General features: G+C 39.6%; 5 protein-coding genes across 5 annotated transcripts; 2 read left to right on the plus strand and 3 right to left on the minus strand.

Moving 5' to 3' along the window:
* Positions 1-503: 503 nt before the first annotated feature.
* On the plus strand, positions 504-1,793 carry LOC308395785 (sialidase-3-like; the record flags this gene model as incomplete). Its single annotated transcript, XM_080880769.1, has 2 exons — positions 504-728; positions 831-1,793. The coding sequence occupies 2 exons, from the start codon at positions 504-506 to the stop codon at positions 1,791-1,793; spliced, it is 1,188 nt and encodes a 395-aa protein (XP_080736895.1).
* Positions 1,794-7,878: 6,085 nt separating this feature from the next.
* LOC308396014 (sialidase-3-like) lies at positions 7,879-8,859 on the plus strand (the record flags this gene model as incomplete). Its single annotated transcript, XM_080881072.1, has 2 exons — positions 7,879-8,136; positions 8,239-8,859. 2 exons carry the CDS (start codon positions 7,879-7,881, stop codon positions 8,857-8,859), a joined length of 879 nt encoding a protein of 292 aa, XP_080737198.1.
* Positions 8,860-11,992: 3,133 nt separating this feature from the next.
* On the minus strand, positions 11,993-13,098 carry LOC308394925 (forkhead box protein D1-like). Its single transcript, XM_080879540.1, has one exon. It carries the CDS (start codon positions 13,022-13,024, stop codon positions 12,107-12,109), a length of 918 nt encoding a protein of 305 aa, XP_080735666.1. The 5' UTR covers positions 13,025-13,098; the 3' UTR covers positions 11,993-12,106.
* Positions 13,099-14,514: 1,416 nt separating this feature from the next.
* On the minus strand, positions 14,515-21,786 carry zglp1 (zinc finger GATA like protein 1). The gene is made up of 5 exons (XM_080880418.1): positions 21,548-21,786; positions 18,174-19,649; positions 17,954-18,066; positions 16,204-16,297; positions 14,515-15,518 (listed from the first exon to the last, which is right to left on the minus strand). The coding sequence occupies exons 1-5, from the start codon at positions 21,556-21,558 to the stop codon at positions 15,386-15,388; spliced, it is 1,827 nt and encodes a 608-aa protein (XP_080736544.1). The 5' UTR covers positions 21,559-21,786; the 3' UTR covers positions 14,515-15,385.
* Positions 21,787-22,438: 652 nt separating this feature from the next.
* fdx2 (ferredoxin 2) lies at positions 22,439-25,172 on the minus strand. The gene is made up of 5 exons (XM_080880047.1): positions 24,977-25,172; positions 24,591-24,642; positions 23,905-24,011; positions 23,731-23,818; positions 22,439-23,617 (listed from the first exon to the last, which is right to left on the minus strand). The coding sequence occupies exons 1-5, from the start codon at positions 25,161-25,163 to the stop codon at positions 23,461-23,463; spliced, it is 591 nt and encodes a 196-aa protein (XP_080736173.1). The 5' UTR covers positions 25,164-25,172; the 3' UTR covers positions 22,439-23,460.
* Positions 25,173-51,395: the final 26,223 nt, after the last annotated feature.

Here is a 51,395-nt window from a genome sequence, read left to right on the forward strand (position 1 = left end):
GGACTTTTCTGAGTTAGTGCACTTAGTGGTCTCTTCTCATTGGATTCCAGCTCAGTCTGAAGTCTGACCATCATTTTGACCTTCTATTAAATCTTCTATGCTTGATTTCTCTTTTCTATTCATCAAGACTTCAAAAACCATATAATATCAGGATTACTTTTTAATGTTTTGTGTTTGTGTTATGATGTTTTTTACTTCCTAAATCATGATTTTTATTGTAAATTTTCTGTGATATATGTTCTTCTTCTCCCATGCATGATGAAAGACGGATTTTGCCTATTTATTTTGTTAAGGGAACGGGGGTTGGAGCTCAGGGAAATGTGAATCATTTCCTCAGAAATGACCATCGATCTGTGATAAAAACAAAGATCCCTCCCTCATCCACACTCTCTAACAGCCAGCCTATAAAAGTCAAAGCAACATCAAATTCTAGGACCGCAGAGATAAACCCAGCAAGGCTTCTTTATAATTTAATATCCATTTTATACACAAGGACAGCAAACATGGGCTGTGGATGTTCAACAACAGCTCAGCTGCAGAAACAACCTGTCTTTGAATCTAAGGAAGCTGCTCAATGTGTTTACAGGATCCCTGCTCTTCTGTATGAGGAAAAAAGTAAAACTTTACTTGCCTTTGCAGAGCAGAGGAAGACTTCAGATGATGCCAGCGGAGAAAAGCTGGTTATGAGAACAGGAAAGATGAAGGAGGATTCTGAGAAGACGGTTGAGGTAATAGTGATAATCAGCCATTTCAGTTCTAAATTACTTGTTAGTTACAGTCCTGTTTTGAACTGTTCTGTTTTATTTACTCCTGAACAATCTCTCTTTTAGTGGTTAGAACTCAAAGAGGTGGAAAAGGCACTTATTGATGGACACCGTCCAATGAACCCCTGCCCGGTGTATGACAAGGTCAACAACAAACTTTTCCTGTTTTTCATCTGTGTTGAAGACGGCATCACTGAGCATGACCAAATAGAATACTATGACAACAGGACCCGTCTCTGCTACATCACAAGTGAGGATCTCGGAGAAACCTGGAGCGATGTGACCGATTTGACGGACAAACTGAGTGAAATAAAAAACTGGTCCACATTTGCTGTTGGGCCAGGCCATGGTATTCAAACAGAGAGTGGTAGACTGATTATCCCAGTTTATGCTTATTGCAGAAGTACTTGCCTCATGAATTGCTGTTGTAAACCAGTTGCATGTTCGTTCAGTTGCTGTTGTAAATCATATGCACTCTCACTGTATAGTGATGATCCTGATAAAAGTTGGAAATTTGGTCAAACGTTGCAATCAGAATCAGGCGAATGTCAAATGGCAGAGGTCTATGAAGACACCCGCTCCAGTTTCATTTATTGCAATGCTCGAAGTTTTTGCTCCTCTCGAGTGGAAGCTGTCAGTGTGAATAAAGGTTTTACCTTCAGAAAATTCAGATGCACTAAGCTTACAGAAACAAAGTGCTCAGGATGTCAGGGAAGTGTGGTCTCCTTTCCAGCTCAAGAACAAAGTGGAACTGCACAAAGTGAAACAAACCAAAACAAGTGGCTGCTGTTCACACACCCAACCAGTAAATCGCGCAGGATTGATCTTGGTGTGTATCTGAACAAATCCCCACGTGATCCAAAGGCATGGAGCGAACCCTGCATCATTAATGAGGGACCCAGTGGTTACTCAGACCTGGCTTACATTGATGATGGCTGCTTTGCATGTCTGTTTGAGTGTGGGCAGCAGGAAATACATGAGCAGATAGCCTCTGTTGTCTTTAGCTATAAAGACATCACCAAGAAATAAACTGAAGAAAAGAAAAGAAAAATATAAAAAGAATAATTTTTATTCAGGTGTGTAGATGAAAAGATTCATATGTATATGTGCACGACTTAAAGCGCTAAGTGTTGCTTTGTATGTAAAAATCTTTATTTGCTTGTTGCATGAAAAATGAATAAGAAAACTGAGAAGCTTGTAGGATTAACACTTTAAAAAATACTTTAATAAATTGAAGGAAACAAAACAGTTTCTCCTGTTTTCAGTGAGTATTAAACATGGATGCTCAGTTTAAACAAAAGTTTCAATCTAGTTATTCACTCCTTGAAGAAAACATACCTAATGTTGCAAATATCATATTACAGTTTTCGCCCGTTGCTTGAACACATTTTGCAAAACTTCGCTCATTGTGCCAAAACTCTAAACACAAGTGAACATGACACAACACTGGGAAATATACCATTCACATTTGTGCCAAATTGAAACTACTCTCAAAACCTAAACTCTGCTGTCAAAACCTAACATTTCTTTGTCAAAATGTAACTGTTGACAAAATGACGCATACTTGCATCATATGCAAACACTTACAGATCAGGGGGAACACACTAGTCTACTTTATATAAAACACTGCAGTCTTTGATTTTCATCGTTTATTCAGAAGGCATATTTTCAGGAGACACATTTTCAAACAACCAAAAAAAAGCAAACAGGCCTACTCAATATTGTACATTGCAGCACCATGAATTCAGATAAAGCAAAAAAACAAAACCATAATACAGTAATAGCAAAAACACTATACTGTAAACACAAAAAAATCATGACAATTGTGCATACGTGGGCTCATGGATCCCGCCGTCTGTTGGGGTCTAGCCACAGGACATGCGTCTGATGGTGGTGATGCTCACATGGTTTATGCTGTTGAACACTTGCCTGTCTGCAAGTTTGTTTGTTTTTTTCTTTTTTTACAGCTGCTAGGACACATTTCACAATACTTAGGTCACTTTTGCAAAACTCTTCACACAATCCTCCTAACTGACCGTCAGCTTGGCAAAGTAGTTCATTTCACATTCAAAATGCACTACAACTACCAAAACACTTTATCCAGGTCTCAAATAAACTCATTCTTCCAGAACACTAGCAAAGGTTGACAGCCGACAAACACACTTTGTCACCCACAAAACAATGACCTAAAAAACACTAACAACATGTAGCATTACAGTGTTTTCTTGTGTAAAACAAGGACACATCTCTGTTTATAATTTCAATGTATGTCACTGGAATGAATCAGACATCATGCAGAATTCGTTAATATTTGTTTATGTATTTTTATTTTTTTGCACCAAGTAATCCCAAAATACAAGAATGTGTATACACACCATCCACTGATGCACATACAATAGTAATGCTAATCTACTCTGTCTTCTCCATTTGGCCACAGGTTCTCATCCACATCACATCTTGTGTCATCTAGAGCAATACACCTAGGCATCCCTGGCAATCTTCTGCTGATATGTCCAGGCATCCAGCATTCATTGCATCCAGGAGGGACATTTGATCATGTGGATGATGGTCGTAAACCTTCCACCGCCATGAGGAAAAGAATTCCTCTATGGGGTTGAGGAATGAGAGTAAGGTGGGAGGAAAAGAGACTCCATTCTGGGATGGGCTGCAAACCACTCTGACTGCACGGGAGTGATGAAATGCCACATTGTCCCATACAATCATAAATGTTGGCTGATTCCTTCTCTCCGCATCCCTTTCCTCACCTAGCACAACCCTTCCATAGAGATCATGCAGGAACGCAAGGAGCCGTTCAGTGTTGTATGGCCCAATTAGTGGTCTGTGTAGCAGCAGTCCATCAGTGGATATTGCTGCGCACATTGTGATGTTGGCACCCCTCTGGCCCGAGACATTCACTGTGGCTCTCTTCCCAATCACATTCCTCCCTCGTCGCCGTGCTTTGGCCAAGTTGAAACCTGCCTCATCCACAAAGATGAAAATGTGGTGTGTTTGCCTGCCTTCAATCTCCATGACTCTCTAACATAAATCCACATGGCAACATAAGCTGTTACAGTAGTAAATTTGTATAATTGTCTTTGTGTGTTTGGTTTTGTTCAAAAACAGATCTGTATTTTATTCTGATCTTACTTGGACATACTGGTTCCTGAGTTGCTTGACATGTTCAGAGTTCCTCTCAAAAGGCACAGTGTACAACTGTTTCATCCTGACCTGATGTTTTTTCAGGACTCTAGAAATTGTTGTTATGCTTACACTGTGAATATTTGCAAAAGTAACGTTGTCTGCCAAGACTCTGTCTAATTTCAGTGAGTTTTATCCCATTGTTTCTGATGACCATATCAACAATGGCAGTTTCCTGCACATCAGTGAACATCCGTCCTCTCCCTCCTGTGTGAGGTAACCGTTGAGTCCTAAGCAGAAATGCAACAACAATTACACAAAAGCTTATTTACTTCTGAAATGTGCAAATGCCCTTGCAGAATACAAGTTACCTGTTGGTTTGCCGGAAAACTCTAGCAATAGATGCCACTGTAGAGCATTGCAGATTTGGCTGCACTCTCTGACCAGCCTCTCTCATTGAGTGACCATGATTTACTACATGATCAATTACAGTAGCTCTGATTAGTGATGTGACGTTCTGTATTGAGGCTCCGAAGCTTGTGTCGAGTAATGGAGGGGGCGTTTCCGCGATGCTTCATTTATGGGAGGAGCTGAAAATGATGACGTCCGAAGCCTCGCTGCCCGGCTGTACCACGTGACTGGTTCATGAAGTGGTTCGAACTTTGCCGCGAGATGTGACAGCGATACAAACCCCCCAGACTTCAATCAAAATGTGGGTGTTTGATGGAGAGCTGCGGTTAGTGAGAGTTTGGAGACAGTTTGGAGGTTTATGAGAGTGAGGAGAGAAAGTCAGGAGAGAATTGAGGCAGCTAAGAAGAGGAGGATGTCCTCCCCTGTGTGGGAACATTTTGATCTTATTCCTCCCAACAAGGTATTTCTACAGAAGATGGTTCAAGGTTCAAGGTTCTTTATTATTTGTCACATGCATAGTTATACAAGTATAACACACAGTGAAATGTAGCCTGACACGCTCCTCGACATGTGCAAAAATTGGGGGGGGGGGGGGGGGGGGGTGTAGAGGATTTTCATAACACTGATGGTGCAATACAATCTATGTTACGCGGCTTTACTTTTGTACAAGGTGAAGTGTTTGCTATGTGCCAGGGAGCTGGGATATAACAACAACACCTCATCCATGCTTAGGCACTACAGAGCTTTGCATGAGAATAAGGGGAACACCGATTGTGGAGCAAGACCAGGTGAGCCATCAAATGCCATGATAATAATAGCATGCCGTAATGTTACTAAATGATATAACAATATTATACAACTGTAATAAGTTACGTGTGTGATATTTATATTTGTGCTTTGTCTTTATTGTCTTTCCTCAGGAGAACAATCTCAAATAGATGAAGACCTGGTTAGCATGGTGATTGAGGACTCCCAGCCATTTAGCATTGTGGAGGAAAGGATTCAAAAGATTTGTTAAATCATTAAATCCTAGCTATGTTCTCCCCACTAAAGGTCATAAAAGCAGTGAAAATTTAGTTTTTACTGAATAAAATATGGGCAGGACTGACGCCTCAGTGTGTAGCTGTCCATACCTCAACGTTACAAAAGCACAACCACTGTCCACACCCCAACCACACCTCACCTCACAGTAAATGATCATTTCCATTTTAAGCATTTCCAAATAATCATTTTCCATACTGCCAGTATAAATATACACAGTATACTGCATCACTACAATATACATGTTTTACACACTCCTTTTGTTGTTGACATTTACAGGCTGTGTGCAAAAGGCCACACTCTTCAAATTCATGCCAACTAATATTTTTATGTCCAGTAGGTGTCCTACTAGAGCAAATAAAGCTTCAAGAAGCTTTGCGCTGCGGTGAACCAATTGGATGAAAAGCTTCAGTGCTTCATGACGCTTCATCTGCCCATCACTAGTGCAAAGCAGTTTTTGTGCTTTTAGTTTTGCAAACTCAGTGAGTGGTTTTGCTATAAGTCTGAATAGTTTTAAAGATTGTGCTACAGGAATCACAGTTAGGGTTTAAGCATTCAGAAAAAACTGTAAGACTTGGTTCTGCAACCAGAGGAGCCCCTGCTGGCCATTAGACAGAAGGCACATCAGGAACTTGGAGTATGTTTCTCTCCTGAGAGCTGGAGATGACATCCATGTTTTATAAATACAGTGAAAGGGCAAAAAAAAAAAAAAAACAATGCTAAGGGAAATGTTAGATATTAAAAAAAGAAAAGGAAAGAAAATTTAAAGAACAAATTTAAAAGAAATGTCCTTCCTCACAGAATCTGTAACAGTACAGATATTTGGTGTCATCCTTCTGAAAGTGCTCCAAGGATCCTTTGTGCTGTTTATCGAGAAAGTGCAGCAGTTTGAAGGGAGACGTGCGAAACAAATAAAGCTATAAAAATCCTTCCTTGAACAGGATTCCCTGTTTCCTGTAATAAACGAGATGAAAGGTTAATCATATTCAAGACTGAATAAACAGTAAATTGAAATTATGAAATAAGTAAGATTTTGACTCACTAATTTCCACTCCTTCGATAAACTCTTCCACTTGCTGCACAGATGTATAAATGAAATATGAGTTTGTGGCCCTGCTGCTGTATATCATCTGTCTCTTGCAGGTTTTAATGGAAGGGGTCTCCTGCTTGAAATGCTGCAGCATATTTACTGTCACAGGACTCACATCTCAAAGGCTCCTCCTCAGACTTTACCAGCTGACTTTATTGGGCTACCATGAAATATACACACACTTTTTTTTTTACAAGGGCTGAGAGTGTGTGTGTGAGCTGTAGCCGAATAAAACTTAGTAGAACTGAGTATGAAAAGCAGACTGTACTCTGAGGGTCATTTCGGTTGAAGACGAATGGTAAAAGACCATTTATGAGTCACATCAAACTTCCTAGTAGAGATTACCTGTCATGGATCAATATAGAAACATGGTTCCTAAGAGAAACTTGTGTATTACATCTTTTCATCTTAAAGATATGTAAACGTGTAAACAAAGCTTCAGTATTTGTATATTCTGATATATTGAAATACCATAAATAATTTGTGTAGCTTTAGAATTAAAGAGTTTAACACTGGGTACAATTTTAGAATAGAAGAACAGACGATTGCTGAGATTTTGGTGCAAAGTTTGGGTTCATTTACTATTTATAAAGACTGTATGGATTGGGACAAATTTGTTAAAATGTCCCACTGATGCATGGTGCTGCTTCTTTTATTTACGAACTGATGCCATCTCTTTTAAACTGATACCCCTACCATAGCCTAATACACATGGGTGTACATGATGTGTATGAGAAGACAAGCAAAAGCCTTTTGGTCTGTGTAGAGAGCACTGTAATCACTGGTATTCAAACAGATCGTGCCACTTTATACTGATTACTTGATATTCGTTGTAGTTCCAGTGATGAAGAGGGCAGTACACGTCAAATAATGCAGTATGATCATTGCAAGATCAGGTAAATGTGAAATGACAGAGGTTCATGGTGAAAAAGACCTCAGTTCAAATTACTGCAATGCTCACAGTGACAAAGGCTCTTGACTGGAAGCTGTCAGTAATTATAATTAATTTTAGCACACTTTAATCTGCTGGGAAGCTTGTGTAAACAAATTCAGACTGGCAAGGAAGTGTGGTGTCCTTTCCAACTCAAAATGAAAGTGCAAATACAAAAAATGACCCAAGCCAGAACTTGAACAAGTGGCTGCTTTTCACACATCCAACCGGTAATGCTTAATTTATGCTACCTGGGTTGTGTCTGTTTGCTGAGGTAGTTGCCTACACAGACGGGTTATGTTAATTCTGATCTAAGCTTGTTTTCCGGAACCACCTCTTTCCTTGGACTTGGCTTTCTCAACAAGGGGAGACTTCAGCTCACTGAAATGTTAATAATTTCTTCAGAAAATGAAAAGTCACACTGTGTACAAACCAGCCTTATAAAATCCCCATCAGACAAACTTTGACAGTCATAGAGATATAACCAGCAAGACCTTTATTACATGGTCATTTTGCATGCAAGGACACCAACCATGTTCACCGTACCTTTACCAAAAGCTCAGCTGCAGAAGCAAACTCTTTTTACATCTAATGAAACTGCTGGAAACGTTTACAGGATCCCTGCTCTTCTGTATGAGAGAGAAAGTAAAACTTTATTTGCCTTTGCAGAGCAGAGGAAGACTTCAGATGATACCAGCGGAGAAAAGCTGGTTATGAGAACAGGAAAGATCAAGGAGGGATCCTCTAAGAAGACGGTTGGGGTAATAGTGATAATCAACCATTTCAGTTCTAAATTACTTGTTAATTACGCTCCTGCTTTAAACTGTTCTGTTTTGTTTACTCCTGAACAATCTCTCTTTTAGTGGTCAGAGCTCAAAGAGGTGGAAAAGGCACTTATCAAAGGATACCGTCCAATGAACCCCTGCTCGGTGTATGGCAAGGTCAACAACAAACTTTTCCTGTTTTTCATCTGTGTTGAAGACGCTATCACTGAAATGTACCAGAAAGAAAACTGTGACAACCGGACCCGTCTCTGCTTCATCACAAGTGAGGATCTCAGAGAAACCTGGAGCGATGTGATCGATTTGACGGACGAACTGAGTGAAATAAAAAACTGGTCCACATTTGCTGTTGGGCCAGGCCATGGTATTCCAGCAGAGAGTGGTCGACTGATTATCCCAGTTTATGCTTATACTTCCTTTTGCTGCAAACCTTGTTTCTTACCAAACAGTAAATCGTATGCACTCTCACTGTATAGTGGTAGTCATGGCAAAAACTGGAAATTTGGTGAACTGTTTAATACGGTATCAGTTGAGTGTGAAATAGTTGAAATTTCCAAAGACCACATCTACTGCAACGCCCGTAATGTGGGCGGCTATCAAGTGGAAGCAGTCAGTGATGATAATGGAGTTAAGTTCAACAATCTCCAACCTGGAAACAAGCTTGTCTTCTTTATGCAGCATCCAATAAGAGTCCTGCTCTGAAGGCATCGACATGCTGCCCGTGAAGTTTCTCTCATGCACAATATCAAAGATGCAAAGTCTTCATAATTGCTGCTTTCAGCTTTAATTTCTTGGTAATTGGAACAAAGATATACTGCCTCAGTACTGCGGTATGTACTACAGTACTTTGGTATCAACATATTTATTATATGAAACATAATTAGTTGACTGGAGACATTATCTTATAGGTGATGCAGAAGTTTATGTTTAATAATAGATAAGTGGAAGGGTTGCAACACAAAGGGCATCCAGAAAAAAATCTGTGCCAAATCAAACAAAAAAGTGGCTAACCTCCTCCTCATTTTCATTCTTATCCTCCTCCTTCTTCTTCTTCTTCTTCTTCTTCTTCTTCTTCTTCTTCTTCACATAGACTACATATACACTTATGCCAAAGGTGTGTGAAGTACTGTGTGAATCCTCAGGCTGAACATTCACGTCGTGTTACCATTGTAGTGTTTTGAACCACATTTGACTAAAGAAAAACTCATGATAAATAAATTCATACCTTCATTTACTCAAAAGAACTTAAATTGCAAAAGCAACACTTGGGTAAGACTGGAAACAGGAGACTGAGAGCATAAACTGATCGGGAAAGTGCAGTAAGGTCATGCTCTCTTAAGACTTTTTGCAACCAGAGGAGCCCCTGCTGGCCGTTAGACAGAATGCCAAGGAAAATGTGCATCAGATCTGGAAGGAAGGAAGGAAGGAAGGAAGGAAGGAAGGAAGGAAGGAAGAAAGAAAGAAAGAAAGAAAGAAAGAAAGAAAGAAAGAAAGAAAGAAAGAAAGAAAGAAAGAAAGAAAGAAAGAAAGAAAGAAAGAAAGAAAGAAAGAAAGAAAGAATTGAAACTAAATTTCCACTTATTGAAAGATGCCACAGAAGCTTTAGCAGTGCAGATATTTGCTGTCATCCTTCTGAAAGTGCCGGAAATATCCTCTCTGCTGTTTATCGAGAAAGTGCAGCAGTTTGAAAGGAGACGTGAAACAAATGGAGCCATAACAATCCTTCCTTGAACAGGGTTAGGAGTGACTGAGGGAGAGCAGCCAAAAACAGGACAACAAGGACTATTTCTGTGGTGTTCTCTCATCGCGTGCTGTTGCTGTGATCACATTTCATGTCCAAACCCACTTTGTCTCTTACTGGTAAAAAGAACTGAGGATTTATGGAGCATCACAAAGAGCCTAGATGATTATTCATTTATTTTTACTGCAAATATTAACATCACTTTCTTTGTCCTCAGCGAAAGCCTGTTGCAAGAAACAAAAGAGAAAAGGAGATGAAAGGTTAATCATATTCAAGAATGAATAAATAGTAAATTGAAATAAGTAAAATGTTGACTCATTAAATTCCACTCCTTCAATAAAGTCTTCCACTTGCTGCACAGCTGTAGCCGAAAAAAACTCAGTAGAACTGAGTATGAAAAGCAGACTGTACCCTGAGGGTGATTTTAGTTAAAGACAGATGTTAAAACATGGTAAAAGACCATTTATGGGACACATCAAACTTCTTAGTAGAGATTACCTGTCATGGATTCAGAAACATGGTTCCTAAGAGCAACTTGTCCAGTCCATGTTGATCACATTCTTTCATCTTCAAGAATTTAAAATCATGAGCAAAACTCCTGAAATTTGTAAAACTATTATTTTATTTCACAAATACTGTAAATTATCTGTGCACCTTTAGAATTAAAGTGTTCAACCATGAGTACAATTACAAAAATAGAACAATAGATGATTGTTATAGATCTGAGTGTAGAGGTTAGGTTTATGCACTCTTTATAGAGACTATATGCATTACTAATATTGGCAGGATATGGAGGAAATTTGTTCTAATCTCTTACTGACGCATGGTGCTTTTTATATGTCAGTTTTATATGTCAGTTTAAGAACCAATGCCACCATTTTTCAAACACAGCATACACGCAAACATGCCTTTTCTTTTGATGAGTTGCACATTTGCAAATTAAATGGTTAACTCCTCTCAGACCTACAATAATGAAATGGTTTATACATATTTCTGCATTTCTCTAGAAAGAAAGTGCCAAAGGGCCTTTGATCTTGATAATTCTGCACATTTTAATCATAATTGTTCCTATTTTGCTGTGTGTGTGTGTGTGTGTGTGTGTGTGTGTGTGTGTGTGTGTGTGTGTGTGTGTGTGTGTGTGTGTGTGTGTGTGTGTGTGTTTGGATCCGAAGCTTTCTTCTGGGAAATCAGCCATCCTCCACAACTCATCTCTGCATATCAAACACCACGGAGAACTTCTAAATAAAGACGAGGCATAACTTGTAATAATACCCAGCAGCCCGTTGATTGAGTGAATCTAATATTCTTGCTGTGTACAGGCTGGAGTACACCACAAAGCAAAAACGTGACTATTAGCTCGCCTGACAGAAGTGTTTTGAAAAATGAAGACGTGGTTTTAATAAAGAAGGCCTGGTTTGCAGTAGGATGTGAGCGAATATATATGCACTCAAACCGGCCAAAGCTAAACAGAAAAGGGAAGGATAACACGTGTACATGCCCAGATGTCTTGTGTTCTTTCATTCTCTAGGTAGCAAACTAGTCACCCACCACAAAATAATCTAAATAATCAAAATAATCACGACACAACACCGGGAACTGATCATCCTGTTCTTCAGATAGATCGATAGTTGAACTGTGAACGCTGTAGGCGCAGACTGTGGGTGTTCAGAATAATCAGTGTATTTAAATTATTTAAACATACGTATTCTTTTATCTTAAAATGATACAAAATCAAATGGCCCATTTGCCACACAATGATGGATATTGTCATTAATATTTGTATAAGCCTAAACAGTCTCTTTATGATTTATCATCGTCAAGTAAAATTAAGAATATTAAACTTATTTTTTTTAATTTCTCGTTGTTTTCACAATTTTATTTAAAATCCTGCAAATTTGTCATTTAAGTCTAGACTTTAGTTGTATTCAGTCGTAAAAAAGATTTAAAATTAAGCAGTAATAATTAAAAACATAGCTGAATGCATTTATATGAACCGGGTTCATTTGATATGGTCTTTTTAATCTTATACACATTCCGGTGTAACAAATAATTGTAATAAAAAGTGCACACACGAAATTAAAATGATCCATTTTATTCCAAACACACTGAAAGATTTTAAAAACATCCGTGTTGAAAGCATTTACTTCAGGGAATCAGATTCAGTATTTGGTAGCCTTGTCGGTCTCAGTGCAGGCGCACATCATTAGATTAAATTAAACTAGACGAAATCTTAAAGATCCCGTCGGGAAAAGCAGGCAGCTGCGAAAGAGTGAAGTTGGGTATCATTCCGTGGAGTGAAACGGGATGCAGGAGGCAGGAGGTCGGAGGCAAAGATCGCACAGCGGCGCAGCATCCGGCGTCCAAATGTTCCAAGTTTTGACAAGAAGGGAAATTTTTGGAGAGGATCGAGGAAAGCGCAGGTGTGACGTTGCTTACAGGTGGTCTGTTGGGGATAACCCGGGACTCGAAACCACTTTCTAGATCCTGATCTCGGTACAAATCGGGACTCTGGAGACTAGAGACCACCCTGCGCACTCCGAGGAGAGGAAAAACGGGCATCAAAGTGAGCTCCTGCGCCCTGGAGCCTTTCATCGGTGCCAAATATAAACTTTGCCGCTTAAAGCGTTTCCTGCGACGAAGAAAACTCCCATTTTCAAACATATCCGCCGACATGGGATCCAGAGTCCAGTAATTCCCCTTGCCTGGGTTCCCGGGTTCCCGGGGCATTTTGACAAAGCAGTCATTCAAAGACAAGTTGTGACGGATTGAGTTTTGCCACGAAGGGAACTTCTCCCGATAATAAACAAAGCGCTGGCTGATAAAATCGCATATCTCACTGAGAGTGAGCCTCTTTTTGGGGCTTTGGAGGATGGCCATGGTGATGAGAGCGATATAAGAGTACGGAGGCTTCACCGAGGCAATTCTCCTTCCGGGACCCTCCTGCAGTCGGACTTCAAAGTCGTCCTCTCCCTGCACGCCAGGAGAAAAGGATGAAGGCCGTCGCTCCAAGTCTACATTACTCTCCCCGAACACTGATACATCTGTCCTCCTCACAACTTCTCTGCAGTCCGCCTGGCCCCCCACTTCAATGTCCGCCTCATCCATGGGCTTGTTGTCCAGCGTCATGATCCGGACTGTCCGGTAGGCCCCAGCGGGCGAGATTCAGTGCCTGTCTAGGACAGAAAGTGGAGACCCCCTCGTTTCCTTTCATTCACAAAAAAAGTCGCGCATCTGACTGCATCCTGACTTTTGAGCCTCCCACTCCGAACTTCCCCCTCCTCCTCACGCAGTCTGTTTTAACACAGCTGCAGGTATCCACAAACCTGAAGCTGTGGGGGGAAACACTTTATTTAATCAAAGATAGAGAAATTAAACGATGATACTGAAGGCGTGGTTACACTAATTACACTAACTCGTGCATATTTTCTCCAGTGTATACACGCTTTAACTATAGTTGTTTGTTTTTTTAAAAAAAAAATAAAGGTCTTATTTTTATTCTTTTCTTCCTTCTTTATATGTTGTTTTTTTACTGTTGTGTGTTGCTTTCAAGTACATTTAAACTGCACGTCCATGATGCATATTATTTATTTATTAAACTTTTTGGGGATCTACACAGTTTTCTGACTCAGTAATCTTTGCGTGTGTACCGATTAAGTTGTTCTTTTTCTTGGCTATTATGCCACTTCGTGTTCTTATTTATTGTACCCTTTTTGTGTACAGAACTTTGCGACTATAAAAAAAAGACTTAATACATTTCATTTGCTAGATTTGATGAATGGTATACATCAAGCAGTAAAACAATGCCTTCTAATTAAAGTGAAACTGCAAAAGCAAAACAGAAAAAGTATTTCGGCCTTAACATTGTACAATAGGGTTGGAGAGCCAGGCTTAGCCATTTTATCTACTATCTGCTAATTGAACAATTAGCCTTATTTTATGTACCCATAATGTTTCAGCAACAATTAAAATGAATAAATCTCCACAGAGGTCTTTAAGCAAACGTAACTGAGTAAATGCATAAGGCTCGCCTTTGAACTGCACTCCAGTATCAGAAGAACAAAGCTGGACAGGCTGCCAAGTACCATAAAATTTGATTTGTGTACATTCATTCATTATTGATTATAGCTGATGTTTAAATGACCGCAGCAGGTGAGACGTTTTGGAGCATGTGTAATGTAAAATAAGAGCAGGCATATGAATTTCATTGAGCTTGAGCTCTCTTTTATGTCCTTGGCTTACATAGCGCTCATTTCCTTCAGTATTGCTCTTTGCTGGATGGTTTAGCACAGGCAAGAGAGCCAACTCAAGAAGACGTAATCCATTTTGAAATAATAGCTGCACTGTATCAATCCGTGCGAGGCCACCCACTTGGCCAGCAGGCCTGTAGTGCATGGTGGGCTGAAGGAACTGTGGGAAGCCTCATTACTGAACCTTTCTTCCCTCTCACTGTACTTTAATTTGATATGTGCACCCATTTGAAACCAATTTATCATTTTACAGTCACTGCAATACTAAGCTAAATTCTTAAATGAAGAACGGGGAGACACAGGTTTGTTCATGAATTTAATACAAACAAAAACCCATGCAAACACACACAAAACCCCTTTTCCCCATCTCACAGAAACCAGCAATACTAAGGAAATCTACACACCGATTTAACAAGCCAAATAAAATAATGCTCAGAAACAATGGCCCAAATAAATACCAAAGAAAAGTGACCACTTATTACAACCACAATTAGAAAAAACAACAAAGACAACAAAATAAATAGCTTGATTTAACTTGTTCAACTAAATGCATCTGATGAACTTAGTAACTGAACTGTCGCTGTCAGGATTAGGAGCAGTAGGAGTGTTTTACAGTTAATAACAGTGAAAAGCAGCACTGAGCTCAGGGCCTGTACAGAAATAACTTTCTATTACAGCTGTCGGGTACTACTGACCATTATATGTAAGCGACACTGAAGCTATTTCGATGAAAAATTTCACGACTAAACTTTCCACTGAATGCGTCACTTTCTGACAGTGGTCCTTCAGTATCCCATTTATTTGTATAAAGGATTCTCAGCTCTGCTACAAAGTCTGTGCGTCCTCAGTATATCCCTCTTGGTGAAAAAAAACAAAAAAAAAAACAAAAAGTAAACCTTCTAAGCTCCATCACACATGCTAAATACAAATTAAGGAGCAGAAATAGGATCAGTACAGAAAAGACTTTTTTCTCCATACAAATTTAAATGTTTTACAAGTTGTTTTATTATTACTTTTTTTGACGCACACAGTCATAGAGGTAAATGTGTACTATTGTCTGAGGTACAGTGCTATAACAGTAAAACGAATTTAAATACCTTGAGTCAGGTAAGAGGTAGTCATATCTGTAGTGAACTGTAAAGATTTACGAGAGCAGCGAGTATTGTTTCAAACTGTTGTGTGCGTCTGTGCAAAGCTCTGTCACATGTGGGCATAAAAACCTGTGATGTGTGCAAGTTCCCTAGTTGGTGTGTTTCCGCTGAGCTGAGGTCAGCCTCACAAAGTTTCCACACTTGAGGCAGCACGAGTTGGAGTTGCCCTCTTTCCGAGGGATATGCCAGCAGTTGACACAGCGCACCCTGTACTTCTTATACCTTCAAAAGTAAGAGAAAAAAAATGCAGTGGTGGTTCAACTATTTGCCCTTTAATGCTCAGGTGCATAAATGCTATTTAGTCAAATTATCATAGGCAGATGACTGATTTATAATAATACTACAAGGCATTTTACAAGCATGGACATTTAATACTTTTCCAAAGTAGATTAGCTGCACATTCTTTTGAGCCCAGCACTACTCCTTATTTCCAAAGCTAACCTGTGTTTATTTCTGAAAGAGAAATTATGAGCCAGTGAGTACTAACATACCGTTTCATGCAATCATGAGATTAATGCATTAGTCTGGGAAGTCATGCATGAAGTAAAGTTTCTGTAAGGTGCAGTCAGACTCTTGTGAGAATGGAAAAAATAAGTTGATCGTTTCTGTTGTTTGTGAGGCCTGAACTTGTTTAACTGCACAGTGTTGTGGCAACTGACTGCTCAAAACATGATGAAAAATGCTGGCAAAATAAGTAAACATCAACACAAACTGATTTGGAACAGGTTTCCACAAAATACAAGTTAGAATATATTAATTCCTTTAAGCTATAATTCAACATCATCAATGAGGACTCAAAGAAAATTTTAGACTCTGTTAAAAATCACAATAATCCAACTGATTATTGTGATCAGCCCTAATGCACAGCTTCAGTGTTTAAGACATTGAATATTGAATATCGAGCTACCTTATCCCACAGGCATTGCACAGTGGAGTCCCGTCCTCGGCATCTCTCCACATGGGGGTCTTCCTGGTGCAGCATGATGCACAAACTTTACCCTCTAGTGAAACAGAAATGAAAGATTAAGCAAATAGCAGTAAAACTGAACTGAGTGTGCTTAAATCACTTATTTCCAAGCATATTTTTTTAAAAATCTGAATTAAGGAAGTGTTTTAATGCAACCAAACATTGCGACTACATTTGCAATAATCATTTAACCTCCTAGGACCTGGTGTCCACATATGTGGACATCACATTTTGGGTTGTCTAGACCATAATACTAAATTTTGCTCTACAAGGTCCTGATATCCTCCTTTCGGAAACTACATCAGGTAAAAAGATGATTCTTTATTTTTACATTTATCAGCTCCCAATCAGCCCAAATAGCAAAGAGAAATTAAAAATGCATGCCATGAAAGAGTTCAGGTCTTAGGAGGTTAAAGATACATTTGTAATTTTACGCCTCAAAAACTTTATTGAATTATTAAACAATAACCGACTCCAGACAATAACCTCAATTGAGCGAAAGACATTTATATTTTTTAAAAATACAACTACAATCTAAAACTTCACTGGAACATTTATACTGCATTTTCTGTTAACTGACCAATATATGAGAACAAGGCTGCATATCTGTCGAGAAGATTGGCTCTTTGGTCTTTAAACGCTGGAAATACAGCGCACTGACATTCCCACTTTACCAAAAATGAAACATAAGCAAATGTCAAATAGTTATAGATTTGTAAAGAAACTTTGTATAGGAGAAGAAAAGATTTGAAAAATTATGAATGAAATTGAATGAAATTAAAGATATGAATGATGAAAAATTATTTAGAGTATTTTTTAATAGTGTTAGCACTCAGATCTTTACCTGATGATAAGTACATTTATTTAAAGTTGAGCTTATTTTTCTCTTGTCTTAGCTGACATTCACGTTCTGGTATTAAGTTATTTAAACCACAACTTTCCTAAACTTGTTTGAAACAGTCACACCTGTCTGACCCTGTTGAGTTACATATTTCCAAGGTGGTGGTGTCCTCTAGTGGAGATTATGGGTATCACACACACATGCACTTCTATAACACTGTAATGCTGCAGATACTTTTATTTATAACTCATAATTAATTAAACATTAAAATATTACAATTACTTAATATACTGTATTTTACATATTTTATTTGTTCTTACAAAAAGTTATATATTTTTATTTCCAATATTAATATATTGGGATGTTTTGCTGAGTGTTTCACCATCTGGGGTTAGTTTAGTGTTGTATTCTGGATAAAGTCTCCTAAGACAAAATTTTCTAAGACACACTTTTGGCAAGCACAAAAAAAAAAAAACTATTTCTTCCTCATATTAATTTAGTTAAAGTTGAAAAAATGCAGTGTGTCTGTATTAGATAACTAAATAAATTTTTTACAAATCCAGTCTCAAACTGTGTTAAGACTGAGATGCCAACATGACCTGTTACACTTGTTCAGAATGTCTTTAATTTAATGCACATTATTATATTAAAAAAAAAACTAAATAACATTGAAATATGCTAAAAAAAAAAAAAAATTGTACTTTGAGCTTAATATTTAACATTGAAAAATCTAATTAAAACAAGCAAAATACTCTGTAAACTCTTCTCTGCATCTTCTGTTAGATGATCCAGGAAAAACAGTAAAATAAACGAGCAGCTTGCTTGAGGACATAGTTAGGGGGTACTCACTTAAAACACTGGTTGTGTGGCCGTTCTCCTCGTCTGAGCTGCTAGTTTTAAATGATTTCTGTGATGACCGTGTCCTCAGCCTGGGTTTTCTCACACTCCTGCAGAGTTCCTTGCTGTTGTGGGTACACACAGATAAAACACCAATAATGTGAGAGGATTTCATGTAAGCTCCTACCACGTTTTGTAATGCATGGCGTGTACCGAAGATGTGTTTGTCTACCTGTATCGTGAAGTTATGAGAAGCCGACACTGTTCCCTGCTTTCGTCTAGCTCCGTGTCCATCCTGAATGTCACTCCCTGGAAGTCTGGGTCTTGAATATCAACACTACGACTGGGATGAGGCTGTTTTCTAGGAGTCTTAGTTCTCCACTGGTGCGAAGATGAACCGTGATCCTCCTTTTGCATTGTCCAAAGTTCTGCTTTGGATGGTGCAGAAGATTTTATCGGGGCAGTTGGAGGGGTGTCTCCATCTATGGGGGCATCTGCACATTCATCTGGTTTTGAACCGAAGAGAGAATTCTCTGGAGCGCTGAATGTAAGTGATGGTGATTGTGAACAAAGTTGGATGGGGCTCAGAGGAGGCAGCCTGCCGTCACATTGGGCTTCCACAGATAAAGTAAGATTTGCATTAATATCTAGTGACAGTACTGGCTTTGATAGAGTAGTACAAGTCTCATCATCTGAATTACAAGTTAGCTTAGTATTAAGACATACATTGTGTGCTTGTGATAAAGCATATTCAAAAAAGGGTGCATTTAAAATATCCTGTTTGCTAGAAGAACAACCCTGCTCACACTCCTGGCTGCACCCAATTTGTGTGTTGACAGTGAAGTTAACTTCTGTTTTGTTCTTGTGTTGAGGATGCAGAGATGCTGTTGTACTGTCTCCTGGCAAGTCTGCTCTGTCAGTGTCTGTTGTCTCAGCAGTTTTAAGCTGAACACCCATCTCGGAGTCTTTCACACAGCACTGTAGTTTAAATCCATCTCCTGTGGGTCTTCCTGTCACTTTTTCATCAGCACTGACAGAGGGTGTGATTTCTTGTCTCTCAAAGAGACGAGGAGATGGGCCTAACATGCATTCACCACTTAGAGTGTCACTTTCAATTGCAGCTTCTGTAACATCTGGTGCTGCAGTGGATAATGTGACTGTTGAATAGCCTAATTTTGTGGCAGATGAGGCTGAACTTGGGTCTAACACCTCAAGATTTTCCAAATGAAGCAGCTTTTCACACTGCAAGTTGATCAAGCTCAGCACTTTCCAGGGACTATTGCGTTCACACTGTGATGTAGTTGTGACATTGCTGCTTTGACACTCCTCATTTACCGTTTCCAGCTCATTACATGGCAGCGAACAAGACAAACTATGGTGGCAGGAACCATTACAGGTATGAAATGAATGTGCATCGCCTTCCTTTTTCATTTCTAAAGTATCCTGGACAGAACTAGCAGAGGCTTCAAATGAATGTGGACCCTCTTCTTTTTTAATTACTAAAGGATCCTGGCTATATGTCTTAATCTGTGATTCACTGGGTAGATCTGAGTCTGGGAAACTGTTGTGGATAGGGGATACAAGCTTGGAAACTTCTTGGAAAAGGTAGAAGAGTGCAGACTGGGGTGAATCGTGTTCCACTTTGCTCTGGTTTCCCTGGATAAAGTCAGCTTGCATCCTTGATTTCGTACTCATACTGAGGCAGAGTCTGCAACATGAATAGGAACAAATAGCTTTAGGACTAGCAGAGGTAAATCTGTGCATGTTTTCCCTGTACTTTCCCTCTAGTCTTCATCTTTTCTCTATTACAAAATATTGTACCTTCAGCCCTTTACACCTCTGACATGACAAATATGCTTCCTACCACAGGTCATTGAAAGATATTAGTTTCTATCAATAGTCCACAAGCAACAAGTTGACTGCAAGCAGCTAAATATTTTATATAACGTAAAATAATAGCATAGTGTCATTTGGCCTAAATATGTGGGTCATATAACTGGAAGACAATTTAGGGTTCAGAAATGGTTAAATTGGACGCTATGTAATTTTCTGTTGCGTATTTAAGGAAAAACAATTTATTTTTAATAAATTATTGACCATTAATAAATACTCAATAAATTTCAAATAAACAACAGGTTGAAATCTACCTTGCCCAGCTTTTCAATAGTCACACTTTTTTGTAGTAATTTCACTATTTAATTTCAAATTTTTATTTTTATTTATTAATTTTTCTTACATATTTTTAAATACACAATTCATATAATAATTAAGTCTATTACAAGGAAAACAGATTAAAAAGATTTCTTGCGAGCTAAGAAAGTAATTTATAAACATGTTATTAAAAATGATACAGTAACCGTATAATATTACACAAGATTAATTATCAAGATAATTATTTATTTCTTTTATTTATACATTATGTAATACAAATGACAAACAAATGACATAAATACTCATGATCACAGAAATGCTGTTTTTTTTATACACACATTCTGCTCAGAAAAAGATACTAGGAGTCAATTGTAAGACTCAAAGTCAAGGAGGTTCTTTTGGTAACACTGGGTAACAGGGTTTTATTAGAGCGACACATTAAATTTGGTCAGAAAAAAATGTAATGTAAAAATTATATTAAGAGGTCTGACATTTGTCTACCTTTGGTGTTAGCACCGGAGTCAATCATTCATCACATCTTCTTTACAAGTCACTAACTGTTTTTCTCTTCCTTTTTCAGACAAGATAGGCGCAACACTATTTTAACTGTTATATTTGGATCAATAATTTTTTTTATAAATTACATTTTGTCGCAGAAAAAAAATTGTAATTTACACAGCAAACGTATGTTTTGGTATTTTGTGCATAGATTAATGCACATAGGTGAAACAGAAAATGTCATGCCATTGCAGAATGGTCCATGCATGCTACTTAAGGCTATCCTAAAACTGAGCTAATGCGGCCAATTATATGCATGCAGTTACAGCAGATAAGCTAATGCTATGTTTGTTTTTGTATCAAAAAACAACTTTAAAAAAAAATGTAACTAGTTCAACTCACCGGAAAGACTGTAACAAAACTTTTCTGTGGCGTTTAAACGTGTTTGGGAACGTCAAATGTTGCACTTCCTGCCTTCTAGAACGTCGAGTAGCCTAAATTTTTCGCGGTCGTCGGGCCGTCGCGAGCGCAGCAGCAAATCCCACTAATATTACGTTAATGCGTTAACATGAATGCTTTTAAAATTAGTGACTTTTTTCCTCTTACAGGCCATGGATTAACTAATGCCTAAAAGTTTCATCAAAAATACATAATTCTACAGCGCATGCAAGCAGATCTACAATTTAGCATTGTGATTATATTTAAATAAACTCTGTAGGCAATGACTCACTTCATGTAAACTCAGTATCAGATCTCAGTAAGCACCCGTCATTGCATATTCCGAACCATTATCTTTAATCGTGCATCACCTTCACCTCCTGCCATAATCGATCTTTGTCTTCTATGTTTTTGACCTGTGATGGCCTCTAGCTAACAGTGTCTTTATCATGAGGCATGAGATGAACACGTTTAAAACTCGTGGTGTAACTCTAACTACAAGCGTTCAGCCCACTTTACCTGACATTCATGTGGAGTACCAATCTCGACGCTCACCCGTGATCTTCAATCCGTTGTCAAATAAAAAATTAAGCGTGTCGATTTGCTGGGGAACTCGAACCACTGAAGCTGGTTGCTATGACTGGATCAGATTCTGGGGCCAGAAGAAGGTACGCGGGTGTTTTCCGTTTGCTAGATTACAGCCTGTCTGGGTATAAAAGCTTTGACACTCCTAACTCCTGTTCATTTTGTAGCTACTACTTGCCTGGATACGCGAGTGGAAAACCCTTTTTCTTTTCCCCGGCAATGACTGTTAGCTAGTCATGCAGCCAGTAATGATTATTTAACTGTTGGTGAGTCAGTGATAAGGTCAGTATCGTGGCCTTTGAGTTGTTATTGTAAGGTTGCTGGCTAAAGAGTTAAGGTCATCACCAGGTAACCAACTTTGACAGGGGGCTATCTGGTTGAAGTCGTCATTTCACTTTTAACAACCTATATTAAAACCTTTCACAGATGTGCATTTGCACTAGCAGTCACACACATGAGGTTATAAAATAAAATGTGCACAAAAGCAAGAGCCACATTTAAATTCACCACATGCGTGACGGTTGCGAGTTGAGTTTTTTTTTTTTTTTTTGCACTTTGATTCTTTTTAGCTCCAAATTCATAGGGATACTTCCTGAAGTCCGACTTGCATTTGCCTCAACTACTCCAACCTCACTATTCTTCCCAGTTATGCCATTTTCTGCAACTGCTGCAGAAGCACTGAGCTTTGGTTAACCAATTAACTTCAGCTTGGGCAGCAATGACCTGGGTGACTCAAGTGTTTCAAGTTGTTCATCAGTCGAATTCAGCTGAGGGGGCACAATGACCTTTTTGGGAAGGCCCAGGTAATGAGTGCACTACTCAAAATAGCTTTTTAAACTGATTTTATTGCACAACTTAAAACATTTGTATTTCATCAGACATAAAATACACAATTCACTTGTGCGTAAGTTGGACAAGTACAGTAGACTTGAGTAAAAGGTAGATGTGGTAAACTTAAACTATGGTAACATGAAGATCACCAGCTTCCAAGCAGACATGCTTCCGCTTCCACTTCCACCATCCTGTTGTGGATCCAGCTGGACCAGATCCTCTAATCAAGCCTTAATCACTGACAGTTGCAAAGAAAACACTTTATCTGAAATGCAATTCACATGAATGTTTCTGAAATGTTTGGAGCAAATACAAAATAAGTTTCAACAGTATAAATTCTGCTTTGATTTCTTAGGAGCCCGTGTTTAAGAATCAGGCAAACATGACTGTTTATGGCTTTTTTCTGTCTTGCAGAATAGGATGATTATGGCAGTGAGCATGTACTTCTACATCATAGACACAAAAATGTATAAATGAGCATGGTGCATACAAAAGTAAATGCTATGCATATATTGATAATAATGGACTAGCCAAAACAATAACAATCTTGTGATACTTGTGCGCATTTGAGCTGTAACAAGGAATGTTCCATTAATCAGCACAAAAGATTTAACTCTGTTAAATAAAGTCTCCCCCTGCAGTTCTCTTTTTTTCCAAAAAAAAAGAACAGTTTGATTGAATTGTGTCTTAAAGCTGGCCTGAGAAGACGCCACAAACCCCCCAAAACAAAAAAAACACAGGATTTGTTAAACATCTTTTCGTTTTTTAAAGTTTTTTTCCCCCCCGAAGTAACATCACCTGTGAGATATAGTGTCTGACTCTGCCTAGGACTGTCCTGTCAGTGGTTAACTGTAGAATTAGTCAGTTGTTAAGACATCTTGGGAGTTGCTACAGACTTTTCTATCCTTGTCATGCTTTTCTTCATGGTTGCACCCCCCTCCCAAACTCAACCAGTACATATGGTGCTTAGCGCAAAGCTAAAAGCTCCAATTTTTCTGAACACCCCATCTCACTTGTCAGTGAGGTTTGGGAACATGGCCATCCACGTAGAAGTTCCTGGTGACTTTGGGCAAGGTGATTTCAATCCCATCAAGCTCCGGAGTGAGAATGATCTGACATCCCAGCCTGGAGTTCTCCTGCAGCATCGGTGCCATGTCAAGCATGTCATCCTCCCTATGAATGGATATATGTGTCAGTAATAATGATTTTCTTTCGAACTGCATCACATAGATTTGTCAAACTTAATGTGACATGGTTAAATAAGACGGCACTGGTAGCAGTCCTACCTCTCTTCAGGTTCTCGCAGTTTGTCAAAATGAGCAGCACTCACATAAACATGACATGTTGAGCAAGCAAGAGACGCCTCACAGGCTCCTAAATATTACAAGACACAAATATCTCAATGACAATGGTGCAAGGATAATGGTGTTCATCTACAGTTCATCTGTAACGACCCTCACCTTCCAGTTCAATGCCATGCTTGTGAGCCAGGTAGAGGACATTGTCTCCCACTTTAGCTTTCACAGGGATCCTCTGGCCTGACCGATCTATATACACCACGTTGACACTGAACAGAAGACATCAAACTATTAAAAGCAACAAACAAACAGGTGACACAACATTTCATGTCTGTGATGCATTCAAGATTACATGAGCTATTAAAGTAAATTTGTTTTTCAAAGAAACGGACATTTATGTGTGTTTGGCCATAATTTAAGTGTTTATTCCACCATTCTCAACTTATAATATACAAAATATATATAAATAATGAAGTCTGAAAATCTATAAATGATTTTATCTATTAAGTATCAGAGGTCTATTTTTTAATCTTATCTGGCATTTTATTTATTTTTAAATAAGAATAACTTTAAATGCAACAAGAGGTCTGCTTATTTTTAAGTATGTGCTCTCAAATTAATAACTCACATAAGCACTCTTTAATGGTTTAGGGTGCTTTTAAACTGGATCCAGCCGCTGCCTTGGTTGTGAGTTTTAATTTTCCATTTACACTTACGTCTAACTTCGGCTTTAGTTTTTGACAGAAGTAGCTGTGATAACAATTCTTATTAAAAGTATTACGATGTATCCATTTATGTGCAGTTCGCCGTACCCTGTTGTTTCACAATAAAAGCCTCAGCTGACTTACACATCCTCAGGGTGCTCTGCATTGGAGCTCCCCTCCTCACTGTGGTAAAGACCTGGGGAAAGAGCAACACAGCCATCATTACTGTGAGAGTATTCAAAGGTGACATCAGCTCCTTCACTTTGATAATGGGACTGATTTACTTGTTGCACCCAAGTTTTACATCCCTAACTGGGATTGCCGAAACGAAGTTACGCAAGTGTTATTGAACCGATTTTCCAGGCAGATTACTGCTAATTTTACTGACCAAACTTGGCTGGCATCGCCGATGACTGAAACTTCATCAAGAAGAAAACTTATGAGCACTTATTCAGACTTATCGTAAACCAACAGTCCTGACAGGAAAGCCACCGGCTTTAGGCTAAATGCTAGCAGGCTGCATCACTCACCTATACTCGTCTGTAAGTGTCGGTTTATCGTCCGGAGACTATCAAAGGACCCCCTCCTTTGTAAATTAGCCACATTCTTCGCATTACACTTTAACCTGAACAGTGGACACGTGCTACAGTCCGGGATAACTCGAGAAAGCCTCAAAGTGAGTCCCATGCTCGACCGGACTGCAGCAGAGGCCGCCATGACTCTGTTTTGGTCACATGACTGCACGCAGCCAATAGGAAACGGAGCGGTGACATTTCTGCTGTGTAGAGCTGCTCTGACAGCAGAGGGTGCCCCCGCGTCACCAGCTGCACGTGAGAGAAGGCCGATTATGTCTGTGTTACAAACGTTTACACGTGGACCTAAATGAACTTATACGATAAAATTTACTGAAAGTGCTAAAAGTGGCAGAGCGCATTATGTTGAAAGCAGCCTGTGAGAGGGACTGTCTATGGTAGTCATTAGTGTTGTTGTATTAATATGTGAATGCTGCATTTTTGAACTTTCTTTTCACTGCTTATCTGTTTAACAGGTTGCACATATGAATAATTTTATGATACAGCTTACTATAAAAAGTCAGCACATAAAACTCTCATATATTTTAGAAATTGAAGTACGTATGTAATTAAGTATCACAGGAATTTGTACTGAAGTACAGCACCACGAAAAAGTCTCGAGCCATCCCTCATTTATTTATATTTTACTTTCACACAGGCAGATTTCCATGTAATTCCTTAAAATGAGGAAACTGCACAAGTGAATGACAAAAAAAAGTGGCAGGCCTAAAAGAAAACTACCCACAGCAGATGAACAGTATCGGAAAGTCATGTACTTAAGAAAGAGAAGAAGATCCAGCACAGTCCTGACACAGGACGTGAGAGGTGCATCTTGCCCCTCTGCATTTGCTGTTTGATTCAGCCTCAACAGAAATGGTCTCAGTGAAAGGGTGGATGTGAAGAAGGAACTGCTAAGGAAGGGAAACAGGGGGGAAAGGCTGAGACGGCAACAGGTCTTATGGAATGATGAATCTGAATTTGACATTTCTGGTTCAAATCGTCGTCATATATAGGATATAAAGTATCTACAGCCATCTGTAAACCACAGTGGAGACTGTCAGTTTGAGTCTAAATGATAGAATTCAGAATGCAAAAAAAAATAATAATAATTTGATCCACCATGCAAAACCGTCTGGGAAGGATCTGAGAGCCAATATAATATTTTTTTTTTAATATGAAAATGATTCCAAACATTCTGTCAGTCCAGTAAAAGCAAACTGGGACAGAAAGCAAAACACACACGCTCACACAATGGAACATGGGAGAACAGTGGTGTGGTGGTTAGCACTGAGTCATCATAGCGAGGTCCTGGGTTTAAATCCACTGACCTGGCATGTTCTCCACATGTGTGCGTGGGTTCTCTTTGGGTACTCTGGCTTTTTCCCACAGTCTCAAGACATGCAGTCAGTGGGATTAGTTTAATTAGTGAATGTGAGTGTGAATGGACTGGAGACCCATCCAAGGTGTACCCTGCTTCTTACCCTGCTTCTCCCCAGAGGCTGGACCTCAACATTATTAAAGCAGCGTGAGCTCATCTTAACAGAGAACAGAACAAAAGGCAGCCAACATCCAGAGAAGAGCGTTGAATTTAATACAAGAAGCCTGGAGAACTATTCCTGAAGACTACTTAAAGAAAGTATAAGAAAGCTTGCCTATGAAAGTACAGGCCATGTTGAGAAATAAAGGTGATTATACCTAAAGCTGACTTTCAAGCTCCCTAGACTTTTACTATCTATGTTTTTGCATATATACTCTATTTCCATTTATGTCTTCAAATGTTTCAGTAGATATTCAACAAGTATTGTCTTTCCACTGAGTCATTGCTAAAGACTTTTATACAGTTGTATAAACTAGCATTGAAAGACAATACTGAAGAACTAATACCTTAAAAAGAAAACTGACAACGTGTTTCAAATTACATTTAACCACAGGAGACTCAGTATAAACTGAAATCAACTAACGGTTTAAAAAAAGAATCGATTGAACTCAGTACAAACAGCAAGATTAGTTTGCCTCCATTAGGCACTGGCACATCTAAGTTATTATAGACTATATAGGTTTTTTATTTTACCTTCTATTTAAACAAAATGTCTTGTAGAAATACATTTTCATACACTTAGGCGCTATAAGCACATATGCAAAACATACTTCAGTGTTATAATATAAATAACGTCCTAATGTGAAAAAAAATATGGCAGTCAATTTCAATCTGTTTAAAAGAAGACATTTTATATAACATACTTATGCAACACAGCTGCAGCTTTGACTAGTCTAAGCCTATTAAAATTATATGGTTCTGATTAAGGAAGCAGGTTATATTTCAGAAGTATTAGACAGTTTTGCCCCAGTGCTTCCCTCTGTAAATGGCCTACAGTACACAACAATAAATTCATGTTTTGCCCTGTTCTGCATGTGCTGAAGGCAATCTTAGATAAGAAACGATGCAGGCTGGCAGCAGGACCCTGTATGACTGAGACCACTGCGTGTAAAGACAAAGACGTGATGTTATGACTAGAGGCAGGTTAAAGGCTCAGCCGCTCTGTTTCTCTCTTGCTCTGTCTCTTGTGCTCAACTTCCACTCGAGCAAAAAGTCAGCTGCTATTAAACATGTAACCCTTTTGCAGAAAAGCACTGCGTTGATACTTGAGGAGTAATTTATTGGCCTCAGGGACCCTATAATAAAAAACGATGAGCTCATTCTGCGTGATATCACTAGAAGTCTTGTTTCACTTCTTATCTTTCCTTCACTGTGTCATAATGAACTATGGTTTGGGGAAAAGCAGACACTTAAAGTGGGTTTAAGATGCACACTAAACCCCCCATCTGGTTCTGGCTGTGGAGGTTCCTCCCATGTGGATGGCAATAAAAAGTAAATGGGGACCTCTGTCTGCTTTTTTCCCTTTATTTTATAGTAAGCCCTTGCACTCAACTCGCTGGCATATAGATTATAACTTTTAATGTACTCTAAATCCACATAATGAAACACTGTTACACTTTATGTGTGCACGCACGCACGCACACACACACACACACACACACACACACACACACACACACACACACACACACACACACACACACCTGCACAGTACTATCTTCAAGGGACAGTTTAGCTGTGTGTCTGAGAAGTCTGTGAATTTAAATCCCCTACTACATCTTTTGTCCTGAGGTCCTGCAGGATCGCTGTGGTGTGTGTGTGTGTGTGTTTGAGTGTGTATTGACATGTATTGGGTGGAGTTTCTTAACGCTTGACTTGGTTAGCTAGGTGGCCTGTAGCTGTTCCTTAAGATTACATTTTCTTTGGTTCCTGATGACTATGCTGTGCAAAAACCCAAACACCCCCACATTCATACTTTTTTAATCTACTCACAACTGTAATATTTAAACAAGGCACTTCTTAGAAATGATGTGGTCACACAGCACACACCCTTGGATTAAAAAAAAAAACCCTCTCTTAACAAATGTTGCTAACACAGAGTTAAGCGGAGACATTATGAATAGTGCAGAGACATTTTGCAGTTATGCAGTGACCTGGTGAATCTCCAGGAACTACAGCATGCATATATGTGTGCTGCTTATGTTTCCAGGGACATGGAAAAACAAATTTTTTGTCTGCAGTACTTTGGGTGCTTTCAATTACTCCTATCAGCACTCCCCCTGTTCTTTTTCCTTGTTAATGACACCCCACCCTCCCACCTCTCTCCAATGCACCACAATGCAGCTTTTCCCTCCCTCTTTTTAACTTTAAACAAGTCCTATTATATAACATACACTCACTGGACACTTTGTTAAATACACACGAACAGCCTACTTATTTGTTAAATGCAAATTTCGAATCATCCAATCACCTGCAACTCAGTGCCTTTAGGCATTTTGACATGATGAAGGCGACTCACTGAAGTTCAAACTGAGCATCAGTTAAGCGATTCCGAATGTGGCATGGTTGTTGTTGGTGCCAGACCGGCTGGTCTGAATGTTAAAAAAAAAAAACTGGGATTTTCCCGCATAATCGCAGTCCCTCCTGCCTTGCAACAGTCGTTCAAGCTGGTGGTAGTGTAATGGTGTTTTTGTTGGCACACTTTGGGCCCTTTACTTGCTGACCATGTCCATCCCTGCATGATCACAGCATAACCATCTTCTGCTAGCTGCTTTTAGCAGGATAATCACAAAGCTCAAATCATGCCAAGAGAAGAAGAGAAGAGTCCCATCATGGATGTGCAGGTGACAAATATGCAGTAACTGTTTGATGCTGTCAAAATCTCGGGAATATTTCCAGTGCCTTGTTGAATCTATGCCATGAAGAATTAAAGACGTTTCAAAACCAAAAGGGGGTCCAACCCAGTACTAACAATCTGTACCTAATAAAGTGGCCAGTGAATGTATATTTATGTATATTTATTCAGCCACTGCTAGAAAAAATAGCATAAAAGATTCACCCTTAACACAAAAATTTGGCGTGCAGGTAAATCCATACGGTATATCTTGCTTTCCACGTTGATCTCCAAGCTATTCAAAAGTGATCAATAACAGCCAAAGAGCTGGATGACGTCCCTTTATTTATTTATTTATTTATTTATTTATTTATTTCATAAGGGTCATGCATAAGTTACCCAATGAGTATTTAACCACAGGGGAAAATAGTCCCCCGAATTTCAGCACATAGGCTACTCATTTCCGAATAGCATTTGTAAAACTTAGTTTAGCCTTAATGAAAAAAAAAAATGGAGCTATACATGTGGGTGTTGTTATGGAAGCAGTAACAAATGGAGTCGAGGATGAGCGCCACCGACTGTGTAAGTCAGAAAGAATTTAGATCACTGACAATAGGAAGATTATAGAATAACAAATTGGATTGTTTGTTTCCATTAAGAATAAAAGAAAGTGTAAGTTCTTGAATGTTTGCGAGTGTTGGAGGATTTCGCTTGAAAATGTCGGCTTTCTGTTCACATTTCATTTCCTGCATTTAATGTCGTTTCTGGCTTTATTGTCAGTATCATCAGTTGTGGTGTTGTTTATTGGGCCACTAAGTTGAATGACAGCAGCAATTTTGTTTGATTTCAGATGTTTTATTGCACTCCTTTGGGACCAGTCTGCCTAGAGTTAGATGGATGTCAGATGTGCGATTTTAAGGAAGTGAACAGTTTTAATGCTTTATGGAACAGCACTGGCTTTGAAGCAGCTTTGAATGATGCAGCCAAAGAATGCGTTTATTTCCTTCAACTTTTAGTGCCCGGCTAAATGAGACCTTTAAGTTAAAATGAAATGTCGAGATTAGTTTCATCATCACTGCTGAATCGCTGCTGACTATGTTTTGTAATTGAGTTGCATTTAATCTTATCTTCATCTTAAAGCTTGAAACCAGTGTGTGTTTGCATACTTCGTTTCAAGTGCATGCCTGCATATGAGCAGCACGGTTATTGTCCCATCCTCTCCGATGAGTCACACACACTAATTAGAAGCAGGTTAAAAAAGAAAGAAAGTGCCCTTATGCCCTTTCATGCTTCACGAGTGTGGGAAAGCTTGTTTCTCAGCCAGGCAAAAAGGAAACTTACCATAATCTGAGTAAACACGGCAACAGCCTGGGACCTGGCATCACAGCATGATGAATGCTTTCTTACTCAGTGTCTGGGAGAGCTTAATGCTTCCGGGACTCTTTCTTTATGAACTGTATGTCAAACATTTAAATGTGAGAAAACTTCAAGAGTCTCCCTAGGGCCTGACGCTGTGTTGCATTGTTTTTGATTAATGACCTTTTACGCGCAACACACAAAAGTTGTGCAGAGGACAGCAAATGTAACGTTTGCTTTAGTTTGATGTCTAGACGCAGTTTAGTGTTTTCGAACTCTGTTCGACTTCTGTCTGGCCTCTGATAGACAGCATTGACCACTGGCTGTTGACCTTTGACACCAGATAAAGAAAGGCTGCAGAGTTAGGTCAGAAGCTTGAGGTGATGGAGGTGTAACAAAGTGTGTCACCAAATCTGAATACACAAAGAAATTAGATCTGCTCTAATTTGGCTTGAATGTTATGAACATAAAATGGAGATTTAAAGAGAGAACAGCTGTGTCAACAGCATGATCACATGATCATGATCACATGCTTATCCTTTGTCATTGTCGACGAATCCAATAAAAAGAGCGTCACCAGAAATCTTTTAGTCCACACAGAAAAGTTTCTGACTTGCTTTCCTTGCATGTGACACCCATCTCCTGGCCCAAGACATCTGTATTTTGTTTCCTACTTTATCTGCTGTTACTGTCTAACATATTAACTTTTAGCAAACAATCAGAGTAGACGGTGGAGCTGCTGGGGATAGTTTGTTGTGGCTAATGAACACACATTTGGTACTCTTGCAACTGAAGAGTGGGAGGAGGTACATTTGACGTTCTTCTTTTGAGAAATAAAAGCACAGTTAATTTATACTGACAATGCAACTGGCAATGCAACATTCAGATTAAACATATTTTAGATTCCAGCTTTGGATAATGCAATTATGTGATTTTTCCAACATATTGTTTTCTCTGTCTGCTCCACTGCAAGGATGGCCGAGGCTCATGCCAACGTATTTTGCCAAAAATAATTTACATGGTCAAGGCTATCTTGATTCAAACTTTAGGCTTGTAGAGACACATTTCTGTGTAAACTCTCACAGAGAATATTGTTTAAAGAGAACTTTATGCCACACAGAACTGTGGAAAACAAAACAACCAGCACCCTGTTCCTCTTTTTCGGCCTATTTACAGAAGCAGGACCGTGCAAGAGTGCGGTCACTGATGTGCTTCTTGTCACTGATTTTACCGATTAAAAGAAAAACATCTCACAGGATTGAGTGTACCATCTCGTTCAGCTTCTTCTTCTGTCAGAGCTGCTAAAGCAAATTGAGCTGTCAATCACACAGTGGTCATCGTACAATTGTCATCAATCTCCAACTTGGAACATCAGACTGTGAACCAACAGACTGCTTCCTGTTGTCATGTAAGGACAGACGTGCTTCTAAAAGCAAGTCTCTCCACTGAAAAGCCGTTTTGATAAAGCCTCCAGCCACATATTTGGGCAGTTAATATGAAGCATTATCTAAATTAGCTTAAATTTCAGTGGTTAGTGGGATATAAAACTGCATGTTTGACAGTTATGTTGCCCCATTTCAGGACATTTGAACGTTACATCTGTTTAAAGTCTCTAGTAGGGAGTGTTCATCTGCATGTTTATAGGACTGCCACTTAACAAACAGCGCTAAAAATTGCCAACTTGTATTCCATTGCATCGCACTCTGATTTGGAAATTGTTATCCATGCCTTCATGTCATCACATCTGGATTGTTGTAATTCATTGTTCATTGGTTTTAACAAAGCATCCTTGGAACGTCTGAGGTTATTCGGGATGCCATTGCGAGGAGTACTCACATGTCACATCCTTGCTAATTCAGTTGCACTCTCTCCCCGCTGACTTAAGAGTCCACTTTAAGATTCTGGTTTTGACTTTTTCACATACATCAGTGAACCTTTGCATCCATTCGTTCCCATCCCATCGTACAAGGTTGAGAACTAAAGGTGACAGAGCTTTTGTAAAAGTGGCACCCAGACTCTCTCCCTCTGAGCCTGAGATCTGTGGACTCCATAGTCTTGTTTAAAAGGCAGCTAAAAATTCATCTTTTTAAAACTTGCTTTGTGGCAATTTTTTGATTTCATGTTCCAGCATTTTTGTTGTGAAGCACTTTTGGATATTTATCTTGAAAGATGGCACCGGTGGCATGGTGGTTAGCACTGTTGCTGCACAGCAAGAAGGTCCTGAGTTCAATTCCACCATCAGGCCGGGGTCTTTCTGTGTAGAGTTTGCATGTTCTCCCCGTGTCTGCGTGGGTTCCCTCCGGGTACTCCGGCTTCCTCCCACCGTCCAAAGACATGCAGCTTGTGGGGATAGGTTAATTGGATAATCCAAATTGCCACTAGGTGTGAATGTGAGTATGAATGGTTGTCTATCCTTGTGTGTTGGCCCTGCGACAGACTGGCGACCTGTCCATGGTGTACCCCGCCTCTCGCCCTATGACAGCTGGGATTGGCTCCAGCACCCCCCGTGACCCTGAAAAGGATAAGCGGTAGCGAATGGATGGATGGATCTTGAAAGACTCTATATAAATAAAATTTAACTATACTAGGTGCATATGAAACTAATCAGATCAACTCGCACATAAAGACATGCAGATAATTAAGTCCAAATGACAAAGACTGGCTATTTGTGTGTGATGTGTGTGTATGTCCATGGTGTTTAGTGTGCTGCTGTTGAGATATGGTTGTAACTGACCATAATTGACCCACCTGGAGTTCCAGACCTGGCCTCTATTAAACACTTTGTCAGAGAACGACGTCTCCTCGGGGAGTGAGAGGCGCTAACTCTGTGACAAACTGGACTCTGTTTCACTCCACACGTTCCAAGAATCCATTTTTACTGCAGCTGTAAATGTTTCCTCATTTCAACAGTATATTTCAAAATGAAGGATCAGCCTGTATCAAATATCATTCTTACATGTCACATTATAAATTTAGCTTCAGTTTTTTATTTAATAATAATAGAAAAAAGAAGGATAAAGGGGTGCTTGCCAGCACGTGCTCACTCTGTCCAACCTAATGCACGATCTATATGTGGTGAGTGTTTGACTTTGTTGAACATTAACATTTCTCAAACTGTCATGTCACACTGAATTCAAGACAGATGTTTTTTTTATTGGCTCAACCAGCATGAACAGGCTTTTGCCTGTTTTGCCCAGGCAAACATCAATGCATTACTAAGCCTCTTATTTGCATTCATCTGCTTTTGTGCGTCTTTTTAGTTCACACTCTTTAATAGTTAAACTGCATGCGTCAGCTTCTGCCTTAGGCTCAAAGCACAGACAGGTAAACAAATGATTTGGTTGAAGTAACTAAGGCTCAAATTTTACTTTTGTGATGATTAAACCTGGAAGTTGACTACAACATTTTCCCAGTATATCACTAAGGTAAACATTGTTCTGACTGTCTAAATGTTATTTATATTCCATAGATTATTTGAACACTTTCTCTTTTTAATCTCAGCAAAATTTTTACAAAACGTGTCAGTGAACTATGGGCACAAACTCTAGACATTATTTCTGCATGACCCAGCATACCTCACTTATATGTCATTCGCTTTCAAACTCTACGTATCTCCTTTCACCCTTTCTCAAATAAACCCCCATCTCTCACCGGCTCACCAGCAATGACCAAAAACAAACATGAGCACAACTTTTCTTCACGTCAGACACACATATCTGCAGAATAACCAGTCTAAACAGAGTTATCAGTGCAGCTGGCAGACTGGAACGACTCAGAGAATCACGAGACAGGAAACTTATTTTGTGTGTGGCTCTGCTATTGTTTTATAGTTGCGTGACTTGATATCAGACTATTTATACAAACAATGTATTTCTTAATTTTTAAGATTACACAGCGGCCGCTTTGGGAGACTTGAATGTATTAATACTTTATTTCCTTTAAAGGCCACAAAGTCTGCAGGAAAACATTTAAACCCCCATCGTGTCAGGCTGTTAATGAAATCTAGATTTGGTCAAGGTCAACAATGACTTGTTAAAAATTATTTGTAAGAAAGGATATTAAGTGATTGTTCTGATATGAAATAATAAGTTAAATCTTTTATGTCTGGAGTTTATCGTTGCACGTGTGAGGGTACGTGCCATTTGTGTGTGCAGTATACATCCTAACGTCAGCGTCTCCTGTCTGTGTGGTGTTGGTGTCTGGAGCTCGACGTGTTATCACTGCAGAGCAGGGATGATAAGAGATACACTGTGTAGGCCAAGCATGGATATGTCGCTGTCCTTACTATGACTGTTCATAGTGGCACTTGCTATCCCCAAGTAGCTGGTTTGAAGTAGGACCACATTTACTGATGAAAAGTTTTATATGATTTGCCACAAATTAAACTGCTATATTGGGGTTAAGCCAGAAAAAATAAATAAATAAAAGTGCTGCTGAGTTAAGTAAATGGGCGAATTCGAACAGAGTCTAAAGAAGTTGTGTTAAATCAAGTTAAATTCTTTCTGACAACTTTTTTAAATAGTCAAACGCTTGTTTTCTGTATGCAGGCCATGTCTAGTCTAGAAAACTTGAAAAACTACTAAAAGAGAATAAAAGCACCTCCTGCAAAGAGATCTGTTTTGCAATGGTTTCAAGGATCTCAACATGTGTGAAATCAGTCAAAGTTCTGCCATACGAACAGCTCCTCAGTAAATTTGTTTTGCAGTCATGTAAGGAAATCTGCAACCACTGAGGGTGAGCGAGATGCAGACAAGTTTTTTTTCCCTTCTTCTTCTTCTAGTGCACTTCAGATTTAATCTGGTCTTTCTCTTATGTTGGCGTTAGGGCCCAAAGCTCAACGGTGGTTGAAGACATGTGAGAAGATTAGTCTCTCTGAGCTCTAAGAAAGCTGTGATGATTTAAGATTTAAGCTACGCTTAAGCAAACTTAAACAAAGCCTTCATTCTTTTTACATCTACATTGTTTGTGCAGCAGGCCGAAGGAAGATTATGAGGGGACAGATTTATGAGGAGATGGATCAAGGACTGTGCAAGAGAAACAACCCAGCTGCATCTAATCAAAATCAGGAAAAGTCATCTTGTTCAAATTGGCACCGAATTTTTATTATAATATGAATTCAGAAAAGACATATCCAATTACATGAAGTGTATTCCAAAGAAGAGTTGAGGGTTTATATCACATATTTTGTTAAGTAAATGAACTTCAGGTCACTTTTCATATTCTAAAAATTTGTCTACTGTGTGGAGATGTTATTATTTGCATGACTTTCGTTATGGAAATTAACACATATGCATATGAGCATATGTGTGGTTTTTTTTCTCACCACTTGCAATGTTGATGGTTTGATCTCCAGCCCACTCGTACACATTTAGTAGAACCTGTCGTTACAGTGAAGAGATGCTATGTTAGTCATGTCTTCACTTTCCCTTTACCAGTTGATACATTTCAGCACCCCTCACCCGGCATGTCCATCACACTCTCTCTGTCCCACACACAACAACACACGCACAATGTTACATGTAGGCCAGTGAGGCGATGATAAAGGCCTGGCAGGTGGCAGTTGAACGGTCCGGTCGGATTGTTCCTGGAAATGACGCAGCTGTTAGCGGCACCCTCTCAGTCGAGATCGTGTATCTGCACTGGGCATTGCAGAGCTTCTGTCACCCACTGTGTGAATTATTAGTCTGTGGTTTCCTGTTGTCACGGTCAAAAGCACATACATCAAAGCACATATGCAGCCATGCTGCCACATGCATGATGTATGTATACACTGCAATGTAAATGCGGAGGAAAGGAGGGGTTTTTTTAGTCACCTCTTTTAACACTTTATAGTGTAGAATTCATGCAGACTTAGATAATAGCCGTCTTGTACCCTGATAAGAGACCAGACCAAAAAAATCAGACACTTCGTGAGGTGATGTGGTGTGAACAGGTGTGTCTGATGCTACTGTGTGTGTGTGTGTCACCGTGGCATCAAGCGATCGCATAATGCAGGTTTAGTCATACGCATTCCAGGACATGAACACTCATAGCTGACACTGTACACATCAAAACAAGCCATCAGAAGCAGACAGACAGAGAAATGATCATACAAACTCACACAAAGGGTGCTATAATTATCCTCATACACTTATCTCATCCATTTTCTCAAGTCTGTACCGAAGGCAGCGAGTCGTCATATCACTTCATAGAGACAAGAAGTAAATCTGCAAACACATTCAAACAACCAGTCAGACTCTTTGCCAGTGCAAGTTATCACTTTATAAAAAATGAAAAACAAGTTGCAGAGAATTTTGAAATACGATAACTACACAGGGAAAATTAGAAGATAAATACATAACTTTGACGCGTAAAGTTTGCAGTGCAAACCTACAAGCGTCAAAAAGTGAAAAAAATGTGTTGATAACAGTCTGGTGACGGCATCTTTACTGGAAGCCACAATGCCACAGAGAGCATCTGCCAAGTTTATGGTCACATAGTCATTTGCCCCTAATCCATTAGCATGTGATTTTTAATTACCATTGCTGCATAGCTGTGGATTTGTCATCGTCAAGACTGTAAGGAAGGGCAATTCAGATGTGTGTGTGTGTGTGTGTGTGTGTGTGTGTGTGTGTGTGTGTGTGTGTGTGTGTGTGTGTGTGTGTGTGTGTGTGTGTGTGTGTGTTGTGGTGGTGGGGGGGGCGCTACTGACACAGAAGATATACAATTTAGACAAGTCTAATACTAACCTACATGCATGTGGAAATTCCCTCCATGGAAAGAATTCATTACATGCTGCTCATTCACTTTCCTCCAGGCATTTCCTCTCCTACTTTGGTAGAAGTTTCTTCTCTTAATCTTCTCGTGTGTCACTTACCAATTTCTTTGCCATTTGATCGTTATCTGTTTGTGTTATGATTGCACATAACCTTCTGTGCAGTTTTTATTTTTTTACTGCAATGTTTGTGTGCAGCGGCAGGAACGGGCAGAGCAAAGCCAATTTTAACCTATACTCCATATACTACTGTCATAGCACTGGGCCAACGCTGACATTTTGCTGAAAAAGTTTAGCAAACAGGATGAGACCCACAAAGTTAGTTGCTTTGTTGGTCTCAGGATTCCATAATAACATTGTCTTTATACATCTCAGACCACAGCTGGCCTGTTAAATAACATAATTATCAGCTGATGTGTTTGGTTCAACTTTTAAAATGGATTTAATACATTTTTGAGTGTCTCTGAGTGCAAATGTTTGCAGACTGTCACGATTGCTGGCAAAGTATTTGAAGGAGCCTGCTGCATGGCATCTGTTGGTGGTGGGCTCTCAATCAAAAGCCATCGAGCTTAGCATGAAGTGAAATAAACAGATGTTTCTTTAATGCTGCATTCACCGAATAAAACAAACAACTTTGTGCTCGTTGGCTTGACTTGGCTCAGTGCAAGAGGTCAGCATTGCCATATGTGCAAAATATGGAGCTATGGTTGATGAGAAGCCACAGTGCCAGGAATTAAAAGTCGAGGAGGAGACAGGAGGAAAAGCACAGTGTGCCGTTTTTGCAGGTTCGCTCTTTGTGACTGTACAGCAGCTACAATAAAAAAAAAACTTGTTCTGCAAACTCTTCCTAATGATTCACATTAAACCGCAGAATGGGAGGATTTACACAGAGTGTACTCCCTGCTGACTCTGAGACTCCTTCGTGTTAATGATTACTCTTGTTCTCTTCCCAACTCCCATTTCCACAATTTGTTTCATGTTGCTATGTTGAAAGGCCTTTGGTGGAAAGCCCCATGTAAGGATCAGAACACACAGTAAATAGTTATGGTCAAACACTGGTATATCTCCCTTGCCTCCATGCTTCTTTCTTCTGTTCCTCGCTTTGATAAATGGAGTGTGGCCAGCTCCCCCACACTCATTTTTAGATCTCTATAACCAGATACCATCAACAACTAAATGAGCTAAAGAGGATCATTCTCAAGTGGTATCTACAAAGGCTCAATTGACCCTCCTTTGTAGATGTCTGGATGAGTTAATCCACCCTCACACACCCCCACAAACACTGATTATAAAATGCATGTCTGATTCCCATACTTGTTTCTTTTCTGGATTTTTCTGCGTGGTATCCTGATCTGCCTCATGCTGAAGTTAAAGACGTTTGGAAAAAAACAGGAATTTTCTGGACCATTTATGATGAGCTGCTTTCTTGAAGTTCAGTTGGAAAATAAAAGGAAGTAGAGGATTTGGAATGCCAGTATGTGTGTATTATTGTTCTGGCAAGTGTCTGGGTGAACTTTACTGTGTGTGTTCAGTTCAGTGGGTTCTCCCTGTGTGAGGTAAATCACCCGCTGGGTCATACCAACAAACCGCACTCTGGCTGGCACAGGCCTGCTGGAGTCCATACATCTTGACTTCCTGTGTTTTCTCTCAAACCAACTCTCATTGTTTCAGTGTGACCTGAGCTTTGGCAAAGTCTCCGTTTCAAAAAATGTGAACGCCTAGTCCCGAGAAAGGGAAAGAGGGGAGGAAGTAAGGAGAGAAGATGGAGAAGAAGCAGAGGGAGTACTAAGAAAAGGAAAATTTGAGAGATGGGGGAGAAAGAGCTGGCTTCCATCTCTGTGACGCCAACCCCAAACCCACAAAGAATGAGGTTGGAGGGAGAAGGGAGGAAGGGACGGAGAGGAAGGGGTAGAGGGGCTTATGAAGCTGACTGTGGATTAAGGCAGTCTTTAATAAGCAGAGAGCCTTGGGTTTTTGCGGTGGCTGGTAACGGCTCCAGTTGTCTAGGAGCAGGACTGAACAACACAGTTTGTTTACACAAAGTAGTAAGACACGCTCACTTTGCAGCTTGCTTCACAAGAATCTCTGATGACAGCATGGATTGGCTCACTGGTCATTTAACTTCTGGTTTTTGATTGGATCCAAAATTACCAGCAAGACAAGCTGGAAGAAAGAAAGAAAAAAAAATCCAAGAATGTTGCTCAGTGAAGTTCTGGTGCTTTGAGCTTGGACTAAACAGAAGGAATTTGTCAGATTTCATCATGATTGCAAAAGCAGTGGGCAGAGTTTAAAAAAATAAATCCTGAGGTCGAAGCCATAAGTGGCACAAACAACTTGTTGCTTAATAATAAACTAAATATTAAATTTCTGAATTTATGAGAATTAATTAAGGACACTTGGAGATGCTTCAAGTTTGAATGCAGCAAATCTGTTTCCCTCTTCTTCTTCTTTTAACAAAATAAAAACATATGGCTTGAGGACTTTTGAACCACAGTACTGTACAATTCTAATCTCCTCATATTAGTTTCATAGATAAAAACATAAAATGTGATTGTCTGTGATCAGAATTATGTTATGCTCCTACCTGAGAGGTAAGGATGCAGCCTAGGATTCACAGGGATTTAAGGATTCTGGATCTAATGGTCCAATAATAAAGTGCAGTGAGATATGCAAATTAACCCTCAAAACAAGATCGAAGATCAGCAGATACTTCAGTAGCAAAGCTTGGAAAGCTCACCTCAGCCTGACAGCTGAAGCTTAACTTTACTAGTGAGAAGTTTTGTTTGCCTAACTAAGAAAATACAATAAAAATGCAAAAACTATGACAGGTGTGCATGCAAGCAAAAGAAAAAGTGCTGCTCAGCTGAAGGTCTGCTTGTCATGGACAAACCAAAACAATGAAACACAAGTGGAGTACAGGTTGGCCAGGTAATTTTGAAAGAGCATGAGACAAGCGTGTGGCTGCTTCCTGGCTATGCATTACCTGAGCATATCATCACAAGGGTCGGGATAATGAGAGGAAAAAAGGGAGAATGGCTTGTCTGCAGGGGGCTCCGCTACAGATGGGTGAGATAACAGCAAGATAAAATACAAGTGGTTCCTCTTCCGGCCCAGAATTGAAAATAATTCAGTGGGTAACTCTACACACAAAAACAACAAAAAGTAACTTCATTACTTTGAAATGTGAACATACTCACAGCTGCTGCAGAATGTAAACAAGATGTATAATTACTCTACTCCACTGACGAGAATGCAAGGAATGCCTGTGCTGTGTCTCTAAAGGGCACATTAGCAGCAGGATGTGACATCACCTAAAGACCATGTAGTCCTTGTCTGTCGTCTAACATGTTACATTCCTGACATTAATTCCATGTTGTTAAAACATCATCACACAGATCTGGGTCACTTGAAGGGCTCTTAATCTAAACAGTAGACTCTTTGATGCAATCACAACCAGCGTCATTCCCTTGTTTAGTGTCAGTCACGGTCAAAGGTCTTCAGTGGCCAACTTTCACTCCCAGCATACACTCTGTCTTGAAAACGTCTGAACTGGTGCAGAGAGTAAGAAACGGGGATTTGAAGCAGTGATGGAGGCTTATCGTCAGTCTCACTCAGTTTCTGTCTGCACTTCTCTGGGCAACAAAGTCTCTGCCACCTAGTCTACTAGTATTCAGTTTTACCGTCTTTAAAGAAGTGTGTAATAGATGTTTCTAAGCAGATGAAAATGTGTTGAAGCAATTTTAGAAGTAGAAGGATGATTATCTTAGAAAGCTGCGCTGTTTTCCTGTTTCACTTCTTGTTTAAGGCAGCGCAGTTAGTTCCATTTAACCGGTGCTACGCTCTATGCAAACTGACGTCAACCACATTAGTATCATTAGGAGCATAAGCGACCTTAATGACTGTCTCATTAAAACTCTACAGACACCAATTACTCTTTGCTCAAGCCGTGATGTGGCAAAATTCTCCTCTAGATTCAAGATCCACTTAAAATGTGAGATTTATAGTTGAGTTGGCTGCTCAAGGAGCATTTAGCTGAAGAGATCAGAGCCACATAAACCAATACCACAGAAGAACACAACCAGCATTAACTAAGCGCAGATGAAGAGATGAGCTTGTAAAACCCACATTGTTTGACGCAGAAGAAACCACCGCACCAGCGCTCAGTAAAAAAAAGGCTCACTGGCCTACTTTAGGTTTAGATTTTAAATTTGTGTTAGGGCCTTCAGTATTTAAAGTTTAAGGGTTTAAATCTCAATTTTAAGCTGTTCTCACTCGTTTTTTGTTCTAAGCCTGACAAAATAATTATTTTGTGTTGAAATGCTATTTTCTACACATTTTCTTTTTATCTGCCATCAACAGGAAACTACTGACAATTAATCACACCACAGTTTTCAAAATTACTACAATAAAGTCCTACTTAAATATTGAAAAACCATATTCTTGTGTTCTGAGGGCCTCTGGATGTCTGGAGTTTTGATCTCCTCCATACCTGCTTCATGCCCTGGAGGACGGGGCTGTGGCCCCCCCACACCCTCTAGCACATGAAGGAACCTTCTAAATACAAGCGCGCTCATGCTCATGTGTACACACAGGGACTTACACACACAAACTACACCCTTATTGGCTCCTACCTCAAAGCACACAGTGCGCTGTCGATCTTACGTGCTGCACTATAATGTTTAATATTTAGTATTTACTGTTATATTCCCATAGATCATCGTGATGTTGTTTATTATGTTGCTCTTTTTTTTTTTTTCTTCTGCTTGTTTTCTCTTTTTTCTTTCTCAACAGGCATAGCTGGACTGGCCATCGGGCATACCGGTGGGCCACTGGCGATTTTTTGTTTTTATGGGCCAATCGATTTTTTTTTGTTTTGTTTTTTTGTTTTTTTTTGGAAGGGTATAAATAATGAAAGGTGTTGGATTGGCCAATTGGTCATGATTGACTCTGGGCTGGACCAATTACAGCCGAGGAGGTCGGATGCACCCTCCCTCTTGTTTAGCAATCTTAATAGATGAACTAAAGAAAATGGAGAACAAAAAAAGGAAAGGAGGTGCAGAAAAAATTAGGGCCAAAAAGAAACAAGCCCTTCAGGCAGACGCTGCCAAATGTGTAAAAATAACTGAATTGTTTGGCGGTAGCTATGGCATAGCTTCCACAGATTTAGCAACATCAGCAAGTGGTGGAGGCCAGCAGGTGGATAAGGGAAAGGGGAGGCAAGAGGAGTAGAGACCCGAGGCGGCCGCCGGTCATAGTGGCAGAGGAACTGAACTTCAGGTAAGAAGTTATGACCTGCTGTCTATCTGTGTCAGATATAAACCAAGTTTAGTTGGAGTTTGTTTTCGTTGTGCTGACTTTTTACAGTCGCTTAGAATAACTGGTACTGCGTACTAGCTAGCATGACGGAGTTTATATACTGCTGGGCGGGTGCTATGAAGTTACTGATAGTAAATTTTATTTTATGCTTAAGGTTAGTTTCTCAAACTCCTCAAAAATCTTAACAATTGTGCCAATCCTTACAGGTTGCACCAGGCTGATTTATCATCAAAAGTGGAGAAGTCTGTGACAGAGGAGACAGAAGAGCAGGAGAGAGAGATGGAGAGATGACTTTATGTCATCCATGAGGGATGCATTTGACATATGTTTCACATATTATAGTCCAACAAGTTACTTATAGCAATTTAAATACGAGCAATCAGTTTTTGGCAGACAATCGCTTTTTGGCACAACACCGGCTATTTTTTGTTTCTTTTTATCGCTGTGTAACTGAGTTCAATTGAAAGCCTGCATGCGCTAGTACCTCTTGCCACAAGTTCCCAGAATCCTTTGCGGTTTTACCCCTGAATGACATCACATTTTTGGTGGGCCGGTCTCTAGTCAAAATGCCCGGGCTGATTTTTTTGTCCCAGTCCAGCCCTGTCAACAGGTGATCCAGGTGATTGATAGATGTATTTTTTGTCTGCTTATTTTGTTGGTTTTTGTTTTTTGCCCTTTATCCACGTCCCTCTTCTTTCTCCCCTTTCTTTTCCCCAGTCTGTCCCGTATTTAACAAGTAAAAATAAAATAAAATAAACAATAAAAGGTGAATCAAATAGACCATTACAGAGAGGCTGGGATGGTCCATTTGGTAAAGTAAATCCGTTGGGCATCTTTCTTCGCCTTTAGACAATAATTCTGATGGCAAAAGAGCCAAACGGGACAGGAAAAAAGAAAAGATAAACCATATTCTGTTTTATTTGATCCCAGCATGAAATAGTGCAGATAACCTTACTTCCTTTTTCCTGAGAAAAAGTATGAATACATGAGTTTTGCTTCCAATGAAGTTTCTCTGTAGGCAGGTACAAAAATAAGGGACTAAAGTTTTCATTCCCATACATGACTTCCAAACAGGCTCTTTTTTATGGGAATTTCCTCCTCCGTGTATCGATTGTATAATTAATATCAATAGATTATAGATGTAAAACTGAACTTTAACAAAGAAAAATGAACTCCCCCTTGTATATCTAACAATAGGTTGGTCCACTTTCTTTACTTCTTTACTTTGCAAAGGTGAACTTAAAACAAAATGAGCATTGTGACTGCTCATTTACACAAACAAAACCAGACTACATTTTGTCCTGAGCATTGAGTCAGGAGCTCTCGCCACAATTAAAATAACTGCAGAGGTTCCAACCCATTTTTAAGCGGTTTAGTATTTAGATCAAATTTTCAGATTTCCCGTGCCTCTTGGAGACCTACCGGAAAGCAATTACTGATGTAAGCAATTTACTGAAAATGCAGACCACTGAAAGCAATGACAAGAGTTTAAACGACATGAATTCAATCGCTATGGCTTTAAAATCGCGATGTTTCCAATAACCTGTGTTTCTTAAATCACAATCTCAGCTGCCATGATAAAGTGAGTAAAATAAGAGTTTAATTAATTGATCATATTTAATATGCATAAATTATCTTGGCTGGAGGCTTAGATTTAATGAGCTCGAATATGAAATGCTTGACAGACGAAAAGGCGAAATCCTGAATGATGACAGAAAAGTTAAAAAAAAAAAAAAGCTCCCAAACGTCTGTGTAAACTGACAGAGGAGAGCAACAACAATAATAACTTTCCCTTGAGAACGCAGCTGTCTGGTCTTGGGAAGGTTTCCTGGCAGCAAACCTTGAAACAGTAGTTTATATAGATGGTGCTAATAAGATGCCAATTTCTCTGCACGAAACAATAGAAATCTTTCTCACTGGCAGAAACAAACACCGTCATAAACACCTCAGGACACATCTGTGAAACAAGTACAAACAAAGATCCGCTTAACAATGAAGCAATAGAGAAACATAAGCAGAATTTTCCCAAATCTGCTCTGTTCTCGATATGTGACTCAATCGTTGCCTTTTTCCGAGCCAAAAATATGATAACAGAATCTCTGTGTCCTTATCATTTGGACAGCTAATGGGGCCACAATCTATTTTATGCCAAAGAAAGGCTGCATGATTAAATGAAGCCCTATAAGCTCAGAGCTGGTAAAAATAGATATCCTTTTAGGGTATTTAAAAATCAACAGGGAAGATTCTCATTTTTCTATTGCGACAGAAAACACATCTCCTCATCTCCTCTGTTGTGTCCTGGGAGGCTTTTTTCAGCACTCTGAGGAACATCTGGAGCCAGTCACTCCGCCGCTGGCTTGCAAGTGCAGCTCCTAATGGAACATGTGAATGTGTTATAAGATCCGGTTTGAACAGCTGCTATTAGCTCAATTACATATTTGGCTTGAGAGCAGCAACGTGCTAAGTCTTCACGCATTCTGGTTTAATTGGGTAAATTGATGTTATTGCCGCCCTTAAAGAGCCAAATCGGCCAGATACAGAGGAAAACAAAGGCGGCACGGCGAGTGGAACAGGAATGGGTGGGAATGTGATTAATGTACAAAGTGGGAACACATTGTCACAGAATACTGTTCAAAGGTGTAAGGTGAAAGCTGACAGACACTGTTGCTAAATTGTGAATTCCAGAGAATTTGCTAGGGTTTTTTGAGCCATTAACTCTAGCTGTCTCTCTAGCTCTAGGCAGTATTATAGCTACTCTCACTCAGAGAAAAACATGCCTTAACATATTCAAACACACATGCCCATAAGTGTGCCAAAGGTTTCAGTAAACCCCCAACTTCCCCCAGCTCCACAATGACTTGTAAGGTCAGCAGTGGTAAAGTATAGAACTTTAAAAACCAGTTAAGAGCCATCGGAAAATCGCATCTGTACTTAGGGAGTAGTTGAACCCGAACCAAAGCAAACAAGTAGTCCCAATTGGAAAAATATACAAACACTGCCTGGAGAAGTAATCTGCTTTAATCGCTTAATTGCCCTTCTATGTTCTTCTGGTATGATATTTATGTGCAGAATAAAAGTAAGTAGTAATGCCTCATTAATGCATGCTGAGTCTATGTTTTTAACACAGTATATTGCGTCTCTCAAAGTCAACGGCTGCATAATCCAGCGTTTGAAGTGAGAAAGAAGAATAAACAGAGAGGCCAAAAGAGAAGACCAGAAATGGGCATGAAATTTCCAGCTGCCCTGAAAGAACTGAAGTTTTGGGCAAAAGCCTGGAAGGAGATTTGGCCTTCGTCTGCTCTCTGTTTCCATAAGAGTCACATCCACCCATTTACCCAATGGCATTTTCAGCTGAACTGGACAGAGTAGCATTAATCATGGAAAACTGGAATCCCTTCCTTTGAAAATTAATGAAACAGATAGCTCATAATGTTACTGAATTTCCTTTCATAAGGCTTCAGTTCCACAGAACATATCCAGTCTAGCTTTATCCCTAAATCTATTTATTTTATTGATGCATCCAATTCATTATGAATGACAGCTAATCTAAACTCCTGCATTATCTCTGTCTGCAAAATAACACACTGACATAAGAAAAACAGAGAGAAGTGGATACAGTGATAAGGTGAAGTGAAGATGTGGAGCAAAGGTTAAAGCTTAAAATCAACTAGTCTGTCTTATCATGTGTGACTGTATCTGTAAGCAAAGGTGATGTTGATATTATAAAGAGCCATGCAGACAGGGTGAAAATTTCCTTGTCATAAAGATAGGAAAGACAAAATAAACAGTCACCCTCCGATTAGAAGCACTGAAAGCAACATCCTTGTCGGTACACAACAAAATAAAAACAGTTAAAATCATGCACCCATCAATTCAGTAACTTCTAGAACCACCATGAGCAGTGGTAAAGCGACCCAATAGTTTTGTGTGTGACTTTATCAGTCTCTGTTTTTGTTGTGGAGTAATTTTTCCCACTCTTCTTTAGGATTCTGCTTCGGTTTGGAGGCATTTGTTTATGCACAGATCTAAATGTCCCATCACAACGTTTCAATCAGTTGTGGACTGTTCTTTGACTGGGCCATTGCAACAACTCAATTCTTTTTTCTTTTTTTCCAGTCATTCTGTTGTAGATTTGCTGGTGTGCTTGATCCATTTCACAATCAAGCTTTAGCTGTTGGCCACACAGTCTCATATTTGACTCTAGAATTATTTGATGTACAGAGGAATTCACGATCAAGTCAATGATTGCAAGGTGTCCTTGTCCTGTGGCTTCAAAACAAGGCTAGATCATCTGCCCTCCATCATGGATGCTTGATGGTTGGTATGAAGTGTTTGTGCTGATATGCTGTGCTTGGTTTTCCCCAGATTTGTGACTTTGCAAAACAAAGCCATGCAGCCATGTTATTGCTAGAGAGATGAGGCTTTTGACAGGCAAACCCTCCAAAGAAGCAATTTAATATGCTGACTGGGGCCTGTAGATTCTTGGATGTGGCTCTGGGGTTTTTTGCAATTTCTCTAACCTTGGAATAAATTTTCTGGGAACTCTTTTCATATCCTGCATCCATGCTGCAGACCAGTAAGCTTGTGCTTTTATTCTGCTTTCATAGAGGTGCTCACACTTGCTGACGATCAGTTAATCAAGTGCCTTTGATTAAAAGTATGTGGCTGCTAGTTACCCTCTACACTCCAATGGAAAAGTAAAGTGTTCTGCACACAGTCCTGTAAAAAAGGTATTTTTCACATGATCGCACCTGGTTAAACACTGCATGAGATGATCATGTAGTCCCCACACTCCTTTTTTGCTTTTGCAATGTACAATGTACAAAGTGCTGATGCTGGCATGAGAACTCGTGACTAAACTGATGAGAAAGAATTTGTAAAGGGAAAAGATGAGCCTGATCTGACATCCGAAAGGAAAGGGGAAGCTGCAGGAAAGAGTGGGCTGAGGGGAAGGAGACGCAGGAGAGAAGGGGGCGAATTGGGTAAAGTGAGAGAGAAAGTGGGAGGAAAGGTTTAGTGAGAACGGAAGCACAAAATAGTGGACTCTACAGTAAATAAACATCCCCCACTCCTGGTGGGGAAATAGCCCTCCGGCATGTACAACCGAAGGGACGCACACAGTTTGTATTTCATACCGCATCTCCATCTTGTATGCTCCTCCTCCTCCTCAAAGTTTCAACGATAATGTCCCTCTGAACTAGCAGCAAAACAAACTGCTGCAGAACAAGTAAATACAGACTAAATCTCCTGATTTAAATCAAACAAAAAGCTCTTGTAAGAGCCTGCTCTGCACACAGTCTTTGTCGCCTCAGTGTTGCAGGGGATTTTGTGTTTTCCAGATTAAACAGGCGCACATGTGAAAAAACACACAATTCGCTCCTAAACTCTGTAGAGAGCAGCAGTCAGAGAAGAGGATGATCAGAAAGGTTCAGGTTGTAGAGGGAGACACCAGATGACAGCATGAGAAATTATGGACGATCTTTTTGCTCTCCAGTCTAAACAAGCTTTAAAGAAGAGTGCCATTTCTCTTCAGGCACTGGCATATTCCTGGCTTTTCACCGAGAGACACGATCACAGCTCTTTCCCATGTTTTCATTAAAGCCGCTTTATGGGTGACTCGGGGAAAAAAAGTAATGTGCTTCTGGCTTATGTTTAAATTTTTATGCCTTCATCTCTGTATGTGTTTACCTTTTCTTTCTTTTTCCAGATTTGTCTCCCTCTCTTCTTCAAAGTGACTTTCTTTTTAATTATCCCCCCCCCCCCCCTTGCCCTCGTAACCCCGTAAATGCCTCCTGACATCCTACTTTTAGGAGGAAGGTCCCTCATGACAAATCCCAGTGGGAATGTCAGAGGCCCATCAGGAAACTTGTGAAATCCATCTCAACTGGCAGGTTTTGCAGCTAAAATGCTAAAATACCTCTGGCTCTATGAATCCTTTTCGATGCACACATTAAACACGGAGGACTTTGCAATGGCAGACTTAGCACTAAACAGTAAAATGGTTTATAGCAGCTAGCAACTTCCTTTTCACCAAGCCTCGAGCAGTTATATGGGGACCATAGGGACCTATTTGGGAACAGCATGTTGGGCAGTGACTCGAATAATTATGCTTCTCTAAACAGCAAGGCCTATCAGTCACTGGGAAAACTAAAATACCCTCCCTCCTGTAAAGCACCCAAACAAAACACCAAAATAAGACATGGGTCTGAAACTCACAGTGACCCTCTGATCTCTGCAGTCCCACAGAGCTGACTGGTACTGAAGCCCAACTATGTGCAGACAAAATAATAAATACGGGATTTCAACGGTATTGTTCCCAACATAACTGTCAAAATCTCCCTTGAACTGGTTGCAAGTGAGATAAGACAGATTTTTTTTTTTTTTTTTTTGCATCTTCTGGATCATGTTCTACTCATTCCTCTGTAATTCACCATGGCTTATTTCATAGGTTTGGAAACTTTGGAATCCTGACAGGAATTTATACGTTCTGTGGGTTTGAGCAAAACTTTTGACAGTCTTGCCAAAGTGTTTGAGTCATCTTTTCAAAGCCAGCAATGTTTAGTTCAGGCATGTGAACCCCAGGACTGATGCTTGATTTGAAACCCCTGCTCTGACCCAGCTTGACAACTTTGATTGCAGCTGACGAACTGCAAGAAACTGATTTATCTGGAGACAAAGCAGCAAGTAACTTGATAGGGTTCAGAAATAAATAAAAAACAGTTCAATAAGAAGTCAGAATAAGAAGTATTTATGGGTTAAAAGCAGTTAAATCCACAATGAATTCTCAGCAGAAGGAAGTTGGACAGGAAACTTTTTTCTCTAGAGATTTCTTCTGTCCCCTCTGAATGTCAGCGGAGTCTATTTCTGATCTACTAAAACATAAGCAAAGGAGATGAGTTGCCTAAAAGATGCAAAGTCAAACATGGCTATAGAAGAAGAAATTATGTATGTGCATGGCTATATATGTGAATGTGCTGGCCAGAGTAGGTATGGTTGTGTTGTTGCAATCACTCAAAGTGAAAAAGGAAAAACTGCAGTTCACATTTAGAGCTTTTCTAATAAATTCAAATTCCCTCACTTTTCACCGTAGAGCAATTTAGCTGCAGAGGCCAGCTGGTTTGTATTCGTGTGCAATCTGGGGTTTTACTCATGGCACCCCATTTACTGAAAGCTGTACTGAACTTGCACTGCACTGAAACAGGACCCAGCTGCTAGTGTGCTTGTCACCTGACATCTAATTGGTTGCAATGGAACAAGCAGCTTGGAAATGTGGTTTCTGGGGGGGGGGGGAGTGAGAGTGGTTTAAAGGGGGTAAGGACACAAATGACTGGCACATAGACGTGGAGGCTCAGAAACCGAACAAGTTTTAGTATTTGAATTGATCTAAACCGCAGGTAATTGTTTGCAGGAGCCGAACGACATCGGAACATCGAATTTTACTAATGGGCTTACTGAAAGAGCCGTGATGTCTTTTAAAAGATGCCAGGCAATAAGAGAGCTCACATGAAGCTTTACGTACGATGCAATACAGCCTTCATGTGCATGAATATGAATTTGAGTTCTTTTATTATTATTTTCCCTTCACACTTTTATCTGACTAAAAGTCACGAGTGTAAGATGTGACAGATATATCAGAGGGGGAAATGTGTGCTGCTCCTCTGATAACACCTCCCGCTATATATCTGAACAAGCCAAACTGTTGTGTGTGTGCAAAACAACACAATCAGAGGGCAAAATGCCAAATACATTAACAGCATCAGGCCTGGGACAAGCCTTAGGCTTGCTACTGCTTTTTGATGTTTTGCTTCCAGCAAATATGTCATACAACAATGCTTTGAATGAACATTTTGGCACAAGCACTTCAAGATGCGGACGCGTTTTTTGTTTTTGTTTGGTTTTTTTGGGGGGTTTTTTGTTTTAAGTTCAAAGTTACATAACGTGTAACTGTTGTTCTGTTTTAAACAGAAACATGACCGTGTGAATAACCGGGAATCAAACTCTTATACAAATCCCATCAGCAACTTAAATTTGTTAGTGAAAAAACAACTGGGCCAATGGACATGTTGTAAGTTGCCCTCTTAAGGAGAGTCCACAGATATAATGACAGAGAATGACATTTAGCAGTTAAGAAGAGGGTCAAACTTTGACTGATATTTGACAGGGTGGAAAGGAAAAGGTTGTTACGTATAGGAGCCTGAATGATCTGTTAACAATAATGTGTCAGCTACAATGCACTGCACAGTTATTTTTCTTAAAGTAGGGATATGATTTGAAAGAACTGAACACATCAATTGTGTTCAGTTCTTTCAAAAGTAAAGAATTTGAGCAGTCATTTTCTGGCAGTTAGACACAAATGATGTTACAGAGCAAAGTAAAGAATAACAATAGTAGGAAATAAGACAGGACTAGCCTTAGAGGGCTAAGGCTAAGGCTAGACACTGATGGTGGTAGAAATGAAGCAGCAGGAGACTTGGATAAAGTGAAAATGTGAAGGAGGTGAGTGTAGAAAGCAAAATGACAGATAAGCACTAAGATTTAAACACACAGAACAGAGGCGGATTGTTTAGCAGAAGTTGAAAATGGATTAGCCAGAGAGATGACACAAAAAGTAAGCTTAGCAGTGTGGGATGTGATAGACTAGCAGAAATTTAAGTAGATATTTAAACAAAGATCCTCTTGAACTTAAAGCACAACCGTCATCATTAGTTTCACTATTAGCTAATATTTTTCAGTCATTAAA

The sequence above is a fragment of the Rhamphochromis sp. 'chilingali' genome (genome assembly GCF_963969265.1).
Source record: "Rhamphochromis sp. 'chilingali' genome assembly, chromosome: 4".
Lineage (NCBI taxonomy): Eukaryota > Metazoa > Chordata > Actinopteri > Cichliformes > Cichlidae > Rhamphochromis > Rhamphochromis sp. 'chilingali'.

What these genes read in the sequence shown, in the direction of transcription:
- LOC308394925 (XM_080879540.1), bottom strand. Translation starts at nt 13,024, where the DNA reads ATGACGCTGGACAACAAGCCCATGGATGAGGCGGACATTGAAGTGGGG.
- zglp1 (XM_080880418.1), bottom strand. An exon ending in CTCATAACTTCACGATACAG is followed by an intron (nt 18,067 to 18,173) that starts GTAGACAAACAC and finishes TACCCACAACAG; the next exon opens with CAAGGAACTCTGCAGGAGTG. An exon ending in TGCAATGCCTGTGGGATAAG is followed by an intron (nt 15,519 to 16,203) that starts GTAGCTCGATAT and finishes TTACTTTTGAAG; the next exon opens with GTATAAGAAGTACAGGGTGC.
- fdx2 (XM_080880047.1), bottom strand. Translation starts at nt 25,163, where the DNA reads ATGGCGGCCTCTGCTGCAGTCCGGTCGAGCATGGGACTCACTTTGAGG. An exon ending in GCAGAGCACCCTGAGGATGT is followed by an intron (nt 24,012 to 24,590) that starts GTAAGTCAGCTG and finishes TCTTCTGTTCAG; the next exon opens with TGTCAACGTGGTGTATATAG. An exon ending in GCATGGCATTGAACTGGAAG is followed by an intron (nt 23,819 to 23,904) that starts GTGAGGGTCGTT and finishes TGTAATATTTAG; the next exon opens with GAGCCTGTGAGGCGTCTCTT.